This window comes from Erpetoichthys calabaricus, chromosome 3 (assembly GCF_900747795.2).
Source record: "Erpetoichthys calabaricus chromosome 3, fErpCal1.3, whole genome shotgun sequence".
NCBI lineage: Eukaryota > Metazoa > Chordata > Cladistia > Polypteriformes > Polypteridae > Erpetoichthys > Erpetoichthys calabaricus.
In genome coordinates, this window is record NC_041396.2 from 311,463,104 (window position 1) to 311,535,192 (window position 72,089).

The window sequence follows — 72,089 nt, forward strand, 5'->3', positions numbered from 1 at the left end:
GAGAGGTGAAAAGCAATTTAAGGTGGGACGGATTGTTGAGCTTTTTCGTAGGCTCTAATGTTAACAATGTCCTACGTGTCACACATTTCTGCTGCCATCAAATTTCCCTCTGGGATAATAAAAGTCTTCTGCCGTCCTGAAGAGTAAAAGCCACACATGCAAAGAGAGAACATGGAGATTCAACACCGGCAGTGACCGGGCGAAGGACTGGAACAAGAACACTAAATCAAAAGGGCAGAAGTACAGACCACCACATCATAATACCTCCTGAATAAACACACAAGGGGGTCTGAAATGAGGGGGCAACTCTTAAAGTGGAACAAGTAAAGCATCAGCTGAGCAGAGCAGAAATAAAGGAGCTGAAAATCCATCAGGAATCATCTTATACAGTGCAGATCATAATACCTTAAAACACAATTTATGGGTCACGTTTACTGGTGAAGTAATACCTCAGAATAAAAAATAAAGAAATAAACTCATTATTTCATGAAATGATTGTTTTATTTTACAAACCATATTGTGTTATTTCACAAACATTTCAGTAGCTTGCTGTTGAAATCAGTTTAATTGTGGACATCAAACCTCATTTGACCTTCTCAGTCGTCCATTTCAGCTCCTCACAGTCACCTCAGTGTCATTTAGTGATTCAGCAATGTGAGGAGTGAAGGCCGACTGCTCAGTCTGCACTCGTCTGTCATCTGCTGCCTTAGTGAGGAGGAGTGCAGATTAAAGTGCAGACATAGGAAACATTAGCTTCACAATTAAAATTAAAATATTAGTTTGATACAAACCTAAAATAACAAACATTTTCTAGAATTTAATTTTTAAACAAATCCCCCCCTGGCCTGACCAAAGCTGTGTCGCTGAACAGAATGTCAGCCATCGTCTGAGCTCTGCTGTGGATTATTTTAGCTGTGAAATCTGAAAGTGTGTGTAAACTTAACTGCAAATATTAAAACATTTAATTTTTACAGATTTCGGGTCAAATTCAACTTATTACTTAACAATTTACAATCAGATAATTCTGTCTCAAAATAATACACATTACAGTAATCATTTTACAACATAAAAGAATTAACCCTGAAGTATTTACGTCAAATTCTAGGACTCTCACACTGTTTATTAAATATTCTAATAATGATTCATTTTATAAAAATAATTCTAATGCCCATTAACACCTTATTCACTACACTAAAACAGTAAGATTTTGACAAAAACATCCACCTATAGCAAAATAGCAAGTATGACAAGACTGTATTGTTAATAAGTGTGGAATACAATTGTACTGATAATATGAAAAATGAGCAAAGGTATAATGCATGCAGGATTCTGAATCTCTAAACACAGAAAATTACATTTTTTTATTGTTTTTAAGTTTTCAGATTTACAGTAAATTGACCACAGAAGAAGCTGGGCTAAATATTTTACACATCAGGATGATTTTAAGTGCTTTTCGGAACCAGGAATAAAAAAAAGCATAAAGAATTGGATTAACTAAAAAAGTTCAGTTCACTGACCAACACAAAGACATTCCTGATGGTAGTTGTGATTGGATTACTACCATAAACACTCAGATTGAAAATCTGAATAGGCAGCCAGCACATAATAAAAGCCCCCACGACTACTCCTAATGTTTTTGCGGCTTTTCTTTCAGACGGTTTTGATATTTTATTGTCACTCAACTCCACAGTTTTCCTCTTTTCCATCATACAGTTGATGGCTCTTGAATGGCTTCTTGCCACTACAAATATTCTGATATAAAAACCAATCATTAGTGAATAAGGAATAAATAAAGTTATGAGTAAAAAATAAATGGACATAGCATTTGAAGTAAAGAGTATACAAGTTTTTTCACATAGCTCTGTTACAAAATAACTAAAATATAAAAATATCCCCGTAAATAAAAGTGCAATCAGCCACACTACAGCAATGCTGATCTTTGCAGCAGTCAAAGTTACTTTTGAGCTGTAAAAGAAAGGATGGCAGACAGCAATGTAGCGATCAATGGATATTAAAACCACATTATATATCACAACAACACTGAGAACGTTTGCTAGTATGACATACAAATAACAATAGACAACTCCAAAGTACCAGCAAGCGTCAATCAGGAGACTCAAAGAAAAGGGCAACACTAAGAAACCCACCAAGAAATCAGTTGCTGCGAGTGAAAGGATCAGAAGATTAATCGGCGTGTGCAGCTGAACAAAATGAGAAATAGAAATGATGACAAGAAGATTTCCACAGACTGTCGAGAAAAGCAAAAGAAATCCAAAAATATAAAAAAGTACATACACTTCAGTTTCATAAATCAGTTTATACAAGTAACAGGATGCATTACTGTGAGGAAAGCAAAACCCGATTTTCATTTGATTCAAGCCCTTGTCTGTCATTTGACTGAGCCGTCCTGCCTGCACACTCAGATGTTTATACACTGAGGCCCTGCGACTGCCATATTCTCTCTGCTGACGTAATTCACATGAGGCGTCTCTCTGCTGTGTGTTCTTCACAAATTCTCTCAGGATGTTTGTTTGTTCATTTCAGTTCTTACTCACTAATGAGTTCATCAAATCTCAGACGTCTTCATTATATTTGTTTGTCAGGAGCTGCTCAGGGCTGCGGTGGTCTCTCCTCACAGCTCCACAGTGGTCCAGCTGCTGGCTCTCTGCAGTTTCCTTCTTCTCCTCTGTCTGCTGTTTTTGTTTTTTTGTTCTCAGTCACTTTGACTTTCTTTCCTCATCACAGCGAGCAGCACATTAAATCAGCAGGTTCAGATGAGCTGAGGTTGTGCCCAGTGGTGGTCTGACACTCCATCCTGTGCTGTGCTGCTCAGAGCCCCTCTGACGCCTGTGAGCTGAACCTGCATGGAGTGTGCTGGATCACCCTGTGCTTATGAGAGGCCAAAACAGAAAATCCAGTAAAAGAAACACATTCATGTATATCTCCACCTTAATAAAAGGTCCTTTGTTATGGCAGTGGCTGTTAGACTCTGAATTAAAATGCAGTAGCGATAGCCAATATGCTTTTAAGTTTAGAAGACATTTACTCTGGAACTGATTTGCAGGTTTGTAAGAAAAAAATAAATAAATGACTGCTTCCATCAGGTTTTGACCCACCAAGAAGCTCCGTGCTGCATTAGTCTGTTAGCCAATAATACTATAAGAACAATAAAAGTGTTTAATAAAGAAAAAAATCATGTGAAAATCTCCCCATAGCAGGAATTGCGATGGAAGGTATGTGCTGGAATCCCACCGGTTATTTGGTGAAGGTGGGGTCAGCGAACGTCCACCACGAGCCCAAAGGACAAAGGCAGGGGGCTCTCAGCCAGTGGACAAGGACAAGCAAAGCCTGAGTCCACAACAACCAAAATAAATAACCTGGTGTCAGCTGTACGTAAGCTGGAGAGGGTACTCTAACCCGTGCGGAATAAGACAATGGAAGGCTTGGACAGGAAGGCCGAGGAATCCCTGAAGATGGTGCAGGACTGTTTAAGGAAGCTCGACGTAGGACTCTCCACCCACGTAAATGCGGTGGTACAGGTGAGTGATACCAGTACCATACAGGAAAGAGGGGTGCAGAGCAAAGGGTAAAATGTAAAAAGCCAACAATACTGGGTGCCAAGTAGCTGTAACCCCTTCAGTGGACATGGGAATGATGTCCGACCACTGGTGCTGGGTGAGAAAGAGTGTGGGCTCGAAAAGACGTAGCAGCTGATTAGTGCCAGCGTCTGGGCTCCCCAGCCCCTCAACAGGATGGCAGCAGTTACATGCAAATCCAAGAGGGTGCAGACAGTGCAGGGTCCCCCTGCAGGCTACTATATATATTCACGATAGATAGATAGATAGATAGATAGATAGATAGATAGATAGATAGATAGATAGATAGATAGATAGATAGATAGATAGATAGATAGATAGATAGATAGATAGATAGATACTGTATGTTGTATTTATTGTGTATTTATGGAAGCTGTATAGCAGTTTGGTCGACTTCATTTGTTTTAAAAGCGCTCTGTAAATTAAATTGACTTGACTTGACCTGACTCATGAGTGAGGTGCAGAAAGATGACTATGACCTTGATGAGCTGGTCACTGGGAAGTACAATTGGTTGAAGTTGTAGATCCTTGCATATGGACCTGCAGGCCAAACAGTGCCACAAATGGTGTTTTGGTCTGGAGCGACCTACGTGCTTACAGGCATATGTTTTATGGTGTAAGTTCGGTCGCTAGCTGAAACCAGGTACCAATTCATCCAAGCAAATCGTAGAGTTGGTCGCCTGTGGTTATTACTTAAATTCTCTCCTTGAGTCTCAGACAACATGTCTGCAGGCAAGCGTGGAAGACCATGGTTTCTCTGATTGAGTCCATCGAGCATCTCCAAATGCCCTTGCTTACTGAGAGTTCAGAACCACCACATGACCACCGGAAACCTAGAAGGGATCATGGCCAAAGGAACAAGCCCAGCCAGTGCAGCACGGAACCTGACACCTGGCCTAAGGAGAGGTTGCACAAGCCCAAGGACTATAGTTGGGCCCTGGGTGGAAGGTATTGTGCTTTAGTCAACCCTCTCACCTCTCCATGTACAGGTGTGGTGGTGATCAATGGTTATAAGGTGTTTGTTCTAATTGATTCAGTGAGTAACATTTCTATTGTTGCTCACCAGTGTGTGCTTCCACAACAGTGGAGCTCCGGAAGGATCGGTCTGATGCGTATACATGGAGAAACCCTTTGGTAAAAATCTGCCATTGTGTGATTACATTTCAGTGGGAAACCTGCTTCCTCAAGGTTGCTGTGATGCAGAATCCTCCCTTCCCTGTCATACTCAGGTTGGACTTGATCCCACAGCAAAAGAGGACATGCACTACACCCACTTCTGGTGAAAATGGGCCTTGACGTGAATGGGCTTTCCCCAAGTTGTCTCCATAGTATGTATTATCCCAGCTCAAACAGGTACAGAGGTGTCCACCCAAAGGGTTGCAGAGGATGCAATAATTTTGCATACAGATGAATTGGCAACAGCACCGCAACCCAATGCCCATCCTAGAAGGTCACTACGGATCCTCTGCCAGAATTAAATTTTAGTTTAGGCATTTTCCAAATTCATTTAAATGGGAACAGTGGAATGATGCTTCCCTGAAATTTGCAAATAATGGAGTTGTTATGGTAGATGGCAACATAATGCTCATCCCCTGCCCCAGGGCCTACATTTCATTTTGAAAAATGATTTGTTATGTTGTGTATCAGAACATGAGAGAGGTGTAAGGCTGTTGTTGCTAGTTCCAAAGACCTACCAGCGGCAGATCTATGAGCCAGCTCACACCCACCTCTAAGCTGCCCGTCTTGGGGCCAACAAAACATTAGAGAAAATTAAACTCTGTTGTTTTGGCTTAGGATAAATAAAGAGGTTCGTCATTTTTGAGTTTCATGTCCCAAGTGCCAATTACGATAAATTCCTAAAAAAGGACCAAGCTCTTCTCGTGCTTCTAATAGGCATAACTTTTGAGCAGATAGGTATAGACATTGTAGGTCCGCTCGAAACCTCAGCCTAAGGACATAAGTACATTCTGGTCCTCATGGATTATGCTACACAATATCATATAGAGTATCCCCTTGAAACAAGCCAATTCAAAAACTACCACCTGGTAGTTAGTAGGGGTATTTAAATGTGTAGGCATCCCTAAAAGAAGTCCTTACCAAACAAGGGAAACCTTTCACCTTGAACATGTTCAGGGAAGTTGCCAAGTTACTCCACATAAAATACCTAAGCCCAACCTAATGGACTTCTGAGACGGAACTCCGTTAGCAGCAGTGTTAGTTTTCCTTTTTTCTTTCATCCCAAGGTATCCTGTATTTACTGAACCTGAGGGGCTACAGCATATGCAAGTACTGTATATATAAGTATGACCAACAGAAAAAAGGCTCAGAAAGAAACGGAAAAGACAGATAACAGCTTTATCTAATTCTAAACAGGCCTCAAGCTCAAGTTCAAGATATGGCCTGGCAGAGACTCACCTGGAAAAGATGGGCGTAAGAATGGATCTCCTGGGGCCTGACACCCACAGCATTGCCTCCAGCCGAGAGCGAAAGTGGGAACAAAGGTGCAACTGAGTCAGGCCAGGAGACCTCGTCAATTCCAGATGATTCATTGAAACTGAAAATGGCCTTACTTTCTGCACTGTCAATTATTCACCATGAGCCGGCATCAACTCCGACTGGGCTTGTTATTTCGCACCCACAGAGCTCAGAGAAGACTGAAACAAACAGTCCGAGCAGAAGGTAACGGTCACAGCAATGATTACTACAATAACTACCGCTCTCAGGGGGGTCATAAATGAGATAATGAGAAATATAAAGAAGAACACAAAAGAATTTAGAAAAGATAATTAAAGGATAATGAAAGATGTAAAGTACATAAACATGACAAATGAGAAGCTGTTTCAGGATATTCAAAACTCAGAGAACTGTTTAAGTAATCACTTTGAGGCAACCTTTAAAGCTATGCTAGAAAAAAATAAAGGAAAAACAGAGGAAAATGTGAGAAAGTCTGAAAATAAATTTAGAGCCCTTGAAACTCAGCTTGAAGACATTAAGCAAATGTTCACAACACATATTGAAATAGTTGAAAAAATGGCTTCTGCTGCTGACGAAAAAGTAGCAGCTAATAAATCCAAAGGCAAAGTGATTGGAGACAGATTAGCAGTGCTGGAAGACAGATATTGAAGAAATAATAACAGAACTGAAGATCTCCCTGAAAACAGTGAAAGCCCAAACCCAGTTAAGTTCATCGCTGAACTATTCTCTAAAATAATTGGAGAGGACTTCAAATCAGACACCGGGATATCAGCAGCTTACCACATACATGGATCGAAAGTCTCAAAACCTAGAGGCCTTATTGTACGTTTCAATGAATTACAATCTAAGATAAATCTGATGTCCGTTCTCAGACTGAAACAAGAGATTATATTTGAAAATAACCATATTTGCATTTTCCCTGATTTTTCACATTCAACAGCTGCTAAACGTGATGCATTTAACAGCATTAAGCAGTGTTTACACAAAGCCGAAATAAAAAAAAACAGCCTCTTGTACCCTGCTAAACTGAGAGTGGATATTTAAGGCAAATTTTACATTTTTAGTTCTCCAAATGAAGCTGAAAAAGAGTTAAAACACTGACCCCGACACTTTTTGAAATACAATCATGAGTCACATCGTGTCCTGTCAAGGCAAAAAAGACTTTACCTGCAATTTGGGCTATTTGCAGTGAGCTGTAATTATTCATTTTATTTCCTTCCCTGCTACATAAACATTTTAATTACAATTATAATTATACTTGTACATGTATATGTATGTGTGTGTGTATGTGTATACATTTTATATATATATATTTTTCTTTTTTCCAAACGGGACTCTTTAACATAACACCTTTGGTTTATTGTATTAGGAGTGCACTATCATATGTTATCTGCATCTCCATGGGTGCTGTTTAACACTAGAATTACCAGAGCCTACGAAAAAACTCGTAGATCCGTCCCACCTTAAATCGCTTCTCACCTCTCCATCAGCGTCCTTTTTCCTGTAAATGTGTGGATAAGCAGCAAACAGCAAGCAGCCTGCTATCACATCCACCCACCCCGCACAGTTTTCTCAGCTCAAGTCTGTTTACCTGCGTGTCAGTTGCTTAGAGTTGTATAGAGTGAGAAGTCAAGCAAAATGACACCTTTTATAAATACTATATCATTATTTGGAACACTTGCATTTCATGTGTGCTCCGTGTCTAAAAAGATCTATGTAAACATGTCGTTAAAACAGAAACTTTTTCATGTTTTAGTAATAATTGACAAAATGTAGACATGAAGTGTATAATGTGTGAAGCCTGAATTCCAAATATCAAATAAATAAGCACTTTCACAAAAGATACAAATATAACAGAACAAATGTGCTTTTTTTTCAAAAGCATACATTTGATTTGAGTCTGTAACAGACGGTGTAAATGTATGGTACTTATAAAGGTTAGTGGTTTTTTTTATTCAGTTTTATTCTCTCAGTCGCGTTCACGCTCACCCCGATCTGACACTGCTGCATTCAAATAAAGATGCGCTATAACAGAGGTGAACTCAGATTGGAGAAAGAGAACAGAAGCCCTTCCCGCAAGAAACGACCACTCACATATAAGAACAACACAGCTATACCAGGCATAAAGGTGAAAGATGGCACCATTTGAATATAGGACGAAGTCCGGCATCATTTTGCTAATCACCTGTCCTTCAAAGAAACAGCATTGATTACCAGTCAACAGTTGCACCACGGAAGCGGTCGTAGTAAACGGGTGTCAATGTCGCACCCTAAAGTGGGTTCTTTTTCTCCAGTTATATTCTTGAATAGAAGCACATCCATCCATCCATCCATCCATTTTCCAATCCGCTGAATCCGAACACAGGGTCACTGGAGCCAATCCCAGCCAACACTGGGCACAAGGCAGGAACCAATCCCGGGCAGGGTGCCAACCCACCGCAGAATAGAAGCGCACTTGTTCTGTTATATTTGTACCTTTTGTGAAAGTGTTTCTTTGATATTTGGAATTCAGGCTTCACACATTATACACTTCATGTCTACATTTTGTCAATTATTACTAAAACATGAAAAACATTTCTGTGTTTACATAGATCGTTGTAGACACGGAACACACATGAAATGCAAGTGTTCCAACTAACACTATAGTATTTATAAAAGGTGTCATTTTGCTTGACTTCTCACTCTATACAACTCTGCAGGTAAACAGACTTGAGCTGAGAAAACTGTGGGGGTGGGGGGATGTGATAGCAGGCTGCTTGCTCTTTGCTGCTTATCCACATATTTACAGGACAAAAGACACTGATGGAGAGGTGAGAAGCGATTTAAGGTGGGACCGATCTACGAGTTTTTTCGTAGGCTCTGGTAATTCTAGTGTTAACATCATACCCTCATGCTCTGTCTCTAGGCATGTCGGAGATCTGGGACTTCTTGAAGTGTGGTCTAGCCTCACTTGCGGATGCTAAATGGGGGGTGGGGAGTTTGGGAGAGGGAAGAGAGCAAGCTATTTCTGAACTATCCTTTTCATTACCACAATTGTAAGTGCCAACACAATAGGATTCATAGCCGTAACTCCTTGCAACATTGGAAATTAAGGTTAAAGCTATCACATGCAATAATATACAACCTTAATTTAAGATTATAAAATGACAAAAAAAGTTCAGAAGCAATGTCTCCATAACCAAACAGTGAACTTTGTGAGCTGGAATGTCAAAAGATCTCAATCATGAATTAAAGAGGAAGAAAGTATTCTCTCACCTAACAGGTCTAAACCCCAAAATAGTATTTTAACAGGAGACTCATTTAATCAAAGAGATTGGACTGGCCAAATATTCCACTCCAGCTATACAAGGGAAAACTAGAGGTGTGGGAATCTTAATTCACAAAATAATTTCATTTATAGTATCAGATCCTGAAGGGCGATATGTGATGATTATGTGTAATTTATTTAATTGTAAAGCAATTTTGATAAATATCTATGCACCCAATGTGGATGAGCACAATGCTGTTCTTTGAAGTATTAATTGTATTCAGTATGAGGTGTGCAATTGCGGTTAATGAGGTTTCACAAATATTAACAAATTTAGGTCTTATGGAGTAAATCATACGTTTAATTGTAGACATCAAACATCATTTTACATTTTCAGTCGTCAGATTCAGTTTCTCACAGTCACCTCACTGTCATTTTGTGAGCCAGCAGTGTGAGGAGTGAAATCCGACTGCTCCATCTGCACTCGTCCATTATCTGCTACGTTATATAGGAGTGCAGATTCAGATGCAGAAATAGGAAACTTCAGCATCAAGATTAAAATGAAAACTTTATTTTGATATACAATTAGAATAATAAAGGAAGCAGTATGCTGTGTGATTTGATTCTTTGTTAATCTTAATTAATCTTTGGGGATTGATAAAGTATCTATCTATCTATCTATCTATCTATCTATCTATCTATCTATCTATCTATCTATCTATCTATCTATCTATCTATCTATCTATCTATCTATCTATCTATCTATCTATCTATCTATCTATCTATCTATCTACTCCCCACCTGCCTGACCAAAGCTTTGTCACTGAACAGAATTTCGGTCATCACCTGAGCTCTGCTGTGCACAAACGGTAACTGCAGATATTAACAGATTTTTACATTTCTAGATTTTGGTTAAAATTCAAGACATTACTTAACAATTTATAAACAGATAATGATTGCGTCCCAAAGTAATGAAAAATACAATAATCATGTTACTCAATAAAAAGAAATAACATCACCAAGAAACCCTGAAGTACTGAAATCAGTTGCCAGAAGTCTTCTACATTTGCAGAGCTCTTTATTTAATACTGTATGAAAGTAACTGTGGTGAAATAAGCAATATTAATACTTTACCCGAACACAGTACAATTTCGACAAAATCAAACATCAACAGTAATACATAGATGTTATTGTTAATAAATATGATCAGGAATTGTACTGCTAATTTAAAAAATGAGGAAAGGTATAATGCACAAAAGTTTCAATATATCTAAACACAGAAAATTACTTTTACATTGTTTATTTTAGGTTTTAACATTTACATTAAACTGTGCAGTGAAGAAACTGGTCAAAATATTTTAAACATCACGATGATTTTCAGTGCTTTTCAGAACCAGGAATGAAAAAAAGCATAAAGAATTGGATTAACTCCAAAGGTCACTTCACTTAGTAACACAAAGACATCCCTGATGATACGTGTGATTAGATATCTCCTGTCAGCACTCAGATTGAATATATTGATAGGAAGCCAACAGATAATAAAAGCCCCCACGACTACTCCTAATGTTTTTGTGGCTTTTCTTTCAGACGGTTTTGATATTTTACTGTCACTCACCTCCTCAGTTTGCCTCTTTTCTATCATACAGTTGATGGCTTTTGAATGGGTTCTTGCAACTACAAATATTCTTATATAAAAAACAATCATTAGTAAATAAAGTATAAAAAAAGTCATGAGTAAAATAAAAATGGCCATTTCATCGTAAGTGTATACTGCACAAGCTGCTTAACATACCTCTGTTTCAATATAACTAAAATATAAAAGTATGACTACAATTAAAAGTGCAAACAGCCACACTACAGCAATGCTGACCTTTACCACAGTCAAAGTTATTTTTGAGCTGTAAAAGAAAGGATGGCAGACAGCAATGTAGCGATCAATGGATATTAAAACCACATTACATTCAACTGCTATACTAAGAATATTTGCAAGTGCCTGATACAAATAACAATAAATAACTCCAAAGAACCAGAAACGTTCTATCATAACAATCAAACTGATGGGCAACACAAAGAAACCATTTAAGAAATCGGCCGCTGCGAGTGAAAGGATCAGAAGATTAGTCGGCGTGTGCAGCTGAACAAAATGAGAAATAGAAATGATGACAAGAAGATTTCCAAAGACTGTGGATAAAAGCGACATAAATGCAAAAACATAAAACAGTCTGTAGACTTCAGTTTCATAAATCAGTTTACGACAAGATGCATTACTGTGAAGAAAGCAACGCCCAAGTTTCATTTGATTCAACTCCATGTCTGTCACGAGAAGAGCCGTCCTGTCTGCACACTGAGATGTTTATACACTGAGGCCCTGCGACTGCCATATTCTCTCTGCTGACGTAATTCACATGAGGCGTCTCTCTGCAGTGTTTGTTTCACAAATTCTCTCAGGACGTTTATTTATTGATTTCAGTTGCTGTTCATTAATGAGTTTAACAAATCACCAATGACTTTATATTATTGTGAATGTCAGGAGCCATTCAGGGCTGCAGTGGTCACTCCTCACAGATCCACAGAATTGGATTTGAACCATGGTCCTGCTGCTGGCTGTCTGCAGTTTGCTTTTTCTCCCTCTACCTCCCTCCTTTTCAACATAACAAAGATAGGATATCAATATCTGGAACTCCTGATCTGATGAATGAGACTGTGGTCTGAATGCCATGCACACCACCATCTATGATTCCTGACCCACAATGATCTTTCATCATCAGGTGTCACCTGCGGGGTTGAGTTGTTAGCAGCAGGAAACTGTGATCCCTTAAAGTGGAATGGGGACCTTCTCCAGTAGTCAGTTGGCCTGGACCACGGCTTGATCCCCTCCCTGGTATGGCTTGTTTCCACTTGGGAGTCGGATGATTTGTTTGTCTGCAGACCTTTAGCACAACTCAGTCTCCAGGTTCAAATTCATGTGCTGTCAGAAACAACACAGCAGATGTAAAGATTTAAAAGTTTTGTTTCACATTAGTCAGCATTGCAGTACTTCATCTGTCATTTTTAAAAGTTACTTATGGATCCCCAAAAATAGTGTCTCATGAGGTGTTAGGCCCATATTGTTGGGGGTACCCCTTATCAAAACAAATTCTAGTGGTAAAACAGATGGTCATTTTATCCAATCTCTGCTCGTCTGTTAGCCAATTTGTTTATAATGGTCAAAATTGAATTCTGCAGCTGGTAAGCACAACGCAGAGGTTTCCACCCACTGCAGCCATTGTAACAGATACCTCAACAGAAAAACAAAATCCTGTATAGTTCTATCTAGTTTGGCCATTCTTGTGGACTCCACTCAATTAAAAGCATATTCATCATAACAAGTAAATCATCACCATATAAAATAAAGTCAATCTTATATATACACCTAAGGAAAAGCATTCAATTGTCTCAAAATATTCAAACTATTGGCACATAACCATTGCTGTTATACAAATAACTTTGCAAACTAAATATCAACCTATCCCCCCTTAGAGTGAATGTGGAACAGGATGGTATCGGTTAGTAAGAACCCTGACACCAATCCCATTAATATTACAAGTTCATAAGAGCCAAATGTCATAATTCTTCTACAGAGAAGACACACGTCCAGAAGTGGCAAACAAAATAAAGGAAAGGAGAAAGTGGAGTGCTGTGCAGGTTATTAGTTAAAGAGTTGTGTTCTGTGGAGGTTCCTGTAGAAATTAGGAAACTTTGGAAATGATTTCAATCCTCACCCTTCAACTGGAGTCTGGGTCGGCATTTTCTGTTCCCCCGTTTTCATAGAACAATGGATGGTAACGTAACATCAATGTCCTCCAGAGAAGATCGCTAAGTCAACATAGCAAGCAGATTCCTAATTATTGTTAGAAATGAGATCACAATAAACTGAACAGTTCAGCTCCACATTCCCTTTCCCAATTGCTCTAATTACAGAATATTGTTCAAATATCTGCAGTCTTGGGATTTAAATTATTTAGAGAAGAAACAGGCAAACAGGTTATTTTTAAAAGTTACAATTATCTTCCAAAAATACATCTATTACAGCAACAACATTTATTTCTATAGCACATTTTCATACAAATGGTGTAGCTCAAAGTGCTTTACATGATGAAGAAATGGAAAAAGGACATAATAAAAAAATTAAATTAGGCAACACTAATAAAAGTAAGGTCCGATGGCCAGGGTGGACAGAAAAAAACAAAACACAACTCCAGACGGCTGGAGAGAAAAATGAAAATCTGCTGGGGTTCCGAGGCCACAAGACCACCTGGCCAGCCCCCTCTAGGCATTCTACCTAACATCAATGACCTCAATCAGTCATTATGGGTTTCAGAGTTCATGTGGAAGAATTGGACAATGATGGTCTTGTGGACCTCTGGCCTTCAATCCATCAATGTGGGGACATCACGGTGCTTTGATCAGGTGGTGGCGGCGCAGATCGCCACAACAGAAAACTGGAAAAAGAAGAGCAGAGAAAGTAGGGGTTAGTATGGATTTTGGAGCCACCATGAATGATAATGATAATTACTGTAGATGTATATACAGAATATCAGAGTTACACTAAAATGCAGCTCTGAGAAAGCCATGTTAAATTAATGTGTTTTCAGCAGTTTTTTTAAGTGCTCCACCGTATTAGCCTGGCGAATTTCTATCAGTAAACTCATATTCCAGATTTGAGGTGCATAACAGCAGAAGGCTGCCTCACCACTTCTTTTAAGTTTAGCTCCTGGAATTATAATATATTATATGTTATTACCTCAGCATGTATAATCTTAAAGTTCAACAGTTTTGTATATTCATATCCCAGCTATTTTTCTTTAACCTAATATTTTACTAATTAAATTGACTCACACATTTCTTCCTCTGGCTTCAGAATTTAACAAGTATCCGGAATGTTTCATTACAGCGTCAAATTATAGAAAATAAAGCTAAACCCAATTATCAGCTATGTAGTCATTCAAACAACGACATTCTACTTCACACTATGGGATATGGCCGGCCTTTTATCCCGGCCAATACCCTCAGGCCGCCAGGTGGAGCGCTTCATGCAACACAGAGGTGCCCTGAGTTCCAGCAGGGCATCATGGACAGTGGAGTTTTTCATCACAGCCCTGCTGGATACCAGGGGAACCTCCAGGGGACGCTGCAGGAAGGCCCAGAGACTATTATGTGCCCTATAACCCGGAAGTACGTCGTAGTCATAGCGACAGGGAGAATGATGTGCTTCCGGGGTGAAGAAGAAGAGTTTTTATATAACCTGGAAGTGTTCCTAGTCACGTGGACAGAGAAGGCGAAACACTTCTGGGTCAAGGACTATAAAAGGACTCTGGGAAATCCCAGACATCGAGCTGAGCTGGGTGGAAGGGTGGCAATGTGTCTGGGAGTGTGGAGGATTGTATTGATTGATTATTTGTAATTGTATTTATAAATATATAAATATGTTGTCAATTATAAATATAATTATTGGACTTTTTTCTGGTGTCTGGAGTCAAGTCAGAGGGTTCAAGAGGACGACAGCACCCTCTATCTGTCACAACACTTAAGATATGCAAATTATTTGTGAACAAGGAGTGATGGGAAAACATCTCATACTGTATCAAATGCCTTATCATTTAAAATCTATTTTTTATTTGAAAATGCTCTCAGGACAGTTACATGCATTACACTATGGCATAAGGTGCTTTAAGGAAAATATTTTAATAAATATATAAAATTTTGCAATGTTTAATAATATTGATTACTTTTACCCATAAACTCTTGTTAAAGCTAGTTGTTCATCAATGAGTCTTTTTTTTGTTGTTTCTTACAGCTTTTTCCAAAGTGTTGAGTCTACAGTAAAGGCACAGTCTACCCTTAGTATTAGTAAACCCAGCATATCTTAGTAGAGAACACTTCCTGCACTGGAAGCCTGTGCTCATCACCTGCTTTCTTGCTATCCTAGAGAATAACCCTTCTTTTTTTCTTTAAATTTAATTTAAAATTACTAAAAGAACTTTGTTCCATTTGAGTATGGCCAATACTCAATGGAGAAAGGCACACAACTTTATATTAAATCTGGAAATTCTTTAAAGAGAGAGTCTCCTTTATCTTATACATAAACGTCTAGGTGTGTCTGTCTGGCCCGGCAGTGAGAGGTGTTGTCGGGCTGAGGGCTCCACCTCCGAGGATACACAAGTGATGTGAGCACGTCAGCAAAACGCAACCTCCTAGGAGAGAGACGTCCACAGTAGTTCCTTTCAATTACCTGACATCTCTACATTTCAATTTTTTGTCTGATGATTTCAGTAGTTTCCAGGAACCCCGTGTGTAAGAGCCATTTCCTAGATTCATAAATATTTTACTAAGATGACAATGCATAATCTATGGGAGGTTCCTAAAACCCCCATAACTAGAATTGTATTGGTATATTCTTGCCATTTCTAACAGCTCTGACTAAATATTATTCTTCAGTTAGTGACCAGCCTTGCCATGTGTAAGGTGTAGAGGCATAAGGTTTTAAACCGTACTTGTGCCCGTGCCCACAAGCCTTTTGAGTGTGTGAAGTAACTCGTAAGACAGCATTTATTTAAGTGCTGCGCTGTACATTTAATGCGTACAGAAGACGAAGTTAAGAATCTTTAAGTATATAAGAAGTTAAGAATTTTCAAGTATAGAAATAACTAGTTTCTCAAGAAAAGCTAAGTTTAGAGAAGATACATTTTTCCTTTTTTTTGCCTTTTATTCTACGTGTGTAACTACTTTTTTCTTTTATTCTTGTGTGGATGATTTGCTTTTAACTTTCTCTAAATATTTTTAAAATAAACTTTTGGACTGAGAGATTTCTTTCAGCACACATTTTACCCATGCTTGATCTCGTCTTATACTTCGGTGGCTACACAGCACGGGCATACACAGCTAGTATTTTATAATTATCAAAAAACATTTTTCCCTAAGACTTGATCAGGGTCTGAAGGAAAGATTTTTTCATACATTCTGATAAAATGTCAGGCAGCAGACTGAAAAAAGTTTGGTGATGGCCACCCCATATACTGAAAAATCAGCAGAGACGAGGAAGAAAAAAAAAAAAACGTTTTACAAAGCAGAGTTCACAATCGAACTAGCTAACAAACTGAGACTGCTGTATAAATATGGTGGGTAGGAGGAAGAGGTGGAGTTAGGACAACTGGAAACTGATGTGGCAGAAAAAGGAATTCTGGGTAGTGAAAGTGATTTCAGCAGGAGGTGGATCAATGGTGATGTCACTTTGAGTCAGCGTCCTCGGCTGGACTGCAGGGAAATAAGAGGAGAGTCAGGTGAGAGAACCAACCCCCGGTCTGGCTGACAGATACCACTATTTGAGCCTGTAAACTGTTCCCCATGCGCATGTGTGTGACAACATATAAATATTTTTATAAGCAAAATGGAGACATTTTCATTTTATCAAATATTACACATTTTCAAAACTCACATTTTAGCCCAAATTTACACAGAGTTTTGGAAATTCACATTTTTCAAAATTTGTGTGCACAATATATTTTTAGCAGACACTCTGAACACTCAATTTAATACCAAAGGATTTTCATACAAAGACGTCCCATTCACACACCATTCATAGTCATAGAACAGCACCCTCAAACATATGGAGCATTCCTTCAAGACGTTCTGATCATTTGCAACATTTTATAACTAAAGCCTCATCTTTCACCTTTCATACGCCCTCTCGACCCCTCTTATTGACTCTCGGTCTCTCACTTGTGCATCTGCGCTACGCATTAAGACCTAAGTGTTTTAAGTTTTTATTTTAAACAATCCCCATTTGGTTCGAACCAAATTCCGTACATACTAATTCCGCAAGGGCTGCTACAGTTAAACTTCTCTTCATTTTTCTGATCTATGTAAACTGTTAGAGAACCTTTACATTCCACTGTCACTCACTTTGTTGTTTAGAATTAACACAGAAACACCTGACAGCCTCTGCTGACGTCATCTCCGATTCCTGCTGCGTCTTCTAACAAGAAGCACAAGCCTCAGTGTCTTCTCACCAACAAAGAAAATGCATAATCACTACACAGAAAACAAACTTTACAATCTATACCAATGACAAAAAATCCTACCTTTCAATCTTAGCCCTGCCAGTAAACCCCCGATTCTGAAACGAATCGCAAATGTACGCATGGCAATCAGTCTGTGTGTCATATAATCGTTGGAGGGATGACACACGATGGAGGGAGGGAGTGTTCTGGGAGGTTATGGATTTAATGTAAGACATATATATGTATGTATATTAATTAATATATTTAAATTACAATAGAACTGTAATTGTTATTAATGTTGTTGAGTTGCCGCACATATATGAATGAAATATATTTAAGTGTAAAGGTGTAAATGAAGTACGTAGGGACTAAAGAAGTAATGAAATGTTAGATTACAGATAGTTAATCAAATATTTCTTTATATACAACATTTGTAGTGAAGATGGTGTCTTGTCCTTGAATGAGTTGTCCTTGGAATGGTGTATTTAAAATCTTAACTTTAACGTCACATGAACGTCGAACTCTTGAAAAGGCCACATACATTTGTTCATGTCTAAATACAGGTTCAGAGAGATAAATGCCCACCTTGTCCATGGTCTGTCCTTGGGATTTGTTGATTGTCATGGCAAATGCAGCCTTAATGGGAAAGTGGCGGCGTTTAAGCTTAAAAGGTAATTCCAGGTCAGAACTGGTAAGGTCAATTCTGGGAAGCAAAACAGTATTGGTAGTATGCGATCCCGTAAGTATTGTTGCTTGAATAACATTGTCTGTCATGGTGTTGACGACTAACCGTGTACCGTTGCATAAACGTTGTTTAGTATTAAGGTTTCTTAATAGAATGATTATTGTCCCCACTATAAAGTTAAGATTGTGTTGTGGTAATCCGGCTGGGTTAATAGTGTTTAGATATTGTAATGGGAAATGAAGATGCTCAGTTTCGTCTTCAGAATCAACACTGTCAGTACTTAGAAAGAGGCGGCTTTCTCCAGGAAGCAGTGCAATCACTTGGTTTTTTATAGGATCAACGTCAATATTCTTTGGACATAATATAGCCCGGTGCGTTAAAAGCGGTATCTGGTCTAATGAGATTGCGTCCCCAAACACCTCTGTCACTAAGTTGTCGCACATAAAGGCTTGAGGGATTTGAATAATATCTGGGTGAAGTCCATATGCATTGGTAGGTGCCTGCGTACATATGCTGTGTAGTGTGGACCTTTCGCAAGCGCGTTGTCACAGCTGTGTCGTTAGCTATGGGCTCGGTTTTGTTTCGTTTTTGACCTGTGACTCCTTTCGCAAGCGCGTTGTAGGCACGCGCGTTGTCACAGCATGGACCTTTGGTTTGAGCTGTGACTCCTTTCGCAAGCGCGTTATAGGCGCGCGTGTTGTCACAGTTGGTTTGAGCCGTGAGTCCTTTCATTTTTGAGCCGTGACTCCTTTCGCAAGCGCGTTGTAGGCACGCGCGTTGTCACAGCATGGACCTTTGGGGATTCCGTATATCCAGTGAGCCCTGCGCCCAGCGTCCATCAACACTGTCAGTACTTAGAAAGAGGCGGCTTTCTCCAGGAAGCAGTGCCATCACTTGGTTATTTATCTGATCAACGTCAATATTCTTTGGACATAATATAGCCCGGTGCTTTAAAAGCGGTATCTGGTCTAATGAGATCGCGTCCCCAAACACCTATGTCACTAAGTTGTCGCACATAAAGGCTTGAAGGGTTTGAATAATATCTGGGTGCAGTCCATATGCATCGGTAGGTGCCTGCGTACATATGCTGTGTAGTGTGGACCTTTCGCAAGCGCATTGTCACAGCTGTGTCGTTAGCTATGGGCTCGGTTTTGTTTTGTTTTTGACCTGTGACTCCTTTCACAAGCATGTTGTAGGCGCGCATGTTGTCACAGCATGGACCTTTGGGGATTCCGTACATCTGGTGAGCCCTGCGCCCTGTGCCCATCCGGTTTACAACCTTCGGTTAGTAATATGGATTCTTTTTCTTCTAGTTCTGTTATACAATTCTACTTTTAACCCTGATCTACCTGTGGGCTATTAGTAGACTTAGTTTAGACTTCTTTAGGATCATAACCTCTTTAGTCTTAGACTTTTTACATCAAAACATCTGCCGGTTTTAGATAAGGATAGGATATTTATTTTGCACTATTTATGGAAATTTGTTTTACTTAGTGTTTATAATGATTTACAGTATATAAGGTACTTTTAAATAGTTTTATTTTTAATGAAAAGAGGTTCTTTATTTGCTATTTAGTATTTTTATTAGGTGGGCATTTTTTTCTGTCTATGACTGAATGTTGCCTTACCCCCAGCCCTATGGCTAATTCCACCTGTGTGTGCAGACAGACCACATCAAAACCCTTAGTTCAGAGCTGGGCATTCCCTCCTCAGATGAAGGATTTAACAGTCGAAACGTTAGGAGACTCCTCTAGCTTCTTCTTGTTTCTTTTTTCTTCTTTTGCAAAAGAGAACAGATAAGTTTGCAATCTTTTTTTGCTTACCTGTTAATTTCTCTTGGGTTTTAAAACTTTCAAGTAAAGTTCTTGTTTTTAATGACTTTTTAAAGACTTTTTAGGCACCTTAATTCCCTTATTTCTTCCACTTTCTTCAAAAATGCACTTTTTAACAGTATTTATATCACTTTTTCACTTTTTTACATTATTTCCACTTTTTCATTTATTTTTTTCAAAAGAATCCACCCCCACTTTTCATACTTACCAGTCCTGGACTTCCCGTTTTCATTGTGGTTCCTTGACGTCTACTGAGTCCTTTCTTCTTTTACTTTGTCCTATTTTCTTGGTCTGTCTTTAACCATTTAAAACATTAATCTTCTTCTGTGGATATTGAACTACTTTTTTACTTTTTTATTGATATTTTACAATTTTTTTTTAAATTTAGGATGTTATCGTCAGGGCGCTTGGAAAACACTTATTTCAAACTCATATGGACACTTCATCACCTTGAGGTGGTCCAAAAAGAACAACTGTCCAAATGTCAATGTCACTTTATTTATAGAGCACATTTAAAACAATATCAGCAATGCTGTAGTCAAAGTGCTTTATATTAAAACATTCAATGAACATAAATAAATAGAAATAAAGTACAATAAAATGAAATACATCCAGAGGTGAGTTAAATAAGAGAAAGATGACTAAGATTAGGGCAACCATCAATATCATTGAAGGTCACTGAAAGCAAGAGAATAGAAATGGGTCTTCACTCTCGTGTCAAACAGTTCAACTGAAGGGGACTCCTGAGTGTCATTAGGTAAAGAGTTCCACAGACGAGGTGAGGGACCATAAGAGACGACTGACCGGCAGATCTCAGCTCTCTGGACTGCTGGTGTAAAACACACGATTCAGATAAATAGGCAGGAGCAGACCAATGTAATGATTTAAAAAGTAGCAACAAAATTTTAAAGTCAATTCTAAAACTAACGGGTAGCCAGTGTAAAGAAGCTAATGTTGGAGAAACAGAATCAAACTTTCCTGCCCCAACAAAAAAACGGGCAGCAGCATTCTGAAATAACTGCAGCCTGCGTATCGGGGATTTGCTCATCCCATAATACAACAAGTAACAGTAATGAAGCTGAGAAAAGATAAAATCAGATGTAGCTTTCTCAAGATCCCTAGGAGATAAATAAACATTTGACCTTAGTTAAAGTACAAAGCTGGAAAAAGCATCTCTTGACTACAGCGTTAATCTGTTTCTCTAAAGAGAGGCTACTGTCAAAAATGACACCAAGATTATGGACTTGAGATTTGCAAAAGTCAGTGAAAAAGCTGAGAACATCAAAACCAATTTGAGGTTTGGCAGGGGGACCAGCGATCAGCACTTCCAGTTTATTCTGATTGAGATCAAGAAAATTGCCAGAAATCCAGAATCTTAATTTAAAAAGACAGTTGTGCAGGTGATTAATTGTAGAGTTACAAACAGGAATATAAATCTGTGTATCATCAGCATAACAGTGAAAATTAATATTAAATTTCCTGAAAATAGCTCTTATAGGATGAAGATAAATAGAAAATAAAATAGGAACCAAAATGGATCCCTGAAGAACATCACATTTAACAGGAGCAGTAGACGAGACACAGGAACTGAAAGACACTGAAAAATGTATAGTGAATCAAATTACATGCTTAACATCTTTTCTTAAACCTTTGTCCCCGAATCCTCAAGTTTTTAACAGGATCAAAGATAACACACAACAATGGATTGAAAGTCTTGTTGCCATACTAAGAGCACACCATACTTAAAGATTTACCTTGGGTGGATGAATTAGTCATGCATAAAGCTATTTTATTTGCCCATAAAAACTATAATAAAGTTAACTTCTGCTTATCTTCTTCAAGTTAGACAACTTCTGGATTCAGTTGCTGAGTATCGACTTCACTCACCAACTGGGTCCTCTTAATCTTCTCGGCCAGAAAAATATTAAAATCCTACTGAGGCAAAAGCAGCATCGTTGCCTGCACAACAAAATCTTCCCAGTGTGGTCAGTTCTTTGCCTTCCAGCCAAGAGCAGGTAAACATTCATCCATCTTCTGTGGTGCATTTGCTGACTCCTGGGGTTATTCTCTGTATGTGGATTACCAGTTTAGCAGGATTAAACTGTTGATGACTTAGCAGTATCCTAGATCTGTCGGTTCTTCAAAACTCTTGTTGGATGTATCGTCGTAGCAACAAATCATAAACCTCAAACCTACTCGAAGGCAGGTTTGTTCTATGTAGACAAGGATTAGCTGGCACACTTAACTAGTTTCCATCCATGGAAATCCATTCAGCCATGGCCTCGCCATTCATAGATGAGTGTTTAGTTGCAATCGGTGTGCAGATAATAAAAAACTTTCAAGTCAAGTGAGTTTTGCATAATCGTCAAGATGCTTTAGCCTGTCCGGATGATCATCTTTTTGAATAATATCACTTCAGCTGAGAGGGAATTTTGTACATCATATATTTATTAGCTCCTTATATCAGTGCTCTCATGACCACACAGATTGTGTGCATTGCTCTCAGATTTATTGCCAGCAGCACTTTATTGTATACAGTATGCGATGTGGAAAATCTGTCAAAGAGAGCTGTAATTCACAAAGTCCACTTGGCCCTGAAACACTTCCTCAGAGTTCTTATTGTTCTTCCTGGACACTTTAAAATCAGACTTATATCCTCATTTCCCAGGATTCCCTAATGTGATTGGAGCATTGGACTGTACTCAGATCCAAATCAAGGCCCTATCAGGTGCAAATGAAGGAGATTACATGAATAGAAAAGGCTTCCACAGTATTAATGTACAGGTAGTGTAACCTTTAACATTACAGCTGGAAATAGCCGATAGGCCTGTTGAGATAGTGAACACATCTGTCTACCATACATGCCACGAATACATTCTCAGGTGATCTGTGCGTCATCTTACCTCATTTCAAACATGGAGGCTAGATGGACAAGGTCTGTACATGACTCCAGAATTTTTAGGGAATCACACTTGTATTGGACAGTTGAACAAGGTAATAGCCATACAGTACATATTTAGAAATCCTGGTGAAGAGTTTATTTTACTCGCAATTGTTAAATTTTAGGCAAATTAATCATGATGGGATCCTGGTTGCAGACAATTTTAACGACCCCATTCCCCAACCCTAAACCTGGCCCACAATCCTGATATAATGCAGCTCTGTCTAGGACAAGGGCACAAATTGAAATGACCTTTGGCCACCTAAAGGAGAGATTTCAATGTCTACAAAGGCTGAGGGTTGCACCCGACAGAGCAGGTGACATAATTCTTGTATGCTCAATCCTACACAACACAGCCACCATCACAAAAGAAAGGCCCCTGAGGTGGTGGTGGATGATGGCCTTGAGCCACTGCACCTTCACCAACCCAGAGGCAGAGCTGCCAGAGACAGAGTCGTAGCCCAGTATTTTTAATAACAACAACACAATTGTTCAACACAAATGTTATGTCTATTACCCATGACTTTTTATTTTCTTTCAGCCTGCAAAGGGGAGAGAATGATTAATAAGTACACACAATGTGAAAGAGAGAGATTCATTCTTTACCATTTGTTTCTGAAGTAGCTGTATCGACAGCTTGACTTTGGTTTTCCTCAGTTCTTGTACAGTAGCTCCATATCCTGCTGCATTTTTCTCATTTTTAATTTTCTGTTGATGATATTTTTTGTACAAAGCACCCACATTTTTCTGTAAATAAATATTAAATACAGTTGCCTTAGGATTTATGTCTGCATGGTGCCTCTGTATATGTATTAACCTTCTGGTGGAGTCAGGAAAAGGCTGACAGAAGACACTTTGATCCCTTTAGTCATGTCACGTGTTCACAAAACACACCAAATGGTTCAAGGAGCTTCACTAGGACATCCCAACTAACCTGCCCATCTCCCTTGTCGACTGTATACCAGAAGGGGCCTGTGGGCTGGCAATGGGCTCCTGCACAACAGTTATATCACCATCAGTACAGGAATGCTTACAGTGGAGTTTATACATTATTAAATATGAAGTATTTACATACTTACCTCTTCTTCTGACAAGTGGTCAGTGGTCCTCATCCAACAAATCACACGGGTCAGCCTCTTATTACTCAAGCACAGGTGGAAGTGTCGTGACATTCCCTGCAACTGACCCATCAATACAGGAATATATGGAAGTTGAACCACAAGACCTTTGAAAACACACCTATGGCACACACAAAGCACATACAGTATATGTCCTTTACACACAATGAAGTGACCTCTGCTGCTTCCTGCCACTGGTTCAGAGGAGGAGCTTCTCCCTTCAATGCCCTCAGAAACAGGCCGACAGGCATTTTGCTCTAGGGGTGAGGTCTGGAGCCTTCTTTTTGAGTGCACTTTTGCACATATTAATTCCTTGAATTCATCATACCCCTCCAGTAAAACTTCTTGCTCAGCCTGAGAAAAAAATGTGCGCTTTCTTTTGCCGTCTCTATCTACCAACAAGCGACGTGCCGATTGTGTTTTCTAGTCTTGATATCTATGGGCTTTTCAAGGGATATTCTTAGATGACTGAATCCTGCTACACTAGTCTAATCCTCAGGTGAGTTTGGAGAACCGACATAACTGTAGCTGACATAATCATAGCTCTTCTGAATTAACATCTGGAGAGAAGGCAGGTGAAGGCACCATCTGCACCCCAGCATTCCTCAGGACAGTTGTGAACACAGCAGCTGTATGTGGCCTGACATTGTCCATCTGTAAGAGTCAGATGTCATGGAGGTGTGAGCAGAGGGCCTGTGGAATGCTGCCTTACTCTAAGGGCAGTAGCATGTAGCCAGCATGTCACTCTCCTGTTATGGACATGGCCATTGTGTCTACTGGCAGGTACAGCAGCAGTATGAGTGACAGATCTGAAACAGATGGAACTGTCCAGTGTGTCAGTGTTGCTATGGGCTGATCACTCGATGACAACAAGTTCTTGGATGGTCGTCTGTTTTGATATTCTGCTTAAGCCTTCCCTTAAGTTAGGACACAGTGTAGCAGCTTAATCCGTAGTGTCATTAATCCATTGTGTCATTGATGCCATTGGCCCCCTCTCTGACTTCTGGTCACATTTGAGGTGTTATGTCACTGTGATTAAGTGAGGCGTTTGTCTTGCTGTGACGTAAGCTTTGAATTCGGACCTTTGTAAAGGTGATCTGCTCCAGCAGTGCGCTGTGTGAACCGATGTGAAGTGCACCGGCTATACTTTCTTATGGCAGGAAATGCTGAGTGTCTTCACTCCATCGGTATGCTGTAGGAGCAGATGGCAGATCCTTAAGGGCTGATGGGTAACCTAATGATTTCTGGGTGAAAACTATGAATCAATGAGTGTGACTGCCACTTGTCAAGTGAACAACTAAACAGAATATTGGTTATCCAATTTAATTATTTATTAGTTGAACAGCAGCATTTCAACTATGCAGTAGAACCTTCATGTCCATAATTTATCTATTTAAATAAAGAGGAAATGATAAAAGATATTTGTGAGTGATTTAAATTACATTAGATAAACTCTGTTAGTCCCCTGGGTAAATTTAGAAACATTTGTTAGTCATTTAAAGATATGATTTAATAAAGACGAAGTGGTTAAAATATGTCTGTAATTGATTAATAGATGTTTGTAATTTAATTCAAGGTAAGTCTAAATCAATTAATGACATCTTAAAATAATTAGTTCTAAAAATGTTTCAAAGATAATTTCAAGTGAGTTTGACATTTCTTTAATGATTTCAATGTATTTCTAAATATGATCAGCTAAGTAAAAAATCTAAACTGAGTATAAGAATGACATCAGGCCTTTCACTGGGCATTACGAGAATGAGTGTAAAAACTAACAGCAGTGCTGAAGATCACAAATAACAGCAGCTTGGGCCGCACTGCAGACTGTCTGTGTGTCGGTGGTAGCCAATTATCTGTTTAGAAACGCACAATGAGGATTAAAGAGTCCCCTGGGGTTCATTAGGAGTGTTTAAGATATTTGACAGTTATGAGATGGCAGAGAGGCTGCTATAATCCGTCTAGAGACTGTTTAAATATCACCTGCAGACGCCTGCGGTCAGGTACAGCAATCTTAGCATGTCTGTGGGTAAACGTGGAACTGCTGAGGGAAATAAAATGGAATTTAAGAAGCCACACGTTGGTTACTGCTTTCCTAATAGTAATGCATCTTGCTATAAATTAATTTATGAAACAGAAGGCTATGTATGTTTTTATATTTTCTCTGTTCTTTTGATCTCAGTCACTATCTGTGGAAACCTTTTTGTCATCATTTCTATCTCTCATTTCTTGCAGCTCCACACACAGACTAATTTTCTGATCCTTTCACTTGCAGCAGCTGATTTCTTGGTGGGTTTGTTTGTGTTGCCCTTTTCTTTGATTATTCAGATTGAAACCTGCTGGTATTTTGGGGTCATTTACTGTTACGTCTATCAGTCACTTACTAACTTGTTCAGTGTGGCCATTGTTACTCATTTGATGTTAATATCCATTGATCGTTACATTGCTGTTTGTAATCCATTCTTTTACAGCTCAGAAATAACTCTGAATATCACTAAGGTCAGTAGTGTAGTGTTGTGGTTGTATTCATTTATATTCACATTCCTTTTTGTATATTTTAGTTATATAGAAACAGGGGAATGTGAACAAATATGTTCATTTTATGGATATGACAATTCAACTTTTGTTTTTTTAATATTTATTTGTATTATTCCATATTTACTAATGATATGCTCATATGCAAGAATATTTATGGTTGCCAAAAGACATTGTAAAGCCATTAAATGTTTGATTGAAAAGACGCAGTCGGTGGAGAGCAGCAATTCAAACACACCTAAAACGTCAGAAACAAAAGCAGCAAAGACCCTCGGACTGGTGGTGGGCGTCTTTATGGTCTGCTGGTTGCCTGTCACTTTCTTTGATTTTTGCTGTTACTTCATTTTCCTTACCTGATATAAGGAACTTCTTAGTTCTGGTCAGTGAGGTGACCTTTGGAGTTAATCCAATTCTTTATGCTTTTTTTATCCCTGGTTCAGGAAAGCCTTTAAAATAACATTAGATAGATAGATAGATAGATAGATAGATAGATAGATAGATAGATAGATAGATAGATAGATAGATAGATAGATAGATAGATAGATAGATAGATAGATAGATAGATAGATAGATAGATAGATACTTTATTAATCCCAGGGGGAAATTCACATACTCCAGCAGCAAAAAATATTAAATTAAAGAGTAATAAAAAATGCAGGTAAAAAACAGACAATAACTTGAATAATGTTCAACGTTTACCCCCTCTGGTGGAATTGAAGAGTCGCATAGTTTGGGGGAGGAATGATCTTCTCAGTCTGTCAGTGGAGCAGGACAGTGACAGCAGTCTGTCGCTGAAACTGCTCCTCTGTCTGGAGATGACACTGTTTAATGGATGTAGTGGATTCTCCATAATTGATAGGAGCCTGCTGAGTGCCCGTTGCTCTGCTACGGATGTCAAACTGTCCAGCTCTATGCCAACAATAGAGCCTGCCTTCCTCACCAGTTTGTCCAGGCGTGAGGCATCCTTCTTCTTAATGCTGCCTCCCCAGCACACCACTGCGTAGAAGAGGGCACTCGCCACAACCATCTGATAGAACATCTGCAGCATCTTACTGCAGATGTTGAAGGATGCCAGTCTTCTAAGGAAGTACAGGCGGCTCTGTCCTTTCTTGCACAGAGAATCAGTATTGGCAGTCCAGTCCAATTTATCGTCCAGCTGCACTCCCAGGTATTTATTGGTCTGCACCCTCTGCACACAGTCACCTCTGATGATCACGGGGTCCATGAGGGGCCTGGATCTCCTAAAATCCACCACCAGTTCCTTGGTTTTGCTGGTGTTCAGTTGTAGGTGGTTTAAGTCGCACCATTTAACAAAGTCCTTGATGAGGTTTCTATACTCCTCCTCCTGCCCACTCTTGATGCAGCCCATGATAGCAGTGTCGTCAGCAAACTTTTGCATGTGGCAGGACTCCGAGTTATATTGGAAGTCTGATGTATATAGGCTGAACAGGACCGGAGAAAGTACAGTCCCCTGCGACGCTCCTGTGTTGCTGACCACAATGTCAGATCTGCAATTCCCGAGACGCACATACTGAGGTCTGTTTGTAAGATAGTCCACGATCCATGCCACCAGGTATGAATCTACTCCCATCTCTGTCAGCTTGTCCCTAAGGAGCAGAGGTTGGATGGTGTTGAAGGCGCTAGAGAAGTCTAGAAACATAATTCTTACAGCGCCATTGCCTCTGTCCAAGTGGGAGAGGGATCGGTGTAGCATGTAGATGATGGCATCTTCCACTCCCACCTTCTCCTGGTATGCGAACTGCAGAGGGTCGAGGGCGTGTTTGACCTGTGGCCTCAGGTGGTGAAGCAGCAGCCGCTCCATGGTCTTCATCACATGTGATGTTAGAGCGACAGGCCGGAAGTCATTCAGCTCACCAGGACGTGATACCTTTGGGACTGGGGTGATGCAAGATGTTTTCCAAAGTCTCGGGACTTTCCCCTGTTCCAGGCTCAGGTTGAAGATGCGCTGTAGAGGACCCCCCAGCTCTGATGCACAGACCTTCAGCAGTCGTGGCGATACTCCATCTGGACCTGCTGCTTTGCTGGCACGAAGTTTCCTCAGCTCTCTGCTCACTTGCGCTGCTGTAATTGTGGGTGGGGATGTCTTTAAGTTTTAAAATATTTAGCCCTGCGTCTTCAGTGATTAATTTATTGTACGTTTTATACCTTGATGACAGTGCACTACTGACAATTTGCATTTATTTGTGTTGTATGTTATTATGCATTCTGTGTGTTAATAATAAGTAATGAGCAGCTTCTTCAAATTCTAGAAGTTTCTTATTTTGTTTCTCATATTGTGTATTCTGCTTATGTTTCTTACTGCACATTAATATACTTTATATGATTTGAGTTTGATTATTAAAAAGTCTGATAATCAGTCCCATAATAAACTAGCAGGACTGCTAATGTACTGCTGTGACTTTTGCTGTGCTCTGTCAGATTGTGTCTTTTAAACATTCGACATGTCAGTCAGTTGATTTGTTATAAATGATGTCGAAATCCCAGCCGATGTGCTCCTGGCACAAGCCGCTCATTGTGTGTTACTGTGAGGTGCCCGGTGCTGCCAGGACAGAGTCAGACTCGAAACAAATGTTTATTTGAAACAATGAGGGGAAAAAACACAAAATTAAAACTGATGAAGTCATGAAGCATCTGACTAACTTGATCCTTTATTTCATGACATTCTTTTTATTTGACTGCTATTATCGTTATCTTTTGTATGATGCTGAAGTAACTTTGAGGTTGAAGTTGCTGATTTCTTTCCTTTTCTCTCTGTTGTCAAGTTCTGTTCTCAGGTTCCTGTAGCTTGTGCTGAACTTCTTCACTTATCAGCCCTGAAGTTTCTCTAAGCCTTTTATTCTTGCTATTTAAGCACAGATAAATATTGTGTAAGTTCGCATTTATTCCTTTTGATGGACACATCACAAATTGTTCAGGCTTTCTTCCTCTTTCATTTGTCAAATGGCCGCAGGGTTGTTGTAGAGCACAATGGCTCCTGATACTTTATACACATGAAGTGTTCAGTTATCTTGTAAGACATTTAAAAATCTAACGACACAATACAGAGGTGTCCACTCATTCGTGTGTTCTGATATGTTATTTCTTTATAATGTATGCTTTACTGAGGATCTCAACACAAGTGTCTTTTTAAGTGATCATTAACAAAGACCTGATGCTTGATATTTGTGTGTTTAGATAAACCTCGCCATGTTGATTTGATGTTGGCATGTTGAATGAGAGTTTCACACTGTGTTTCATTTTCTAAAGATATTCTTAAAAGATTATTTAGATGCAATGCTGTAGGACACATCACAAATAAATGAAACTTGTTTTTCTGTGAAATGATAATTTATGTCGCTTTTATTTAAATCTGAAAATGCAGTGCACTGGCCAACCCCTCGGAGGTACAGGCAGGTGGTCTGTTAACGTCACTCCAAGATGAGTGACATTTGTTAAATATGCTGTGTGTTTAATGCTGTAAATGTAAGCCATTGTGTTTATTCATATATTACTAAAGTCACTTGATTCTCTTCAATTATCAAAGATCACTATATAAAATAAACAATGGGGTTAATTTCAAAAACAGTGTTGTTGTTCTTGTCTCTGAAGGTCCAAGAACCTCCTATTGACTCACAGATTCCACTCTGTGCAATGCCATCCACAGGTGGGGTGCATTGTCAGTAACTATAGTGAACACGCAGCTCCAGAGATAGTGTCTCAGCTGCCACTTACCTTGTCTTGTGATCCAACAGTTTTCGGCTCATAAACAAGGCTAGATGTTCGACACCAACGGGTCTTTGTGTCAGGCTGAGGCAAAGTGTTGGTCCGGAACGTGAAAGGCAAAGAAAAGTCAGGAGCCATTAATAAAGGTGATGAAGTAAGGGAATTGTTTAGGTCACTAAATGAGCCTCTGCTTTGTCTTCCCAAACCACCAAATTGTGAGCCCACTTCTTTGGCAAGTTTTTAAGGGTATGACTAATTCGGAGAACTGAGGCATACACTGGAAGTAGTACCCCAATAAACCTAAGAAAACCTGTCATTACTCCTTAGTTTGTGGATGGGCCAGCACAGTATGGTATGGAATTTGGTATACTGTGGATGGCCAGTGCCCTACTCACAATGTAGCCTACATACTTGGCCTCCATCAACCCAAAATATCATTTCTTTGGATTGATATGCAGACCAGCATCACGTAGTGCCAAGAGCACCACCAGAACATACTGCACATGATCCTCCCACGTGCTGGAATAGATAGATAGATAGATAGATAGATAGATAGATAGATAGATAGATAGATAGATAGATAGATAGATAGATAGATAGATAGATAGATAGATAGATAGATAGATAGATAGATAGATAGATAGATAGATAGATAGATACAGTGGTGTGAAAAACTCTGCCCCCTTCCTGATTTCTTATTCTTTTGCATGTTTGTCACACAAAATGTTTCTGATCATCAAACACATTTAACCATTAGTCAAATATAACACAAGTAAACACAAAATGCAGTTTGTAAATGGTGGTTTTTATTATTTAGGGAGAAAAAAAAATCCAAACCTACATGGCCCTGTGTGAAAAAGTAATTGCCCCCTGAACCTAATAACTGGTTGGGCCACCCTTAGCAGCAATAACTGCAATCAAGCGTTTGCGATAACTTGCAATGAGTCTTTTACAGCGCTCTGGAGGAATTTTGGCCCACTCATCTTTGCAAAATTGTTGTAATTCAGCTTTATTTGAGGGTTTTCTAGCATGAACCGCCTTTTTAAGGTCATGCCATAGCATCTCAATTGGATTCAGGTCAGGACTTTGACTAGGCCACTCCAAAGTCTTCATTTTGTTTTTCTTCAGCCATTCAGAGGTGGATTTGCTGGTGTGTTTTGGGTCATTGTCCTGTTGCAGCACCCAAGATCGCTTCAGCTTGAGTTGACGAACAGATGGCCGGACATTCTCCTTCAGGATTTTTTGGTAGACAGTAGAATTCATGGTTCCATCTATCACAGCAAGCCTTCCAGGTCCTGAAGCAGCAAAACAACCCCAGACCATCACACTACCACCACCATATTTTACTGTTGGTATGATGTTCTTTTTCTGAAATGCTGTGTTCCTTTTACGCCAGATGTAACGGGACATTTGCCTTCCAAAAAGTTAAACTTTTGACTCATCAGTCCACAAGGTATTTTCCCAAAAGTCTTGGCAATCATTGAGATGTTTCTTAGCAAAATTGAGACGAGCCCTAATGTTCTTTTTGCTTAACAGTGGTTTGCGTCTTGGAAATCTGCCATGCAGGCCGTTTTTGCCCAGTCTCTTTCTTATGGTGGAGTCGTGAACACTGACCTTAATTGAGGCAAGTGAGGCCTGCAGTTCTTTAGACGTTGTCCTGGGGTCTTTTGTGACCTCTCGGATGAGTCGTCTCTGCGCTCTTGGGGTAATTTTGGTCGGCCGGCCACTCCTGGGAAGGTTCACCACTGTTCCATGTTTTTGCCATTTGTGGATAATGGCTCTCACTGTGGTTCGCTGGAGTCCCAAAGCTTTAGAAATGGCCTTATAACCTTTACTAGACTGATAGATCTCAATTACTTCTGTTCTCATTTGTTCCTGAATTTCTTTGGATCTTGGCATGATGTCTAGCTTTTGAGGTGCTTTTGGTCTACTTCTCTGTGTCAGGCAGCTCCTATTTAAGTGACTTCTTGATTGAAACAGGTGTGGCAGTAATCAGGCCTGGGGGTGGCTACGGAAATTGAACTCAGGTGTGATACACCACAGTTAGGTTATTTTTTAACAAGGGGGCAATTACTTTTTCACACAGGGCCATGTAGGTTTGGATTTTTTTTCTCCCTAAATAATAAACACCATCCTTTAAAAACTGCATTTTGTGTTTACTTGTGTTATATTTGACTAATGGTTAAATGTGTTTGATGATCAGAAACATTTTGTGTGACAAACATGCAAAAGAATAAGAAATCAGGAAGGGGGCAAATAGTTTTTCACACCACTGTAGATAGATAGATAGATAGATAGATAGATAGATAGATAGATAGATAGATAGATAGATAGATAGATAGATAGATAGATAGATAGATAGATACTTTATTAATTCCCAAAGGGAAAATTCCCATACTCCAGCAGCAGCATACTGATAAAGACAATATTAAATTAAAGAGTGATAACAATGCAGGTATACAGACAGACAATAACTTTATATAATGTTAACGTTTACCCCCCGGTGGAACTGCAGAGTCACATAGTGTGGGGGAGGAATGATCTCCTCAGTCTGTCAGTGGAGCAGGACGGTGACAGCAGTCTGTCGCTGAAGCTGCTCCTCTGTCTGGAGATGATCCTGTTCAGTGGATGCAGTGGATTCTCCATGATTGACAGGAGTCTGCTCAGCGCCCGTCGCTCTGCCACAGATGTCAGACTGTCCAGCTCCGTGCCTACAATAGAGCCTGCATTCGTCACCAGTTTGTCCAGGCGTGAGGCGTCCTTCTTCTTTATGCTGTCTTCCCAGCACACTACTGCGTAGAAGAGGGTGCTCGCAACAACCATCTGATAGAACATCTGCAGCATCTTATTGCAGATGTTGAAGGACGCCAGCCTTCTAAGGAAGTAAGGAGAGGTCATATGTATCCCACTGAAGGTTATTCAGAGTCATAACCAATACCATTGCTAAGTGGTGTTCATGAACCACCTCAAAATAGTCCTCAGGATTTGTATATCCCATGACAGCCCGTGTTACAGGGAGGTAGAAATTCCTGCATCATTTTCCATGGTACATTAGAGTTCTGTCTGCGTCAAGCAACACTCAGTTTACACACAAAGCACAGGTGTCTGCATGCTCTTAATATGGATGTGCAACCATCTCACACAACCTTCTCTTATATTTCACAAACAATTCTTCTGAGTTAATTGGTGTATCAAAGACACAAATGAAGGCAAAGAGTCTAAGCAGCAGCTGCAGAATCCCAAATATTACAGCCTCCTCCAAGGACCTGTTCCATAATCAATCATCATTGACAAGGACCCTCGCTCTTGAAACCTCCATTAATGATCCCTAGACCACCTCTTTCATTGATGTAAGGGTCTCAAACCCCTTTAATGTAGTAAAAGCAGTCTTAGGTAATATCTGTATCTTTTTTATCTACCTTCTCACTGTCCATCTCTGCCTTGTACCTTCAAACCAGCAATGCTCAGGCAATACCAGTAAAATAATCCCTCACTCCTGGTATGTTCTTCTTCATCTTAAACCAAGCTGTTAGGGTGGTATCCCTACCCCTACCCCAAATCAATACGCATATTTTGTTTTCCTCTGTAAATACAATGCAGTGCTCCCAGGACAAGTCATCTGCTAACTACATAATTGTATGTGAATGTTCACGAACATCAAATCAAAACCTCCGCCACACCGCCTCAGTGAGTGCTGATATACCGAGAGTTCACATATCGTCTAATTTCATTATGTTGAAGAGTATTACCATCTCTAATGACAATGTTCACACACTCATGTCCCTTATACACGTATTTAAAGAGGTTCTTCACACGCTTCACTGTAGCACAGATCTCTACTTTGATATTTGTAGTTGAACTTGTGACTCAGATGCAGTTTATAATTTACTACTCATGCATTCTTTACTGTCCTCCCACCAATCACAATTTTTCAATACTGACTTTTTTTCAGTTATCCGTCCTCATGGGCTGATGTCTCCTCCTATTATTCATTTGGGAAATTTTTTGAGCATTGACCCTCATTGACATGGATCTTACAGTTTCAAATGAATACATGGACTGTGGCTGCACGTTTTTAAATATGAGTTCATGGATGTGGGGTCTGGTGCAGGGTCTAGCAGCTCACACTAACCAGCCTGTTGACATCATCCATATCTTTGCTCCTGAGAAATAGAAGGATGTGTGCGTGAGGCAGACCTCTCTTCTGAAATGCAATAATGTGGACTCTTGTCACAGTCACTCCTAACATCTGCTTCTGCCTGATATCATTGATAAGCTCTTATAGCTTAAGATGAAACACTCCTGCAATGATATCAGGCCTTGACTCTGGCCTGCCCTATACTTTAGTAATCTCCTGGCTCCGCAGATTACACATCATTGTAGGAAAAAGTTCAGGTGGCCCGTATCTACACACTAATGAAATCGTGTCCTAATGGTTTTGCATCATATAACCATGGACCTCCTTCGAATGTTGAAGGAAGTATATAAACCCTCCCCAGAGCTAATGTGTGTACATGTGCAGTTGTGTTTAGGTGGTCCATCCACCCATTGTACATTTCAATACTCAATCATGCTTGGGTTTGGCAACACAGTTCATTCGATTTCCTTCTGTCCTCACAAAAGAATCAACTCATTATTGTTGGCTCAGCCTCTCCACACTCAAAACCTGGTTGAAGGTATTGTCCCTTATTCCCAGCCATTAACAGTAATACTGTGTTTGTGTTAACTGGAACCTTGGGGTTTGACACAGTTGTTCTTCTTAGTTCTCCACATAGAGCCCTTGGAGGTTCTAACCTCATATTTGGTCTCCAACTCTGATACCGGTATGGAAATAGTAATGAATATATCTTTACATCCAAGTTTGAATCAGGAAACTAACCTTCTGGGTGTCCCATTTTGCATTCCCTGAATCTGGTCCAAAATAGATCAGGACGTCCCACTCCAGAGGTGGTTCTCTATCTGGATGCTCAAACATGATGGCTACCTCTTTTGTCCATGCAGTATTATATCTCTGTGGTTGACTATTCCTGTCCAGTGCAATCACCATTGTAACAGTGGCTGGTCGAGCACCTGCTCCTCCATGTGTCCTGTTCGATTTCAAACATTATTCTACACGCTCGAGTGAAAAGATTAATTTCTCTCATCCATCATCTTAACCAATTCATCAGTGCAGGGTGGCACGTTGAATTTTCCACACGACACATTCTCCTGTTGGTGATCTTGTCCACGTTGAGGATATACAGTTGAGCGTATTGCCTCTGCTCATCAAATTCTGGGTGTAACACACCTGCCCAATGGTAACAGTCATCATTTATCTGGAAACAATAGGATCCGCTACCAGGAGATAATATTCACAGAAAGAACAATTAGGATACCTTCTGTTTTCCACAAAATTCACAGAATCTGCACCTTAACTTGTCTGGAACTGGAAATGGAGGTAAGCCAAGTCTCCCTTCATTACAACACCTAATGTATATCCCTTTGCTATTCTGCTCCCACTCAATAAATCTTTACCTATAATATCTGCACTCACCACCCAGACTACCACTATAATGCTCCTCTCCAATCCCTACATTGTAATTTCAATCAATCACGTAAGTTGTAGTACAATTTGGGGATCCCCTGTCCCTCCTCACTCTCTGATGCTGAACATCACACTCTAGTCTGGCTCTGGTTAGTTTTGGTGTCTCCTGGACCCACCCTGCTGCGATGGCCGTCGTATTCTTATGATTTCACTCTCCATGTTCCTCTGGAGTTTCTGTTGTCGGAGCATTGCGTGTGCACGGACATCTTTAATAATTTACACATCCATATCCTCAGGCAATTCATCATCTCTGGTCTGGTGCATCACATCTTGATTTCTTTTATGCCAGACTTCCTTAGCTTCATATGTCTCATTATATGTTTATGCATTTGATCTCTTTCCCCCATTGAAGCTTATTGCAATTCAGATACAACTGCACGTTTTTATCCGTCTGGCAGTTATTCTCTATTTGAAATAACTGGTGATAACATTTGCTGTGTTTTTCTAATTCAAGTAGCAAGAAAATGCACTGCATTTGTCATTTCAACAAATGGTGCATCACAAACATTAGCACTACTTTTACAAATCACATATCAAAAATCTTATAACAGAGATACAGCAATCTGACATACACAGAGACACACAGAAACACAGAAAGGCACTTCATATGTCTTTGTTATATGCCATTTGGTACAACCATCTCTTGGAAAGATAAATGCATTGTATTACTACAAGAGCTTGTGGAGCACCATATGTTGGAATGACAGAGACATGGCTAGTGGATAGACGTAGAGATAAACAGGCAAAGACTGTTGTCCTTTTATTAAGGTGGATGAGCTGATTTCTGTCCATCTGGCAGTTACTCTGTTGGATGTATTCATTGTTAACATTTGTAGTGCAGTGTGACCGTCCCGTTGCTATGTCTCTGTGATACGCCATTTAGTACAGGATTCGTACAAGCAGTGTTAATGTTTATTATATGCCATCTATTGGAATGACAAATACAGTGCATTTTAACACTAAAAATGTTTACAAAGCAACTGAACAGAACATGCAGCAACTTTTATTAAGGTGGATACATTGGCCGGGCCTGCTATTTTGTGGACATAATTTAATATGGACTGGTGCTGATTTGTGGACAGACAGTGGGAAAATATTCTCTACACATCAGGGCGCTATATAACCTGACATTCTCTTTACTGTCTTAGTAGCTTCTGAACACTGTCTGGAAGTTTATAGTGATGAGTCCATTGTAACACCCAAGTCTTTCTCATAAGCAGTACTTTCATGTTTAAGACCTGCCATTGTGTATTCAGATCTAACATTTTACTTCTTGTGAAGACCTGCAAGTGTCAGACGATGGGTGGGCTCCCTGAACAGAGCCGGCTTACAACATAAAGTCTGCTGACCTGCTGTCCACCAAAATGCATTGCACTATGCGGACTAATGACATAAATATGTGACATGTGACCCTACAATGTGCTTCATTGACACAAGTAGAGACGAGGGGGCCTCACATGAAGTTTGTAGTAACAGACCACCAGTGTGTCACGTATGAACTCTTGTGTGGTGAGGACCACTTCACTGTCTGTGTCAATGAGGAGGGAATGACAACAACACGACACACAGAAACTTCTGTACGTCTGCCATCAGTGAGCAGCTGCTGCTAATTTAATTAAAACTGAACTTGTATGTAGGAGATGGTGGTCCTCTTGTATTGTTTATTGTACGGTTTTCTGTTTCTGGTCCAGCACACTCCATGCAGGGTCAGCTCACAGGTGTCAGAGGGGCTCTGAGCAGCACAGGACAGCATGGAGTGTCAGACCACCACTGGGCACAACCTCAGCTCATCTGAACCTGCTGATTTAATGTGCTGCTTGCCGTAATGATGAAATAATGTCATCACAGTGCCTGTGCACAAAAAAACAAAATCAGCAGACAGAGGGAGAAGAAGGAAACTGCAGAGAGCCAGCAGCTGGACCACTGTGGAGCTGTGAGGACAGACCACCGCAGCCCTGAGCGGCTCCTGACAAACAAATATAATGAAGACATCTGAGATTTGATGAACTCATTAGTGAGTAAGAACTGAAATGAACAAACAAACATCCTGAGAGAATTTGTGAAGCACACACAGCAGAGAGACGCCTCATGTGAATTACGTCAGCAGAGAGAATATGGCAGTCGCAGGGCCTCAGTGTATAAACATCTCAGTGTGCAGGCAGGACGGCTCAGTCAGGGGACACACATGGAGTGGAAACAACTGATAGTTGGCCGTTGCTTTCCTCACAGTAACACATCTTGTTATACATTGATTTTTGAAACTGAAGTTTATGGACTTTATTACACTTTCTCGTGTCTTTTGTTTTTATCGACAGTCTTTGGAAATCTTCTTGTCATCATTTCTATTTCTCATTTTGTTCAGCTGCACACGCCGACTAATCTTCTGATCCTTTCACTCGCAGCGGCCGATTTCTTAGCAGGTGTCTTTGTGTTGCCCTTTTCTTTGGTTTTCCTGGTTGGTGGTTGCTGGTACTTTGGAGTTATTTATTGTTATTTGTATTCTGTACTTGCAAATTATTTAAGTTTACTTGTGATATATAATGTGGTTTTAATATCCATTGATCGCTACATCGCTGTCTGCCATCCTTTCTTTTACAGCTCGAAAATAACTTTGTCGCAAATATCAGCATTGCTGGAGTGTGGCTGCTTGTACTTTTCATTACACTCATACTTTTAGGTTTTAGTTATATTGCAACAGATATATGTGAAGGAGGTTGTGCACTATTCACTTCTTATAAAATAAGAATTATTTTTTTACTCTTAACTTTTTTTATTCCCTTTTCCCTAATGATTGTTTTTTATATTAGAATATTTGTAGTTGCAAGAAGCCATTCAAGAGCCATCAACTGTATGATAGAAAAGAGACAAACTGTGGAGGTGAGTGACAGTAAAATATCAAAACCGTCTGAAAGAAAAGCCGCAAAAACATTAGGAGTAGTCGTGGGGGCTTTTATTATGTGCTGGCTGCCTATTAGTATATACAGTTTTTTTGTTGGTAATAATAACATCATCACACAAGCCATCGCGAATGTCTTTGTGTTTGTAAGTGAACTGAACTTTGGTGTTAATCCAATTCTTTACGCTTTTTTTTATTCCTGGTTCAGAAAAGCACTTAAGGTAATCCTGACGTGTAAAATATTTAGTCCAGCTTCTTCAGTGCTCAATTTATTGTAAATGTTTAAGAAAATACAAAATGCAAAAGTAATTTTCTGTGCTTAAATATTTTAAATTATTTGTACATTATTTGTTTTTCTTAAAATTGTACTCGATTCATGTGGAGTGCACACTGTTTATGAATATTACTTATTTCACCATAAAATTTCGTATTTGAATGTGTAAGAAACAGAACTGAAAATGACTCACTTCACTTCACTTCAGTGTTTTTTGGTGACTTTATTTTTTTTTTATACAGTGTAAAATGATTATTGTTATTTCCATTATTTTGGGGCAGAATTCTTTATTTGATCATAAATTGTTTAGTAATGTGGTGACTTTTACCTAAAATCTGGAAATATAAATAACTTTTATCATCTGGAGTTACAATTTCCACCGACTTTCAGATTTGTAAAATTTCCACAGCTGAGCTCAGACGACGGCTGAATTTCTGTTCAGCTTTGGTCAGATGGTGGGGATTTGTTTTTGAATCAAATTGTACGACATGTTCCTTTATTATTTTACTTTTGTATCAAACAAAACTCTTCATTTTATTGTGAAGTTAATGTTTCTTATTCCTGCACTTTAATCCGCACTCCTCCTCAATAAGGCAGCAGATGAGAGATGAGTGCAGACAGAGCAGTCGGCCTTCACTCCTCACACTGCTGGCTCACTAAATGACACTGAGGTGACTGTGAGGAACTGAAATGGACGACTGAGAAGGTCAAATGAGGTTTGATGTCCACAATTAAATGTAGGATTTGCTTCTGTAGACTGACATTTGTAAGTTTACTACACATTTAGCATAAAATATTCATGCAGAATTTTTTTTTATTTCATTAATGTGGTTCATGTTGTCTCTTTAGCAGTTTTTAGTGTTTCTACAAGGGTCGATGTGAGATTGTCTGTTATTATCAGTGAATAATAAAAACTATTGTGATTTATTGTTTAAGAGATTTACAAGCACCCCACACTGGGTGTCCCGTTTAGTCAGTCAGTCTTCTTTATTATCTCAGTCTCTAAAGTCACTTAAAATGCCCGTTCTTAATAATTCAAACCTTTATCATAGAGAAAATCAAAATAACACCTTCAGCCTTTAAGCATAAGCTCAGAAGAATATGAGACTCAGCACAGACTCAGCAAATCATGAAGCTGAGTTCCTTTAAACTGTGAACCTCCATTACATGCTAAGTGTGGTAGAAATGTAACATCTTAATAAATTAAAGAAACCTCTCATAACAGAACCAATCAGTTATCAAGCAGAAGAAAAGCTGTTCACGTTATCTTTTACTTACTCCTCGGCCAAATACCTTAGATGGAGTGTTCTTCAAAAGCAGCCTGGTCAGAATAGTCAGAGAAACAAAGAATAGAAGTTCATTTTAGAAACTGTTGAATTTACATACACTGTCAATCAATGCATATATTTACTCTGATTGGTTCTTTGGTTTACACCCTAATGGTTTATATAAAATAAAAGTCTATTATATTATATTCTGGTTCTTCTTATAACTTTGAGTTGAGCCACCACCCTGAAAATGTCAGTGCAGATCACAACTGTCCATTCTGATTGTGCTACAGGACATCTGCTGATTTTGCTGTCACTTCTTTGTCATCTTTCAATACATTTTTGTTGTTCACTTCTCCTTTATCTGGTTTCCTGATATGCCAGCAAAGGTTTCTGACATTTATTCACCCTTTATGCTATTTCTTTAAAATGAATGCTATGCTACCCTAAATTTATTCTTCCACATAGCACCTCGAACCAGGGTTCAAGTTCAACTCCTACAATATAATAATCCACAGCACACAATAAAACACATCAATAATCCATGAAGACATAAAGCCAGCGCTGAGAATCCAAAGGCCGCTGAGCGACTGTCCATTCAATGTGTCCATGCAGAGCCTTCACGGCGGCCTCTCCGTTCCAAAGCAGCCTGATAAATGTCTGCAGTTCTCGTGTTCTCCCCGTGGCCTGTGATGGACAAGCACCCAGTGCTTTGGTGGAGGTTTGGGGCTCTGGATTGTCCACTCCATGTCTGCTTCATCCCTTTATGGTGGACGTGAGGAGACAAAATGGTCCTCTGTGGTGATGTGAACAGCAAGTAACTGAAATATTTGTAAAATAAAAACAACTATTTTATGTAAAGGTGAGTTTCTTTCTTTATTTGTTCATGTGAGGTGTGAGTACACCAGTAAACGTGACCCATAAATTGTGTGTTAAGGTATTATGGTCTGCACAGTATAAGACGATTCCTGACGGACTCTCAGCTCCTTTATTTCTGCTCTGCTCAGCTGATGCTTTACTTGTTCCACTTTAAGAGATGCCCCCTCATTTCAGACCCCCTTGTGTGTTTATTCAGGAGGTATTATGATGTGGTGGTCCGCACTTCTGCTCTTTTGATTTAGTGTTCTTGTTCCAGTCCTTCGCCCGGTCACTGCCGGTGTTGAGTCTCCATGTTCTCTCTTTGTATGTGTGGCTTTTACTCAGCAGAACGACAGAAGACTTTTATTATCCCAGAAGGAAATTTGTGAGCAGTAGGAATGTGCGACACGTAGGACATTGTTAAATAGGGACAAGAAAATAATAAAAGAGACCACACATGACAGCCATTGTGGTAATCAGCACACACACCATAAGACTTCTACAAATCAGAATAACGATTCATGAACAATAATAACGAGGAGCACACAATCAGAATTCAGAACTCCACAGGACTCCTGCAGCTACTAGAATTCAGAAGGCTGATAGCTCTGAAATAAGAGAGGACTTCAGTCTGGGGGTCTTCACCTTTGAGACCCTAAATCAGCAGCTTGATGGCCACAAGTGACACTTTGGAGACAGAAGATGGCTTCTGTGTGACAGAAGTGAATTGGCCTTCTTTATGTCTTGTTTGTGATGGCGGTCAGTGACAGAAGGCTGCTGCGGACCCCCACTTTCACTGCTCATTTTAATGTTGTTAGTCATGCAGTTTGTGTTCTTTTATACTGAGATTCACTAAACAACATCCATCCATCCATCTTTTTGACTTGCTTATCCAGAGGAAGGTCAAAGGCAGTGGCCAATATAGGGGGACCCCATTCAGAAGCCGGGGACCATCAGACGCTTCCATTTGAATTCTTTTAATCATCAATTATTAATTATTTGTGCTGCTCGCCTCCAAGTAGTCCCCCAAAGCTTACATCGATCATTAATTAATCAATCGAGCCTCTTTAAACATCAAGTCCTGTAACTTGCCTCCAGAAACCAAAACATTTTACAATTTAAAGAGGCCTTTGGGTTGCCCACCCAGTTGTTTCCAGGCCCCTCACTTTTTAATTTTTGGCTTTGGCACTGGACATGGGGTAGCTGATTCCAATCCCAGCAAGCATTGAGCACAAGGCAGGAACAAGGTGCCACTCCATCACGAGGTCAACACACACACACACACAATATGGACAATTTAATCCACCTGAACTTCATGTCTTTGGAAGGAAAACAGAGCACTTTGAGGAAACCCATGGAGACGCGGAGAGAACATGGAGACTCCACACAGTTAGCACCTGAGATTTGAACCTTGGCCTCCTTGTAGTTCGGTTGCAGCTTCACCATACCACCCTGTGAGACCCCCTATAAAATTTAATGTGACAGCTGATTCAATAAATGATTTATAAAAGTCTTTTTTATCACAATTCTAGTTCCTTACAGATTTTCCTGGCATTCTACTCCAAGCTTAAGTCTGTTCTGGAAGATTCCTTCTAAGTATTTGTACTGCTTCTTGAGAGAGAGGCGGACCAAGGGAACATCTAAGAGGTCCCTTCGGTGTCCTTCAGACATGAGTGTGACGTTAATGTCAGCCCTCTGTTGGCCTGCGGTGGGTGTTTGTGTCACTTGTCTCGGTGGTGAAGCTGCAGTTCAGCCATTCGGGTTTCATGCCTCGTGCTTCTGGGATCGGCTCCACACTCCTGCACTTGACATATTGACAGCCTGTCCAGGGTAGTCACTGACGTTGTGTGCAAACCTACAGAGACTGGGAAAGGCTGCATACATTTAGTGTTTGTATTTTGAATTGATATCTGATATTAAACTATTAATTATTTTTACAATAGTGTAACCTCTCTTTGTAAGTGTGTCTGTGCATATCATCTGACCTATTGCTTCATCCATCCATCCATCCATTTTCCAACCCGCTGAATCCGAACACAGGGTCACGGGGGTCTGCCGGAGCCAATCCCAGCCAACACAGGGCACAAGGCAGGAAACAATCCCGGGCAGGGTGCCAACCCACCGCAGGACACACACAAACACACCCACACACCAAGCACACACTAGGGCCAATTTAGAATCGCCAATCCACCTAACCTGCATGTCTTTGGACTGTGGGAGGAAACCGGAGCGCCCGGAGGAAACCCACGCAGACACGGGGAGAACATGCAAACTCCACGCAGAGAGGACCCGGGAAGTGAACCCAGGTCCCCAGGTCTCCCAACTGCGAGGCAGCAGCGCTACCACTGCGCCACCGTGCCACCCCTATTGCTTCATAAGCCTTTAAATAACAACGACAGCAACAACATTTATTTACAGTATATAGCCCGTTGTCATACAAATGATGTATGAAGTGCTCTAAAGATGAAGAAAGAATAGTTTCTAAAAAATGTAAAATATCTAAAAATACAAATCAGATTAGGCAATACTAAATAACAAAGAATAAAGTGAGGTCCGATGGCCAGGAGGACAGAAAAAAAGAAAAAAAAAGAAAACTCCAGAGGTCTGGAAAAAAACAAAACAAAATCTGCAGGGGCTCTGAGTCCACGAGACCACCTGGCCAGCCCCCTGTAGGCATTCTACCTCACATAAATGATCTCAATCAGTCCTTGTGGTTATCAGGCTTCACCTGGAAGAACTTGATGATGACGGTCATGTGAACCTCTGGCCTTCAAGGCATCAATGGAGGGACATCACGGTGCTTTGAACAGGTGGTGGGGGGCGCAGATCAACCACCATAGAAAAAATAGAAAATAAATAGCAGAGAATGTAGGAGTTAGAATGTATCACGGAGCCACCATAATAATAATTCTTTGCATTTATATAGCACTTTTCTCACTACTCAAAGCGCTCAGCAATTGCTGCTTAAGGGCCCAACAGAGCAGAGTCCCTTTTGGCATTTTACGGGATTCGAACCGGCAACCTTTTGATTGACGGTACAGATCCCTATCCTCAGAGCCACCACTCCACCATGAATGATGATGCTAATTAAATGTATATACAGAGTATCAGGATTAAACTAAAATGAAGCTCTGAGAAAGCCATGTTACAGTAATGAGTGTTCAGCAGTGTTGTAAAGGGCTCCACTGTATTAGCCTGGCGAATTCCTGTTGGTCAGCTACGCCAGATTTGAGGTGCATAACAGCAGAAGGCCACCCACCTCACCACTTCTGTTAAGTTTAGTTCTTGACCTTCTAAGCAGACACTCATTTGAAGATCTAAGTGTAAGATTTGGAGTTTAAAATGTGAAGAGATAAAGCACAAACAAAATAGGTCAAGGGTTGGGGGAATTCACTGTGGATCTAACGAGTTGTAAAAGACTGATACTGCAGTCAAAGATGAGTAAAACAGACATTTGACAATCCAAACAATGCTCCGTGCATCTTTTATGTATACATGGCAGAAAATGATCAACAAACAGGAAAAGGAAACGAATCTTGACAGAAGTGACACTGATAATGACATCATAATCTGGAGCCGGAAGTGACATCCAGCATTAATTAGACCAAGGGATAAAACCAGACCCTCCACCAGGGGCATCTGTAATAGAAATTTACTTCAAATTAAAACAAAAAATATATCAGCAGTTCAGAAAGAGGCATGCAGTTTTAAATGCTGCTTATTGAACATTCGATCTCTTGGCACTAAAGCTGTTTTGGTAAATATTATATTAAGTACAAAATCTGATCTGTGTCTTCTCACTGAAACCTGGCTTATTAAATGAGACACTGTCCCCATAGCTGAGGCGTCACCAGATGGCTACTCGTTCCTTCATAAGTCTGGAGATTCTGGTCGAGGAGGAGGCCTTGGAATAATTCATTGTAACAAAATGCAAATCACTTCTAAAAATTTAGGCAATTTTACATCCTTTGAGGCATTCATTTTAATTTTTAAAACAGATCCCAAGACAGTTATAGTGCTAGTCTACAGACAACCAGGGCCGTATTCATTGTTCATGTCTGAATTTAGCAACCTTCTATCTGATTTGGCTATAAATTATGATCATGTAGTACTGATGGGGGATTTTAATGTACAAATTGATGTGGAAACTGACACTTTTAGCAAATGTTTTACTTATTTGTTAAATTCAGTAGGATTTTGTCAGAATGTCAAAGGTCCAACTCATAATCATAACCACACATTAGATTTAATTATAACTTACAAAGTTTAAATTCAAAATTTAAATATCACTCCATTAAATGAAGTTATTTCCGATCACTACTTAATTACATTTGATTTAGTCCTGCCCTTGTCAACAAACTCACAGATTAAAACAAAGACAGTGCGACATCTAGATTGTAATTCTGCTTCAAAATTTATAGATACTTTGAGTAAGTCGAGTGTAATTGTGGAAAACCATTTACATCAGTTAAAATCAAATGTAAATGTGGAAAACAATTTAGATCAGCTAACATCACATTATAATGTGACCTTGAGAGATGCTCTGGACACAGTGGCTCCCCTTAAAACAAAAGTGATCAAAGCACATAGAAATTCTCCCTGGCTTAATGAAAACACTCGAGCTCTTAAATTAGAGTGTCGAAAACTGGAGTGCAGATGGAGAACAACAAAGCTACATGTCTTTCAAATTGCATGGACAGAGAGTGTTAATAAATATAAAAAAGCTCTCTTTAAAGCTCGCTCAGAATACTATTCTACATTAATAGATAACAATAATAAAAATCCTCGGGTACTGCTTAGAACAGTGGCTAAATTAACAAATGGAAATTCAGATCAACAGTGCAAAATACCAACAGATTTTAGCACTACAGGCTTTATGAACTTCTTCAATGAGAAAATTAAAAATATAAGATCCCAAATCTCTGCATCACACTACAAACCACATACTAGCATAGCAGACCCTGTCTCACATTGCACTCAGCACTTTAGTCATTTTAATCCTGTAACTGAGCAGGAAGTCTTAACTTTAATTTCTAAAATGAAGCCCACTACTTGTTCCCTAGATCCAGTGCCAACAAAACTAATAAAAAGTGCAATGCATGTTCTTGCAGCGCCTATTCTAAACATTATCAATAGTTCATTATTGCATGGCACAGTACCTGATGCAGTAAAGGTGTCAGTCATTAAATCATTACTTAAAAAGTCAGACCTAGATCCACACATACTAAATAATTATAGGTCTATCTCAAATCTACCGTTTCTCTCTAAAATACTAGAAAAAGTAGTCACCAATCAGCTTCAGTCACACCTTACGCATTACAATTTATTTGAGAAATTCCAGTCTGGTTTTCACACTGGTCATAGTACAGAAACGGCATTAATGCGGGTTGTAAACAACATTCTGATATTCTCTGATGAAGGAAACTCCACTGTAATTATGTTGTTGGACTTAAGTGCAGCGTTTGACACCATCGACCATTCTATTTTACTACACAGGCTAGAAAATGATGAAGGGCTTACAGGCACCGTGCTTGCTTGGTTTAGTTCTTATTTATCAAATCGATTCCAATATGTACAGAAATGTGCTGACAATACTCCATCATTATACACAGAAATTCAATATGGTGTCCTGCAGGGCTCAGTACTGGGACCTTTACTGTTTTCACTGTACATGCTTCCACTGGGATCTCTCATTAAGAAACATAATGTTAATTTTCACTCGTATGCAGATGACACCCAGTTATACCTTTCATTTAAATCAGATCAGTTTCTCCGATGCTGTCTTTAATTAGTTGTGTTAGCGAATTAAAGGAGTGGATGAATGAGAACTACTTGTCTTTAAATACAGATAAAACAGAGATGTTAATTGTTGGAGGGAATGACGCTGATCATAACAATATTTTGTCATCATTTAACTCAGTTGGAATCCCAATTAATCTTACTGAATCAGCCTGTAATCTAGGAGTTATCTTTGACTCTAGCATGTCATTTAAAGCGCATATTACAAAGTTGTCCAAAACATGCTTCTTCCATCTTAAAAATGTGAGGAAATTAAGGCACTTTCTAAATAAACAGGATTCTGAGAAATTAATTTATGCATTTATCTCTAGTAGGATTGACTACTACAATACGGTATTCACTGGATGTTCAAACTGTTCTTTATACAGCCTCCAGTTAATCCAAAATGCGGCTGCGAGAATTATTACAAGAACAAGAAAATACGAACACATAACTCCAGTTCTTTAATCCTTACACTGGCTCCCGGTTAAGTTTAGGGCAGATTTCAAAATCCTTCGTTTAACATATAAAGCATTAAATGGCCGAGGTCCGGCTTACTTGTCTGAACTTATCATGAATTACAAACCAGAGCGCACATCAAGATCTCAAGATGCTGGTCTGCTTATGGTAAAAAAGGATTAATAAAATAACAGTGAGGGGACGAGCTTTTAGTTACAGGGCCCCTAAACTGTGGAATGGTCTGCCTGCTACTATAAGAGATGCCCCTTCAGTCTCAGCTTTTTAATCCTGGCTGAAGACTCACTACTTCAATTTAGCATATCCTGACTAGAGCTGCTGATTAACTGTACAGACTGTATCTCTGTTGTCAGTCATTAGCACTAAAACATAAGTAACATGATAGTTAGAATTGGATACTAACCCTCATCTATTCTGTTTCTCTTCTCGGTACTCAAATGTGGCACTTGGTGCCACGGCCCACCTGCCAAGTTGTTTTGCCTGCCTAAGGTAAAGTCATCCCTGATGGAGGATTACAGGAATCATGGGAAAGAGGGGTCCTTTCATCGGATTGGCTGGCCCAGCACTGTTTCAGCCGTGGAATGACCAAATGGGGGAGGCAGCTTGATGGATGAGGTCTCCAGGAGTCTAAAATTATCCAAATCTTATTATGTGATATCATCTACTGTTAAATTCTGCTCCGTACAGGGGTCTCTCTTTGAACGGCCTTTCCGAAGGTTTCTTTCATTTTTCTTCCATTTTTCCCTACTAGGTTTTTTTGGGAGTTTTTCCCTGTCTTCTTAGAGAGTCAAGGCTGGGGGCTGTCAAGAGGCAGGGCCTGTTAAAGCCCATTGCGGCACTTCCTGTGTGATTTTGGGCTATACAAAAATAAACTGTATTGTATTATATTGTATCCTTGGAAAGGGACCCAGAAATGGAGTCATCTGAGGGAGCTGGAACGGACTTTACCCCATGAGTTTTATGTAACGTATGTTTTTTAATGTTCCGTTTTTCTGTTGAGGAAGGGAAAAAGGTGTTAATACTCTGTTCCAGGGGTGGCACGGTGGCGCAGTGGTAGCACTGCTGCCTCGCAGGTAGGAGACCTGGGTTCGCTTCCCAGGTCCTCCCTGCGTGGAGTTTGCATGTTCTCCCCGTGTCTGCATGGGTTTCCTCCCACAGTCCAAACACATGCAGGTCAGGTGCATTGGCGATTCTAAATTGTCCCCAGTGTGTGTGTACCTTGCGGTGGGCTGGCACCTAGCCCGGGGTTTGTTCCTGCCTTGTGCCCTGTGCTGGCTGGGATTGGCTCCAGCAGCCCCCCATGGCACTGACGTTAGTTAGGATATAGTGGGTTGGACAATGACTGACTGACTCTGTTCCAGTCCACCGTCTTTCGCACTCAATCAGGCCCTTTGGCTGCCCCCTAATCACAAGTGTGTGACAAAGGTGACAGGCATTCTGAAATATAGAATATAGCAAGCTTATTTAAGGCTTTGTAAACCTTAAGTAGTATTTTAAAGTTAAAAAAAAATCTTCAGCGCAGCTGATTTCCCATGATTTGATTGTCTTTACAATGTCAACAATGTACGTTATTTTTTATTGAGGAACGTGTACCACCAGGCTCACCACTCCAACTGTTCTTGGAGCTCAGATGTTCCTGTTTTATTATTCTCATATCTATGTGATGCTGTAATTTAAGATAGTGTCACGTATGTGTTTTGGAGGACTTTGTTGAGGTACGTAATAACCCACCAAGACGAGAGGGGGCACTGTCACTATCAAGGTCTTCTCCTGCTCTCTCTGCAGCACCGAGAAACCACCCAGTTAGGGCACTTGACTCCACCCCTTCCTGTACCCTACCCATCAGAGCCCTGGCTTCCCAGAAGGAGACGTCATTTTGGCATGAGCGACCTACAATATGCAGGTCCTGTGCAAAACAGATGCTAATCCATGGCTTTATGTTCATACTTTAAAGTCCAGAGCCAAGGGTAATCAGGGGGTCTAAGGAGCGTTTTCTTTTGTTTGACTTTGTTGTTTGACAGATGTGACAGACAGAAATCGATATATAAAAGTAAAGGAAAAACTTGTGAGGAGATTCTCTAGTTATGCAGGGTCACACGCTGAACAGCAGGCAGTGTGGTGCAGTGCTTAAGGCCTTGGACTTCAAATGCCACTCCTGGCACTGTGTCACCCTGAGCAAGTCACTTGACCTTCCTGAGCTCCAACTGGACAAGCAAAATGTAACCAGTTGTATCAAAAATGTCGTACGTCGCCTTGGGTAAAGGCATCAGCCAAATAAGTAACAGACCAGGGGGTGCACATCCTCTGTGGGCGACTGCGTCTGAAGCGGTACATTGTTATAGTTTGTATGTTTGCTGCCCAGTAATAAAACTGAAAGTTAGGTAGAGCCATGCCACCTTCTGCCTTAGGTCTTTGTAGGGTCGCTCTTTGGATACGTGGATTTTTGAATTCCAAATAAATGAGGTTATGGTTGAATCTAATTTATTAAAAAATATTTTTTGATGTATATTGAAATGTTTTGAAATAAAAACAGAAAGTTAGGGTCGATAGTCATCTTAACAATGTTAATTCTTCCAGCTAAACTGGGGTGAAGGGTTGACCATCTATGCAATTTTTTCCATACAGACAGTGAAATTTTGTTGATAAAGAGCTTTATGTTTACTTGTCATGTTTAACATTAACATTAATTTTTCCTGCTGAAATTCTGTTAGTGCTGTTAGGACTGCAGGCACAGAATTTTGTGGGTCTGATATATACAGTACCGTATCATCTGCACAGAGAGAAATTTTCTGTTTATGCACAATCCTACCTATCCAGTTATACTGGGAGGAAACTGGTCTCAAAGTAAAAATGGAAGTAAAATGATGGTGATTCGATCAGCCTAGCAATGGATGTTGAACCTACATCACAAGTCGCCTCCATGCTGTGTACAGTGCCAGCTCGAGAACGGGATCACATCAGAATCCAGTATGATGTGAGTGACATCAAGCCAGCTTATTCAAACGCCTCCATCAAGTCCATGAGCGAACCGACGTTGGCAATAATTCTGCCTAGGAAAGTCAAGCCTGATCTCTTCTTGGAACTTCAGTTTCAATCTTGGCAAACATTGGCATCTTTTTAAAGAGAACAGTGGGATGATGACTCACTGAAGTTTGTCTAAAATGCAGTAGTTCTAGTGTACTGCCCACCCTGTGCCACGAGGACCCCACTTTGTACTAAAAAATATTTTATTGTATTGTGTGCCAGAATATGAGGGCAAGGTGAGGTCATTTTTGCTGGTATCAAGACTTTACTTCCAGCAGGTTGGTGAGATAACACATACCCACCTCCTTAGTGGCCATTTCAGCATTGACAAAATATTTGAAAGGATAAAACTTTTCTTGTCTTTATTACAACAGAACACAGTGAAATTCTAAGTTGTATTTCCCAATCAACACGCTGCTCCTCTCCGTTATCTTAACGTCTTCTTTATCAGAATAATTTCAGAGCATGTTTGTCATAAATGCCTACAAATAAATTACAAGTCAATTATGAATGGTAGAAGGGCTGTTATTGACGACGTTTTAGATGTTTGACTGGCATTACGTTTATCATGGGTTTTGACTCCTGAAGTCACAATAAGAGAAGTGAATATCTGATGTCATGTCTTACCGCTTTAACTGAAGGTGGCAGTGAGAGGGTCTGCTTCTGAGACCACTCAGTCCATGTCTCACCCATCAGTGAATTCTGATGAGAAAAACTGTGTGTTCTGGATGGTGACCTGTGAACAGAGGGGCTTTGAAACCTCTGAAAGTGTGGGGACAGAAAGTGGGCTCTGAAAGTGGCAGCCTTCTCTCACTGACCGCCATCACCAACAAGTGGTAAAGAAGGTTGTCACACAGCAGCCATCCTCTGTCACCAAAGTGTCACTTGTGGCCATCAAGCTGCTGATTTAGGGTCCCAAGGGTAAAGACCCCCAGAGTGAAGTCCTCTTTTATCTCAGAGCTATCAGCCTTCTAAATTCTAGTAGCTGCAGGAGTCCTGTGGAATTCTGAATTATTATTGTGTGCTCTTTGTTATTATTGTTCAAATCGTTATTCTGATTTGTAGAAGTCTTATGGTGTGAGTGCTGATTACAACAATGGCTGTCATGTGTGGTCTCTTTTATTATTTTCTTATCCCTATTTAACAATGTCGTACGTGTCACACATTCCACAAATTTTCCTCTGAGATAATAAAAGTCTTCTGCCGTCCTGAAGAGTAAAAGCCACACATGCAAAGAGAGAACATGGAGATTCAACACCGGCAGTGACCGGGTGAAGGACTGGAACAAGAACAGTAAATCAAAAGGGCAGAAGTGCAGACCACCACATCATAATACCTCCTGAATAAACACACAAGGGGGTCTGAAATGAGGGGGCATCTCTTAAAGTGGAACAAGTAAAGCATCAGCTGAGCAGAGCAGAAATAAAGGAGCTGAGAGTCCGTCAGGAATCGTCTTATACAGTGCAGACCATAATACCATCCATCCATCCATTATCCAACCCACTATATCCAAACTACAGGGTCACGGGGGTCTGCTGGAGCCAATCCCAGCCAACACAGGGCACAAGGCAGGAAACACCCCGGGCAGGGCGCCAGCCCACCGCAGCAGATCGACACAGGCTACTGCCAAGACCATAATACCTTAAAACATAATTCATGGGTCACGTTTACTGGTGAACTCAAACCTGATTTGAAAAAATAACTTAAAAAACTAATTTTTTCACAAACGTTATTTTATTTGCACATAATGAGTACGTAATAACAATTACATTCAGCCATTGCACAGTCCTGAAAAGAAACCTGTTCAAAAATCGGCCGCTGCAAGTGAAAGGATCAGAAGATTAGTCAGCATGTGCAGGTGAACAAAATGAGAAATAGAAATGATGACAAGAAGATTTCCAAAGGCTCTCGATAAAAGCAAAAGACAAGAGAAAACATAAAAAGGTTCATATACATGTGTTTCATAAATCAGTTTATAACAAGATTTATTACTGTGAGGATAACAACGGCCCACTTTCAGTTGTTTAAACTCCATGTGTGTCCCCTGACTGAGCCGTCCTGCCTGCACACTGAAATGTTTATGGCCCTGCGACTGCCATATTCTCTCTGCTGACGTAATTCACATGAGGCATCTCTCTGCTGTGTTTGCTTCACAAATTCTCTCAGGATGTTTGTTTGTGGATTTGAGGTTGTGCCCAGTGGTGGTCTGACACTCCATCCTGTCCTGTGCTGCTCAGAGCCCCTCTGACACCTGTGAGCTGAACCTGCATGGACCAACCTGTGCTCATGAGTGGTCCAAACAGACAGACAGACAGACACACACAGTGCACAGTAACAGATGTGTGTTTTTGTCTTTTCCGGACCCTCACATTAAATTCCAAACAGTATTCCCCATATTGCTCTCTGTCAGTCTGACGTTGTGCTGATTGTCTTTGTCTTTGCTTTACTGGACGTCTTTCTTTTCATAAATCATCAAACACACAACATGCATTTCTTTGTAGCAGTAGCAGGTAAAGTCTCAGAACTGAAACGCAGAAGTGCTAACTGATGTGCTTTTACATTTTTTGTAGACATTGTGCTCTTTATGCTCTTCTGCTCTCCTCCTGGCAAACCTTGCTCACCACCTCCAGACTCCAACTCTCTGTGTGTGGCAGCGGGTTTGCTTTTCAATTCAAACCTGGGAGTTTTTCTGGCTCAGGCAGATCCTCTCCCTAATCCTAGCAGCACCTGAGGACTCCTAACAGGGATGCCCACCAAAACTCCCAAACAGGAGCTATACCAGAGGGATACCACCACCCAGTGTGCTAGGGGAACACAGGGTCCCAGAAGGCACTCTCCCTCTGTCCTTCCTTTGTAATGGCCTGCTGACTGAGAAAGGCACCACTATCCAACCCATTCTGGGCCCTTGTCCATCCATCTCCTTCCTTTATAAAGAAACTACCCACCCCAGCCAGGATACCAGCCAACCCATGATGTCTATGACACTGCAATACTTTACATGTATTTACAGTAAAGTTCATCTGCCACAAATCTGCTCAGGCCTGTATGTTGTCCATGTTCTTCTGTAATAATTCAAATCCACCTATCTTGGTATCTTGAAAACTTGACCAGCTTGTTATTTATATTCCTATTCAGATCATTTAAATATGTTAGAAACAGCAGCAGCCGCAGCACTTCCCCCTGTTGGGCGCCACTCTTAACTTCACCCCATTCTGATGAGGTCCCTCACACCATCACCCTCTGCTGCCTTTGTTTTGCCCAGTTGTGCCCCCATCAACACAGCACACCCTGAACTCCCACTTCATTTAGTTTGATGCCCACCCTTTATCAAATGCTTTCTGATAGTCGAGATTAATAATATCATGTGCTCCAACCTCATCAAATTGTCACAGGTCAAGCAGCACATTTGTTTTTTTAAGGCAGGATCAGGTAAATGTTCTTAATGTACCGAAATAGAAAAGCAAATACAAATGGAACTGAGTGTGCAAATCAAAAATACAAGCTGGCTGTCACAGATGATGCAGGTCATGACACTTGAAAGTGTGAGGCTTTTCAGTCTCTTAATGGCCGTATGGCTGTGTTTGTTCTCTTCTCTTCCTTCCTTCTCTTCACTTCAAATCAGCAGATGACAGAATGAATACTTTCACTTTAAGCTGATGACTTTTTAAAGCTTGTCAGGACCAAGGTGAACACCCCAAGCCCCTCTCTATCTAATGTCACTTTGACAGACCACACCAGTACCCATCCATGAGGTGAGCATGAACAAACATAACCAATGGTTCAAGAGCGTCGCCTTTACACATATGGAAAGTGCAGAAAATGACAAGTCCAACTTGACCTTTATTAAAAACTAGCCGTTCCCCGCGGCTTCACCCGTGTAGTAGTGAAACAGCACAGTGAGGACGGCCCTGCCTGGCACCCCCACTCCTGACGTCACGCTTCCTCCTCCCCTTGACCCAGAGCCTTTGTCTCGGATTAGCACAAATTTATCACTCCTGCAAGCAAACTCTGATTCTTACTGCAATGAGAGAAGTCGCAGAATCAACTGGAATGTTCAAGAAAATTATAGAAAAAAACCCAACCTATAGCCGTTAAGTAGTTCTCTCGTGAAAATCGGGCTGACAGACAGACAGACATACATTGGATCTTATATGTATAGAGATATAACTGTGCTGTTTAAAGTTTTGACCTTCTAAATTCTGCTTGTCTGTAAAAGGTGTCTGTCTGCTCTTCTGATTACCGAACAAATCCTCTCTGTGTGAAACGGCCCTCCATCTGTAGCAGCACGTCCTCCTAAAATGTGTAGATGAGCAGTGCTTATAGTTAAAGTCTACAGCAATAATAACATAAAAAATAGATTTGTTTATTATCCTTTGGGAAATTTAAAGAACTCGATATACAACATAATAACATTACTTTCTCCTAAACTTTCTCCTATGTGCGTCTTGGGAACTGCACGTCTGACATTGTGGTCAGCAACACAGGAGCGCCACAAGGGACTGTACTTTCTCTGGTCCTGTTCAGCCTATATACATCGGACTTCCAACACAACTCGGAGTCCTGCCACATGCAAAAGTTCGCTGACGACACTGCTATCGTGGGCTGCATCAGGAGTGGGCAGGAGGAGGAGTATAGGAACCTAATCAATGACTTTGTTAAATGGTGCGACTCAAACCACCTACACCTGAATACCAGCAAAACCAAGGAGCTGGTGGTGGATTTTAGGAGGACCGGACCCCTCATGGACCCCGTGATCATCAGAGGTGACTGTGTGCAGATGGTACAGACCTATAAATACCTGGGAGTGCAGCTGGATGATAAATTGGACTGGACTGCCAATACTGATGCTCTGTGCAAGAAAGGACAGAGCCGGTTATACTTCATTAGAAGGCTGGCGTCCTTCAACATCTGTAATAAGATGCTGCAGATATTCTATCAGACGGTTGTGGAGAGCGCCCTCTTCTACGCAGTGGTGTGCTGGGGAGGCAGCATTAAGAAGAAAGACGCCTCACGCCTGAACAAACTGGTGAGGAAGGCAGGCTCTATTGTTGGCATGGAGCTGGACAGTTTAACATCTGTGGCAGAGCGACGGGTGCTGAGCAGGCTCATATCAATTATGGAGAATCCACTGCAACCACTGAACAGGATCATCTCCAGACAGAGGAGCAGCTTCAGCAACAGACTGCTGTCACTGTCCTGCTCCACTGACAGACTGAGGAGATCGTTCCTCCCCCAAACTATGTGACTCTTCAATTCCACCAGAGGGGGAGTAAACGTTAACATTTAACATTATACAAAGTTATTGTCTGTTTTTCACCTGCATTATTATCAATCTTTAATTTAATATTGTTTATTGTATCAGTATGCTGCTGCTGGAGAATGTGAATTTCACCTTGGGATTAATAAAGTATCTATCTATCTATCTATCTATCTATCTATCTATCTATCTATCTATCTATCTATCTATCTATCTATCTATCTATCTATCTATCTATCTATCTATCTATCTATCTATCTATCTATCTATCTATCTAGACAAATTCCTCATCCACATTAGTGCACCCGGCCAAGTAAGAGAATTCTCTGAAGGGAGACGCTCTTAATAACTTAATCAGCGCACCGGATTGTGTAACCTGCAACTCGTCAGCCTGTGGTTAGTGGAAAGGAAGAGCCGTCAGGGGAACAAATTATGTAAAGCTCAATGCAAACTGGAGAAACCTGAGACGAGAACTGACACCAGAGAGCCACGTCAAGGAATTTAACCACAAAATGACTTCAGCTGTGTGTATTCATATAATGGCATTTCACCTGAACAGACATCACAATCAGGAAATACGATGAGCTGAATCAAATTTAGGATCTGAGTGGACAGTCACAGCATTGTTTGGGATCAGTGACGCGACTTGACACAACTAACTTTCACGTGTTTGAAATCAACACGCTGAGGTTTATCTAAACACACGGATATCAAGCATCAGGTCTTTGTTAATGATCACTGAAAGACACTTGTGCTCAAATCCTCACTAAAGCATTCATTATAAAGAAATAAAATATCAAAACACACGAATGAGCACACAGCTCTGCATTGTATCATTAGATTTTTAAATGTCTTACCAAGATAACTGAACACTTTCTGCGTATGAAGTAGCAGGAGCCATTGTGCTGTACAAAAACCCAGCAGCCATTTGACAAATGAAAGAAGAAGAAAGCTTGAACAATGTGTGATGTGTCCATCGAAAGAAATAAATGTGTACTTACGCAATATTTATCTGAGGTTAAATAACAAGAATAAAATGCTGAGAGAAACGTCAGGGCTGAAAAGTTCAACGCAAGTGGAGAAACCTGAGAGGAGAACTTGACTTCAGCGTTCAGTAGTGACAGTAGCCATGATGTCTGAAATGGCATTCCACTACAATACACGTCAATATGTCATAATTAGGAAATAAGATGCACGGAATCAAAATTAATAATGTCCAAAATGAGATTGTTTGGTCGATAGTCAAAGCATTGCTTGAGATTAATAAAATACAACTAAGAATCAATTTAAAGCATCAAAACCCTAACTTAAAGACATCGCTGAAATGATAAATTCAAGTATTGACTTTTCATATTCAGTAATTTTAGACAATCAGATGCTTCATTTCATTTATTTTTTGATGTTTTTCTTCCCTCTGTTTTCTAGCCCCTTGTTTCAAATAAACAGTTGTGTCGAGTTCTGGCAGCACCAGGCAGTAACCCGCCATGAGTGGCTTGTGCCAGGAGTTCATCGGCTGGGATTTCCACCTCATTTATAACAAATCAACTCACCGACATGTCAGACGTTTTACAGACACAATCTGACAGAGCAGAGCCAAAGTCACAGTAGTGCTTAGCAGTCCTGTTGGTTTATTATGGGGCTGATGATCAGACATTTTAATGATTAAACTCAATTCATATAAAATATATCAATGTGGAGTAAGACACACAAGCAGAATACACAGATACCAATATGAGGAACAAAAAGAGTTCTATTGATTAATGCATAGAATACATAATATACAAAACAAGTAAATACAAATTGTCAGCACTGAATATTATTCTGCACTGTCATCAAGTTTTAAAACTTAAAATAAATTAATCACTGAAGAAGCAGGGCTAAATATTTTAAAACTTAAGATTATCTTAAGTGCTTTTCTGAACCAGGGATAAAAAAAAGCATAAAGAATTGGATTAATCCCAAAGCTCACCTCACTGAGCAGTATCAAGAAGTTTCTTATGTAACTCATGTTTGAGGAAGTATCAGTAACACAATAATTAAACAAAATGGCAGGTAACCAGCAGACCATAAAGATGCCCACCACCAGTCCGAGGGTCTTTGCTGCTTTTGTTTCAGACGCTTTAGTTGTGTTTGAATTGCTGCTCTCCACCGACTGCGTTTTTTCAATCAAACATTTAATGGCATTAGAGTGCCTTTTGGCAACCATAAATATTCTTGTGTATGAACATATCATTACTGAATATGGGAAAATAAAATTAAATATTAAAATAAAAAAAGTTGGGAACTTGTATTTGTATACCACACAGATTTGTTTACATGTCCCTGTTTCAATATAACTGAAATATACAAGAGTGAATGTAAATATAAATGAATACAACCACATCACCACAATACTGACCTTTGTGACATTCAGAGTTATTCTTGAGCTGTAAAAGAATGGATTACAAACAGCAATGTAACGATCAACTGATAGCAATGCCAGATGAGTAACAACGGCTACACTGAACAAGTTAGCAAGTACCTGATAGACATAACAGTAAATCACCCCAAAATACCAACAGGTTTCTATTTGTCCAATCAAAGTAATGGGCATCACAAATAAACCCACCAAGAAGTCAGCTGCTGCAAGTGAAAAAATCAGAAAATTAGTCGGCGTGTGGAGCTGCAAGAAATGAGAGATGGAAACGATGACAAAAAAATTTCCACAGATAGTGACTGAAATCAAAAGTACAGCAAAAATGTAAAAAAATACATAGACTTCTGTTTCAAAAATTAATTTGTGGCAAGATGCATTATTATTAGGATAGCAGTAACCAACTTGTGTCTTCTTAAATTCCATTTTTATTTCCCTCAGCAATTCCACGTTTGCCCACAGACATGCTAAGACTGCTGTACCTGACTGCAGGCGTCTGCAGGTGATATTTAAACAGTCTCTAAAGGGACTACAGCAGCCTCTCCGCCATCTCATTATCCTCAAACATTGTTTTTTACTCCTAATGAACCCCAGGGGACTCGTTAATCATCATTGTGTATTTTTAAACAAATAACCGGCTACCTCCGACACACATGGGCAGTCTGCAGTGCCGCCCAAGCTGCTGTTATTTGTGCTGTTAGTTTTTACTGTCTGACCTGCAATGCCCAGTGAAAGGCCTGCTGTGATTTTTATATTCACTACATATTGCCATCAGCGTGCTGCCTCAAATTTACTCATTTCTTCTGTACGGCAAACAGCTTGTGTTTAATAAATGAGACAGGACACAGCAGGTGTGATGATAAACGTGCATTACCTGTCTGTGAACTGAAGTTATTTCACATTCGGTGCCCAGCCAAACTCAAACATGGGGCAGCGTTTCAAGGCCAACACTCAGCTGCTCTCTTAAGTTTACCTTAGAGAAAGTCACAAATAAAGGAGGGCCAAAAAATTGAACTAAACTTCTCAGCATGTCTCATTGTTAACTGAGAGCAGCCATTGACTGAACCCTTTGTTACCCCCCAACTTCAGATTCTGAGGCTCATTGGCTCTTCATGCCACAGCTATAAAGCAGTGCCGACCTCAAGAGGTGGTCAAAAAGGATGCTGAAAAAAGTACAGAATGACTGTTGAGACATGTAAGTGCCGTTTATGTGGCAACTTGAATCAATTGCCGCTCTCAGAAAGTTGCCCCCAGTCATGAGGAAATACTAGAGGAAAACCACTCAGGTATAATTAAGTTCATCGGCCCATGTCTCGAGAGGCTGAGGCTGTGCATTGCTATAAGCAGGGCTCGTCCTTAATAGTTACCAGGTCGCCATTGCTCACCATTTTCTGAGTGTCAATCATTTTAGCCATGCCTCAGTTTGTCAGTACTGTAATCATGTTGGACAGTTACATATTTTTGATGTAATAGCTGTAATAAAAATAATCGCTTGCATCATTCTTTTGCTGGTGTATTATCTTGACAGACCATACTGTAGTTAATCGTGCTGCTGCACATATTATGAAATTGGATCAGTTTCACTGCATATAATAGATGCCATTTTCAGTTGGCCCCATCCGATAAACAAGAGGCAGGTTCAGGCCTTTCTCAGCTTAGCAGGGTACTATCGCCAGTTTGTACCCTGGTTTTCTGAGAGAATGATGCCTTTGAAAAATCTCACAACGAAGGTTTAACCTAATCACGTGGTATGGGATGGTATAACAGAAGCTGCATTCAGTGACCTGAAAATGGCCCTGACAACAGCTCCTATATTGAAAGCACCTGACTTTTCTATGCCTTACATCCTCCAGATGGATGCTTCAGACACAGGTGTTGGAGCCGTGCTGAGCCAAAGTGTCAATGGAATTAAAGACACCATTACGTACCTGAGTCGGAAAGTGCTAAATTGTGAAACCAGGTATGCGGCAGTGGAGCAGGAAGCTTTGGCTTTTAAAAGGGCGATTATTCAGCTGAGGTACTACCTCTTGTGTGTGTGGTCATTTTTGTGACGAACCATGCACCTTTACAGTGGAAGGTCTTGCACAAAAATTCAAACCCACGCGTCACAAGATGGTTTTAGAGTATTTGGACGTTTATTGCCGTGGTGTACTGCAAGGCAATGCCAATGCCCTTTCCCGGTGCCATGACTTCTTGGACAAATACGTCCAACCTGATGGGTATGGGCTGAGGGGGATGCCATGTCACGCACGTGCGAGTAGAAGGACGTTGTTGTTGTATAGACCAAGTGAAGGTAATTCCACGCCAGGCCAAGGGGTGGCAGGGTGCACTAAACCTTCTCCTGTTATCTCTATAGAGCAGCCATGGGAAAACCTGCCTGACTCGTCATTGAACACATCACTTCCAGTTCTGGCACCTAGGCTGACGCCACTTCCGGTACCTAGGCTGATGTCAGAAGGTCACTTCTGGGTCCCCTATACCACTTCTGGTCTAGTCATTTAAAACTGCTATCTTTCCAAACCTTCAACAGTTCATAAATGGACTCCATCAAAGACACTTCTGTCTTAAAAACAAAAGCCATTGCAGCCAGGGATAACAGACAGGTGGCTGCCGCAAACCTTTTTAAGTGTGTCGAATCTGATCCTTTTACAGCCTCACATGTAACTAGAAGCTAAAGAGAGGGCCAGTGGCATGCAGCAGGAATGATGTTTAATTACTGACACTGTGGGTTGAGCTGCTGCACTCTGTCCTGACAGGGAAGGTTTAAGCAGACAAACCATCCAAGAACTTCTTGTCCTCGAGTGGTCAGCACTGACACATTGGTTAGGTGGTTTCCTGAAGAGAGGTATCAGCTCTCTGGAAATGTGTTCTTTTATATTGCGGCGTTTTAATTAACCTGAATTATAAATTATTATAAATTAAAATGGTATTACCCCACTCAGCATGCAATGGCGGTTACAAGCTTACACGACAAGTTAGGATAATTCTAGTTCTTTAATAACGGCTTACGCTGCATAATTAACGGGGAAGACACACCGCAGTACTCAGTCCAAGGGTGGGGACCTTGCGTATGGATTTTGCAGTCATCGTCACAGCGTTTGGAAGGATTTCTCGGACCAAGTCGACATAGTCTCCTGTAGTCCGGGCGTCAAGTCTCCCAATGGCTGGCAATCCTCCAAGATGCTTTATAGTATTTCTCCACGTGCAAGCCCCCAGATGGCACAGAGCCCATTTCCAAACAAGGGTAAAAACTTTTAGCTGACATCAGACAGTAAGTTTTTATAACACACAGTTCTCCTTCAGGCTGACGACAGTCCTCCAGCTGTCCCTGTTTGTCTTATCCTAATGCTTGGCCCAGCAATTCTGAATACTGACACTCTATGCGAAATCTGGCTCAGCTCTGCATGCTTGCAGAAGATAAATGAATTTATACAGTTTAAACAGATAAAGTGACAATTAATCTCAATATTGTAACAACATTCATATAACAGTGGGTCAAGGTCTGACTTTTTAAGTAATGATTTAATGACTGACACTTTTACTGCATCAGGTACTGTGCCATGCAATAATGAACTATTGATAATGTTTAGAATAGGTGCTGCAAGAACATCCATTGCACTTTTTACTAGTTTTGTTGGCACTGGATCTAGGGAACAAGTAGTGGGCTTCATTTTAGAAATTAAAGTTAAGACTTCCTGCTCAGTTACAAGATTAAAATGACTAAAGTGCTGAAAGCAATGTGAGACAGGGTCTGCTAAGCTAGTATGTGGTTTGTAGTGTGATGCAGAGATCTGGGATCTTATATTTTTAATTTTCTCATTGAAGAAGTTCATAAAGCCTGTACTGCTAATATCTGTTGGTATTTTGCACTGTTGATCTGAATTTCCATTTGTTAATTTAGCCACTGTTCTAAGCAGTACCCGAGGATTTTTATTATTGTTATCTATTAATGTAGAATAGTATTCTGAGCGAGCTTTAAAGAGAGCTTTTTTATATGTTTTAACACTCTCTGTCCATGCAATTTGAATGACATGTAGCTTTGTTGTTCTCCATCTGCGCTCCAGTTTTTGACACTCTAATTTAAGAGCTCGAGTGTTTTCATTAAACCAGGGAGAGTTTCTATGTGCTTTGATCACTTTTGTTTTAAGGGGAGCCACTGTGTCCAGAGCATCTCTCAAGGTCACATTATAATGTGATTTTAGCTGATCTAAATTGTTTTCCACATTTACATTTGATTTTAACTGATGTAAATGGTTTTCCACAATTACACTCGACTTACTCAAAGTATCTATAAATTTTGAAGCAGAATTACAATCTAGATGTCGCACTGTCTTTGTTTTAATCTGTGAGTGTGTTGGCAAGGGCAGGACTAAATCAAATGTAATTAAGTAGTGATCGGAAATAACTTCATTTAATGGAGTGATATTTAAATTTTGAATTTTAACTTTGTAAGTTATAATTAAATCTAATGTGTGGTTATGATTATGAGTTGGACCTTTGACATTCTGACAAAATCCTACTGAATTTAACAAATAAGTAAAACATTTGCTAAAAGTGTCAGTTTCCACATCAATTTGTACATTAAAATCCCCCATCAGTACTACGTGATCATAATTTATAGCCAAATCAGATAGAAGGTTGCTAAATTCAGACATGAACAATGAATACGGCCCTGGTGGTCTATAGACTAGCACTATAATTGTGTTGGAATCTGTTTTAATATTTAAAATGAGTGCCTCAAAGGATGTGAAGTCACCTAAATTTCTATTAGTGATTTGCATTTTGTCACATTGAATTATTCCAAGGCCTCCTCCTCGACCAGAATCTCCAGACTTATGAAGGAACGAGTAGCCATCTGGTGACTCCTCAGCTATGGGGACAGTGTCTCATTTAATAAGCCAGGTTTCAGTGAGAAGACACAGATCAGATTTTGTACTTAATATAATATCATTTACCAAAACAGCTTTAGTGCCAAGAGATCGAATGTTCAATAAGCAGCATTTAAAACTGCATGCCTCTTTCTGAACTGCTGATATATTTTTTGTTTTAATTTGAAGTAAATTTCTATTACAGATGCCCCTGGTGGAGGGTCTGGTTTTATCCCTTGGTCTAATTAATGCTGGATGTCACCTCCGGCTCCAGATTATGATGTCATTATTAGTGTCACTTCTGTCAAGATTCGTTTCCTTTTCCTGTTTGTTGATCATTTTCTGCCATGTATACATAAAAGATGCACGGAGCATTGTTTGGATTGTCAAATGTCTGTTTTACTCATCTTTGACCGCAGTATCAGTCTTTTACAACTCGTTAGATCCACAGTGAATTCCCCCAACCCTTGACCTATTTTGTTTGTGCTTTATCTCTTCACACTTTAAACTCCAAATCTTACACTTAGATCTTCAAATGAGTGTCTGCTTAGAAGGTCAAGAACTAAACTTAACAGAAGTGGTGAGGTGGGTGGCCTTCTGCTGTTATGCACCTCAAATCTGGCGTAGCTGACCAACAGGAATTCGCCAGGCTAATACAGTGGAGCCCTTTACAACACTGCTGAACACTCATTACTGTAACATGGCTTTCTCAGAGCTTCATTTTAGTTTAATCCTGATACTCTGTATATACATTTAATTAGCATCATCATTCAAGGTGGAGTGGTGGCTCTGAGGATAGGGATCTGCACCGTCAATGAAAAGGTTGCCAGTTTGAATCCCGTAAAATGCCAAAAGGGACTCTGCTCTGTTGGGCCCTTAACCAGCAATTGCTGAGCGCTTTGAGTAGTGAGAAAAGCGCTATATAAATGCAAAGAATTATTATTATGGTGGCTCCGTGATACATTCTAACTCCTACATTCTCTGCTGTTCATTTTCCGTTTTTTCTATGGTGGTTGATCTGCGTCCCCACCACCTGCTCAAAGCACTGTGATGTCCCTCCATTGATGCCTTGAAGGCCAGAGGTTCACATGACCGTCATCATCAAGTTCTTCCAGGTGAAGCCTGATAACCACAAGGACTGATTGAGATCATTTATGTGAGGTAGAATGCCTACAGGGGGCTGGCCAGGTGGTCTCGTGGACTCAGAGCCCCTGCAGATTTTGTTTTGTTTTTTTCCAGACCTCTGGAGTTTTCTTTTTTTTTGTTTTTTTCTGTCCTCCTGGCCATTGGACCTCACTTTATTCTTTGTTATTTAGTATTGCCTAATCTGATTTGTATTTTTAGATATTTTACATTTTTTAGAAACTATTCTTTCTTCATCTTTAGAGCACTTCATACATCATTTGTATGACAACGGGCTATATACTGTAAATAAATGTTGTTGCTGTCGTTGTTATTTAAAGGCTTATGAAGCAATAGGGGTGGCACGGTGGCGCAGTGGTAGCGCTGCTGCCTCGCAGTTGGGAGACCTGGGGACCTGGGTTCACTTCCCGGGTCCTCTCTGCGTGGAGTTTGCATGTTCTCCCCGTGTCTGCGTGGGTTTCCTCCGGGCGCTCCGGTTTCCTCCCACAGTCCAGAGACATGCAGGTTAGGTGGATTGGCGATTCTAAATTGGCCCTAGTGTGTGCTTGGTGTGTGGGTGTGTTTGTGTGTGTCCTGCGGTGGGTTGGCACCCTGCCCGGGATTGTTTCCTGCCTTGTGCCCTGTGTTGGCTGGGATTGGCTCCGGCAGACCCCCGTGACCCTGTGTTCGGATTCAGCGGGTTGGAAAATGGATGGATGGATGGATGGATGAAGCAATAGGTCAGATGATATGCACAGACACACTTACAAAGAGAGGTTACACTATTGTAAAAATAATTAATAGTTTAATATCAGATATCAATTCAAAATACAAACACTAAATGTATGCAGCCTTTCCCAGTCTCTGTAGGTTTGCGCACAACGTCAGTGACTACCCTGGACAGGCTGTCAATATGTCAAGTGCAGGAGTGTGGAGCCAATCCCAGAAGCACGAGGCATGAAACCCGAATGGCTGAACTGCAGCTTCACCACCGAGACAAGTGACACAAACACCCACCGCAGGCCAACAGAGGGCTGACATTAACGTCACACTCACGTCTGAAGGACACCGAAGGGACCTCTTAGATGTTCCCTTGGTCCGCCTCCCTCTCAAGAAGCAGTACAAATACTTAGAAGGAATCTTCCAGAACAGACTTAAGCTTGGAGTAGAATGCCAGGAAAATCTGTAAGGAAATAGAATTGTGATAAAAAAGACTTTTATAAATCATTTATTGAATCAGCTGTCACATTAAATTTTATAGGGGGTCTCACAGGGTGGTATGGTGAAGCTGCAACCGAACTACAAGGAGGCCAAGGTTCAAATCTCAGGTGCTAACTGTGTGGAGTCTCCATGTTCTCTCCGCGTCTCCATGGGTTTCCTCAAAGTGCTCTGTTTTCCTCCCAAAGACATGAAGGTCAGGTGGATTAAACTGTCCATATTGTGTGTGTGTGTGTGTGTTGACCCCGTGATGGAGTGGCACCTTGTTCCTGCCTTGTGCTCAATGCTTGCTGGGATTGGAATCAGCTACCCCATGTCCAGTGCCAAAGCCAAAAATTAAAAAGTGAGGGGCCTGGAAACAACTGGGTGGGCAACCCAAAGGCCTCTTTAAATTGTAAAATGTTTTGGTTTCTGGAGGCAAGTTACAGGACTTGATGTTTAAAGAGGCTCGATTGATTAATTAATAATCGATGTAAGCTTCGGGGGACTACTTGGAGGCGAGCAGCACAAATAATTAATAATTGAGGATTAAAAGAATTCAAATGGAAGCGTCTGATGGTCCCCGTCTTCTGAATGGGGTCCCCCTATATTGGCCACTGCCTTTGACCCTCCTCTGGATAAGCAAGTCAAAAAGATGGATGGATGGATGTTGTTTAGTGAATCTCAGTGTAAAGAACAAAAACTGCATGACTAACAACATTAAAATGAGCAGTGAAAGTGGGGGTCCGCAGCAGCCTTCTGTCACTGACCGCCATCACAAACAAGACGTAAAGAAGACCAATTCACTTCTGTCACACAGAATCCATCTTCTGTCTGCAAGGTGTCACTTGTGGCCATCAAGCTGCTGATTTAGGGTCTCAAAGGTGAAGACCCCCAGACTGAAGTCCTCTCTTATCTCAGAGCTATCAGCCTTCTGAATTCTAGTAGCTGCAGGAGTCCTGTGGAGTTCTGAATTCTGATTGTGTGCTCCTCGTTATTATTGTTCATGAATCGTTATTCTGATTTGTAGAAGTCTTATGGTGTGTGTGCTGATTACAACAATGGCTGTCATGTGTGGTCTCTTTTATTATTTTCTTGTCCCTATTTAACAATGTCACACTTGTGTCACACATTCCTGCTGCTCACAAATTTCCTTCTGGGATAATAAAAGTCTTCTGTCGTTCTGCTGAGTAACAGCCACACATGCAAAGAGAGAACATGGAGATTCAACACCAGCAGTGACCGGGCGAAGGACTGGAACAAGAACACTAAATCAAAAGAGCAGAAGTACGGACCACCACATCATAATACCTCCTGAATAAACACACAAGGGGGTCTGAAATGAGGGGGCAACTCTTAAAGTGGAACAAGTAAAGCATCAGCTGAGCAGAGCAGAAATAAAGGAGCTGAGAGTCCGTCAGGAATCGTCTTATACTGTGCAGACCATAATACCTTAACACACAATTTATGGGTCACGTTTACTGGTGTACTCACACCTCACATGAACAAATAAAGAAAGAAACTCATCTATACATAAAATAGTTGTTTTTATTTTACAAATATTTCAGTTACTTGCTGTTCACATCACCACAGAGGACCATTTTGTCTCCTCACGTCCACCATAAAGGGATGAAGCAGACATGGAGTGGACAATCCAGAGCCCCAAACCTCCACCAAAGCACTGGGTGCTCGTCCATCACAGGCCACGGGGAGAACGCGAGAACTGCAGACATTTATCAGGCTGCTTTGGAACGGAGAGGCCGCCGTGAAGGCTCTGCATGGACACATTGAATGGGCAGTCGCTCAGTGGCCTTTGGATTCTCAGCGCTGGCTTTACGTCTTCATGGATTATTGATGTGTTTTATTGTGTGTGCTGTGGATTGTTATATTGTAGGAGTTGAACTTGAACCCTGGTTCGAGGTGCTATGTGGAAGAATAAATTTAGGGTAGCATAGCATTCATTTTAAAGAAATAGCATAAAGGGTTAATAAATGTCAGAAACCTTGGCTGGCATATCAGGAAACCAGATAAAGGAGAAGTGAACAACAAAAATGTATTGAAAGATGACAAAGAAGTGACAGCAAAATCAGCAGATGTCCTGTAGCACAATCAGAATGGACAGTTGTGATCTGCACTGACATTTTCAGGGTGGTGGCTCAACTCAAAGTTATAAGAAGAACCACAATATAATATAATAGACTTTTATTTTATATAAACCATTAGGGTGTAAACCAAAGAACCAATCAGAGTAAATATATGCATTGATTGACAGTGTATGTAAATTCAACAGTTTCTAAAATGAACTTCTATTCTTTGTTTCTCTGACTATTCTGACCAGGCTGCTTTTGAAGAACACTCCATCTAAGGTATTTGGCCGAGGAGTAAGTAAAAGATAACGTGAACAGCTTTTCTTCTGCCTGATAACTTATTGGTTCTGTTATGAGAGGTTTCTTTAATTTATTAAGATGTTACATTTCTACCACACTTAGCATGTAATGGAGGTTCACAGTTTAAAGGAACTCAGCTTCATGATTTGCTGGGTCTGTGCTGAGTCTCATATTCTTCTGAGCTTATGCTTAAAGGCTGAAGGTGTTATTTTGATATTCTCTATGATAAAGGTTTGAATTATTAAGAACGGGCATTTTAAGTGACTTTAGAGACTGAGATAATAAAGAAGACTGACTGACTAAACGGGACACCCAGTGTGGGGTGCTTGTAAATCTCTTAAACAATAAATCCATCCATCCATCCATTGTCCAACCCGCTGAATCTGAACACAGGGTCACGGGGGTCTGCTGGAGCCAATCCCAGCCAACACAGGGCACAAGACACGAAACAATCCGGTGCAGCGTTCCAACCCACCGCAGTAAACAATAAATCACAATAGTTTTTATTATTCACTGATAATAACAGACAATCTCACATCGACCCTTGTAGAAACACTAAAAACTGCTAAAGAGACAACATGAACCACATTAATGAAATAAAAAAAAATTCTGCATGAATATTTTATGCTAAATGTGTCGTAAACTTACAAATGTCAGTCTAAAGAAGCAAATCCTACATTTAATTGTGGACATCAAACCTCATTTGACCTTCTCAGTCGTCCATTTCAGTTCCTCACAGTCACCTCAGTGTCATTTAGTGAGCCAGCAGTGTGAGGAGTGAAGGCCGACTGCTCCGTCTGCACTCGTCTCTCATCTGCTGCCTTATTGAGGAGGAGTGAAGATTAAAGTGCAGGAATAAGAAACATTAACTTCACAATAAAATGAAGAGTTTTGTTTGATACAAAAGTAAAATAATAAAGGAATATTTTGTAGAATTTGATTCAAAAACAAATCCCCACCATCTGACCAAAGCTGAACAGAAATTCAGCCGTCGTCTGAGCTCAGCTGTGGAAATTTTACAAATCTGAAAGTCGGTGGAAATTGTAACTCCAGATGATGAAAGTTATTTATATTTCCAGATTTTAGGTAAAAGTCACCACATTACTAAACAATTTATGATCAAATAAAGAATTCTGCCCCAAAATAATGGAAATAACAATAATCATTTTACACTGTATAAAAAAAAAATAAAGTCACCAAAAAACACTGAAGTGAAGTGAAGTGAGTCATTTTCAGTTCTGTTTCTTACACATTCAAATACGAAATTTTATGGTGAAATAAGTAATATTCATAAACAGTGTGCACTCCACATGAATCGAGTACAATTTTAAGAAAAACAAATAATGTACAAATAATTTAAAATATTTAAGCACAGAAAATTACTTTTGCATTTTGTATTTTCTTAAACATTTACAATAAATTGAGCACTGAAGAAGCTGGACTAAATATTTTACACGTCAGGATTATTTTCAGTGCTTTTCTGAACCAGGAATAAAAAAAAGCGTAAAGAATTGGATTAACACCAAAGTTCAGTTCACTTACCAATGCAAAGACATTCGCGATGGCTTGTGTGATTATGTTATTATTACCAACAAAAAAACTGTATATACTAATAGGCAGCCAGCAGATAATAAAAGCCCCCACGACTACTCCTAATGTTTTTGCGGCTTTTCTTTCAGACGGTTTTGATATTTTTCTGTCACTCATCTCCACAGTTTGTCTCTTTTCTATCATACAGTTGATGGCTCTTGAATGGCTTCTTGCAACTACAAATATTCTAATATAAAAAACAATCATTAGGGAAAAAGGGATAAAAAAAGTTAAAAGTAAAAAGAAAATTCTTATGTTAGAAGAAGTGAATAGTGCACAACCTCCTTCACATATATCTGTTGCAATATAACTAAAACCTAAAAGTATGAGTGTAATGAAAAGTACAAGCAGCCACACTCCAGCAATGCTGATATTTGCGACAGTCAAAGTTATTTTCGAGCTGTAAAAGAAAGGATGGCAGACAGCAATGTAGCGATCAATTGATATTAAAACCACATTATATATCTCAAGTAAACTTAAATAATTTGCAAGTACCTGATACAAATAACAATAAATAACTCCAAAGTACCAGCAACCACCAACCAGGACAACCAAAGAAAAGGGCAACACAAAAAAAAACCCACTAAGAAATCGGCCGCTGCGAGTGAAAGGATCAGAAGATTAGTCGGCGTGTGCAGCTGAACAAAATGAGAAATAGAAATGATGACAAGAAGATTTCCAAAGACTGTCGATAAAACCAAAAGACACGAGAAAGTGTAATAAAGTCCATAAACTTCAGTTTCAAAAATCAATGTATAACAAGATGTGTTACTGTGAGGAAAGCAACGGCCAATTTTCAGTTGTTTCCACTCCATGTGTGTCCCCTGACTGAGCCGTCCTGCCTGCACACTGAGATGTTTATACACTGAGGCCCTGCGACTGCCATATTCTCTCTGCTGACGTAATTCACATGAGGCGTCTCTCTGCTGTGTTTGCTTCACAAATTCTCTCAGGATGTTTGTTTGTTCATTTCAGTTCTTACTCACTAATGAGTCCATCAAATCTCAGACGTCTTCATTATATTTGTTTGTCAGGAGCCGCTCAGGGCTGCGGTGGTCTCTCCTCACAGCTCCACAGTGGTCCAGCTGCTGGCTCTCTGCAGTTTCCTTCTTCTCCCTCTGTCTGCTGTTTTTGTTTTTTTGTGCACAGGCACTGTGATGACATTATTTCATCATCACGGCAAGCAGCACATTAAATCAGCAGGTTCAGATGAGCTGAGGTTGTGCCCAGTGGTGGTCTGACACTCCATGCTGTCCTGTGCTGCTCAGAGCCCCTCTGACACTTGTGAGCTGACCCTGCATGGAGTGTGCTGGACCAGAACCAGAAAACCGTACAATAAACAATACGAGAGGACCACCATCTCCTACATACGAGTTCAGTTTTGATTAAATTAGCAGCAGCTGCTCAATGATGGCAGACGTACGACTTTACAGAAGTTCCTTTGTGTCGTGGTGTTGTCATTCCCTCCTCATTGACACAGACAGTGAAGTGGTCCTCACCACACAAGAGTTCATAAGTGACACACTGGTGGTCTGTTACTACAAACTTCATGTGAGGCCCCCTCGTCTCTACTTGTGTCAATGAAGCACATTGTAGGGTCACATGTCACATATTTATGTCAGTAGTCCGCATAGTGCAATGCATTTTGGTGGACAGCAGGTCAGCAGACTTTATGTTGTAAGCCGGCTCTGTTCAGGGAGCCCACCCATCGTCTGATACTCACACGTCTGCACAAGAAGTAAAATGTTAGATCTGAATACACAATGGCAGGTCTTAAACATGAAAGTACTGCTTATGAGAAAGACTTGGGTGTTATAATGGATTCATCACTATCAACTTCCAGACAGTGTTCAGAAGCTACTAAGACAGTAAAGAGAATGTCAGGTTATATAGCGCCCTGATGTGTAGAGAATATTTTCCCACTGTCTGTCCACAAATCAGCACCAGTCCATATGAAATTCTGTCCACAAAATAGCAGGCCTGGCCAATATATCCACCTTAATAAAAGTTGCTGCATGTTCTGTTCATCCAGTTGCTTTGTAAACATTTTTAGTGTTAAAATTCACTGTATTTGTCATTCCAATAGATGGCATATAATAAACATTAACACTGCTTGTACGAATCCTGTACTAAATGGTGTACCACAGAGACATAGCAACGGGACAGACACACTGCACTACAAATGTTAACAATGAATACATCCAACAGAGTAACTGCCAGATGGACAGAAATCAGCACATCCACCTTAATAAAAGGACAACAGTCTTTGCCTGTTTATCTCTATGTCTATCCACTTGTCTCTGTCATTCCAACATATGGTGCTCCACAAGCTCTTGTAGTAATACAATGCATTTATCTTTCCAAGAGATGGTTGTACCAAATGGCATATAACAAAGACATATGAAGTGCCTTTTTGTGTTTCTGTGTGTCTCTGTGTATGTCAGATTGCTGTATCTCTGTTATAAGATATTTGATATGTGATTTGTAAAAGTAGTGCTAATGTTTGTGATGCACCATTTGTTGAAATGACAAATGCAGTGCATTTTCTTGCTACTTGAATTAGAAAAACACAGCAAATGTTATCACCAGTTATTTCAAATTGAGAATAACTGCCAGAGAGATAAAAACGTGCAGTTGTATCTGAATTGCAATAAGCTTCCATGGGGGAAAGACATCAAATGCATAAACATATAATGAGACATATGAAGCTAAGGAAGTCTGGCATAAAAGAAATCAAGATGTGATGCACCAGACCAGAGATGATGAATTGCCTGAGGATATGGATGTGTAAATTATTAAAGATGTCCGTGCACACGCAATGCTCCGACAACAGAAACTCCAGAGGAACATGGAGAGTGAAATCATAAGAATACGATGGCCATCGCAGCAGGGTGGGTCCAGGAGACAC

At 40.2% G+C, this 72,089-nt stretch overlaps 1 pseudogene; it reads left to right on the forward strand.

The window, feature by feature from the left end:
• Positions 1-3,434: 3,434 nt before the first annotated feature.
• On the forward strand, positions 3,435-23,275 carry LOC127527132 (putative nuclease HARBI1; annotated as a pseudogene).
• The last annotated feature ends 48,814 nt before the right edge of the window (positions 23,276-72,089 follow it).